This window comes from Coffea arabica, chromosome 5e (genome assembly GCF_036785885.1).
Source record: "Coffea arabica cultivar ET-39 chromosome 5e, Coffea Arabica ET-39 HiFi, whole genome shotgun sequence".
NCBI classification, from domain to species: domain Eukaryota; kingdom Viridiplantae; phylum Streptophyta; class Magnoliopsida; order Gentianales; family Rubiaceae; genus Coffea; species Coffea arabica.
In genome coordinates, this window is record NC_092318.1 from 20,607,320 (window position 1) to 20,679,153 (window position 71,834).

Genomic DNA, 71,834 nt, shown 5'->3' on the forward strand with positions numbered 1-71,834 from the left:
CAATAAAAAGAGTGATCTAATATCTTATATTTATGATCAGAAATCCTTGGAATATCAATGTGGCATATTCAACTAACATAAAGAAATTTGGGTACTGCAGAAAATCTGTCGAATATAGCTACTATTTAAGTCCCCATTCCCCACGACAACTGCGGTAATATAAATGCAAAATTATAGTGCAAGTACTAGATGTGAGTTTAACCACTCAAATACAAATGCTTTGTCAAAGTGTACGAGCGCACAGGACCTAGTCCTTAGAGGAGGGGAGGGTTCTTAAAATCTTTTCTGTTGCTAGATTTAATATTCGAATCTGTGGCTGATAGTTTGGAGATGGAGAAGGATAAACGGTTAAGAAAAATAAACTCTAAACAAAAATTACCGTGATATAATTAAGATTTTAAGAAATGTCAACTCGGAGCTTAGCTTCATGGTGTGCATTAACAATTTGTACTAAATTGCAGCTTACGTGACATGTGAATTTATAACTGGATGTAGACATGTTTGTTAGGCGTTGCAGTCCCACCTTCAATGTGCTACGAATATGTTTATTTACTAGGTAAACCATATAAATTTGGTGCAAAACACTAAAACTAGAAAAAAAAATTTATCTCATTCGGATTATTTCTAATTGGTATGCTAAAAGACACGATAAGCACATTAAAAAAAGGGGATAGGAACACCACTAAAAATTCTAAAGTTACTACTTGTAGATTTACTTATTATCATGTACTATTGAGGTACCAAACAGAAGAGCTCATCTTGGATTTACTTGCTACTGTTACGTCCTTTTTATGTCAATCATATTTGAGAACTTGTGAGTTCTAGTTGAGCAAATCACATTTATAATTGTTTTTATTTTTGATAATACATTTATAATTGTTTGTGTAAAAAACTTGAGTACAGTTCTGCTACAATGAATGCAAATTGATGCATTGAACTACTTTTGGTTGCATTGTGGTTGACAAATTAGGAAAAGTTGAACGCGAATATTTCATTTTCCATTTTGGAATAGTTCAAAACAATTGACTGTTTACCAAGAGTCCAACCGGGGAGAGGGGCGGTTGAGCCTGTCACTTCCCTCTGCTAGTTGTAAAGAAGCAAACATGCATAAATCAAATTGGAGAATATAACCAGTTCAGAGTTTGGCTGAACTCCAATGAAATTGAGACGAAGTTGTAAAACTATGGACTTAGGAGATTCCTCTAAGGGTGCCTTTGGGAGTTGAGGATTCGAACAGAAAAGAAAGAGAATGCCTGATTTTCCTTTGCTTGTGAGTTTTAAGTAAAAAAGAAAAGAAAAGAAATGGAAGGATGAATAGTGGACAAAATTTTTCCTCCTAAATTGGAGAGAAATGGAGAGAAAGTTGGAGGAATCTTCTAAAATTTTTTTATAATACCTCTTTTATCCTTAAAAATGCCTTGAACAAATATTTAATGACTTTCATATTCAAAATCATTCCACTAATTCTCAAAACTCCCAAACAACATAACAATCATTTCTCTTCTCTTCTCTTCTCTCGTAACTTAAGTTTTCCCTTCTTCTCTTTTCTATCTTAAACTCCCAAACTTAGCCTAAATGTCCGCACAAGGAGTCCATCTTTGACCAAAAATTTTAAAATTCCAAAAGCATCATATTTGAACAATCTATTCCGCAGAATACTTTTTTTTTAGTCAGAAAACTTTACTCTTATGATGTATTCAAAGTCGAATTTCAGATGGATCCATAATCATATAAAGTAAATTAGCTTATTCTACTGTGATTATACCCTATCTTGAACATGATTTCTAGCGCTTTCATTCAACGGTTTAACCCTTTTCAGGTTACAAAATTATAAATGCAAAAGAAATGTCCCTTTTCTAATTGATAAAGTTAAATATTGACCACATATGATTTGATAATAAAATTTCCACAGACTTCATTTTCTCGTGTTTTTTTTCCCAATTCCTCTGACAAAATTTCTTCAATGTTAAATTAACCACATAATTGTAGCTTTTGTGACTATTCTTGTCTTCTTCTCTTCTTTTGTCTCCTGATGAAATATTCAACATTGGGCATCTGACAATACTCTTCATAGTAGAACTCCAACTAATAACGAAATATTTTAGCATTTGGACAAATTGTCAGTCAACAAAGTCGGTCTTTAATGCTTCTGGCGAAAAGATCACTTCCAGGCTTACGTGTACTTCGTCCTCTCCCTTCAGTTCTCCAGCCTAGAGCGTAAATGATCATTGGTGACATTTGCTATTTGGAACATTGTGAAATATGAACTTAAAGAGTTGACAGTCCGGAAAGGTCTAGAACATGTCGCGTTTACATTGCAAAACTAGGATGTATATCTTGTCTTTTAGTCCTTTTTTTTCCCCGGACACCATAAATTTTAAGAATTGCCACCGGTTTAAACATGTACCTACTCACATACTGACAAAACTTTTCAAAATATCCTAAATTTTTAGATCAGGTCTTTTAGTCGCGTACTCATTTTTGAGGCCTCGTGACCTTGAATTTTTGGGATAAAATTCTCTTCAGTGTTCCTCCTTTTTTAAATCTCACTCATCTCCTGATGGAAAAAATCACATACACATTTGAATAAATGATTATTTAATGGATTAATTCTATCTTCCGTCCAATTGTACCTCAATTCTCATGTTGATCATTAGACTATTAATCAGGACACTTTAATTTTCAAACTATAAAAACCGTCCCAATTAAGGACAATTGTTAATAGAATACCCAAATTTAGTAGAATACTAGTCAAGTGAGTAGCAAAAACGATTAAACAATAACTCAACAAATGTTTCAAAATTGGAGGACCAGAATTAGAGTTTAAGACTCAAGTATCCCAAATTAGGTTTATGAATTAAAGTATTCATCTCAATTTGGTGCTTTTTCTTTGGACTGTTTGCGAAAAAGCGACATTTTACTGACTGCGATTGCATCAAGAGGTTTGAACTTAGGAAAACTGGTGTGAACGTCAAACGTAATAACCACAACACTTTTTTTTTTTTTTTTTATGTACAATAACTATAATAACCAGAACACTTGAACACCTCATTTTATGTTAATTTGGACAAAATTTTTTGTTCATACCGTACAATAACTATAAAGCCTTAAAAAAAAAAAACTCTATACCGTACTCCCTGAGTACTTAGCTCCACTTCATGACCTTGATCTTTCACCTCATATGGAGTGTTCATAGCTAATTTTAAGGCGTTTAGATGGCTATGTTTTGGAGTTATTATAAAAAAATGTACTGTAGTAACTTGATATGTATGAGATAAAAATATGATTAGAAAATATGTTTGCAAAAAGTGTAAAAATTATTTATTTTGTTTTGATCATAGTAATTATGTAGACTCCATTTGTTTTGCTTTTCCCACTTTCTCTTCTATATAACTAGAATTTTGTCCGTGCCTTAGCATGGTTTTTTTTATTTATTATAAATTTATACAAATATGAATAATTTAAATACGAAAATTAGCAACAATCCTACATGTTGATTCATATTAACTTTAAAAAATTAATGTATTCTAAATGTTCAATTATTTACTAATTTTTAAAAATTTCTTTACATTTTTACTATAATATGATAGTATACATCAAATAATGTATCCCATATCAAAAACTTGGTTGATATTCTTTTTTTTTTTTTATAAATATTATTTTAGATAATTTAAATTTTTATAATGACCATAAACCTAGAACTAAATATTCACATTTAACGAAGTAGAAAAGATCCACCAATCCGCATTTTTTCATCAATAAATATTTAGTTTTCAATAATATTAGTAATTCTGTCGGTGTAAAAATTAATTCTCTTTTTTACACTAATTAATTCAAAATTAAGGGAAGAGATGATAAATAATTTGACTACTAATCAACAATATGGGGATGAGAGGAAGTAATTTATAAAATATGTAAGATTTTAATAATTGTAATTTGAAAAATGCTTGACTATAGTTCTATGTAATAATTTGATAGAAAGCAGATATCATTAGTTATTTGTTAAAAGTTATTTTAGACATCATTAAGATAAGATTAGTTATTTTTTAAATTTATTTTAAAATTAGGGATAATTTTTTAATATATAATATTATATTCAATATGGGTAAAATCCAAATGACCCACAACCCATTAATTCTTTTCAATTAAGCATGCTACATTGGAGTGAGAAACACTCTAATTAAAATAACTACTTTCATATATATATATATATATATAGATCCCGGATATCCACTTTCTCTTCTTTTCTACCACCACCCCTTTTTTGATCCTTTAATTTAATTTCTTGAAGTTTTCTTACACCTATTCACTTCAACCTTTCGAAGTACTTTTTTTTTTTTTTGGGTTTGGAGTCTTCTTTCCTTTGATTTTTGTATGCTGCTTTTTTTCCCTTTTCGTTTAAAGTACACTTTCTACTTTTTTTTTGGTATTTTTTTGGGATGGTTTGATTTTCTTTTATTGGATTGCAAAACTTTTTGTTTTCTTTTATTGTGTGTTTGGAAGAAATTATAGCATATTAATTTTTACAAAATTACTATTTTAATTTTCTGTCTTTTCAAGAAAAATTTTACAGGGTGCTTAAATATATAGGAGTATACATATTTTTTGATTTCTTAGAAGAGAATACTTAAGATTAATGTGTCCAATATTGTTAGATTTAAGACTTATTCTTAAAGCAATTTGGGATTTGTAACAATTTATGCGCAGGAGTGGTCACTGGCTATGGAGACATGGTTTTCAGATTTTCTTTTTTAATTTTAAAATAAATGAAAGACATTGAACCGGTAAAAACCTGAACTATTGACTTATCCGTATCAGTCACCCATTCCAGTTTCAAAACATTTAGATACCCCATTATTTGAAATAATTATTTGATTTATATCATAAATATATTTTCCATTCACCTGTGTGTCTTTTCAATTATCTTTTATCTTATGTACATCATCCCACAAAAGTGTTATAGTATCAAAATAAATAATTTTTTCTAAATAATGAGGATCCAAATACTCCTTACGCTACTTGGATTGACATTTACAATACGGACTTGAGGCAGGAACGATTGTTAGGTCAATCATTCCTCTGTTTGGATAGAGTGCTATTTGAAATATTATTTAGAATAATTACTGTAATACTTTTTGTGATGTGATGTATATGAGATTAAAAAAGTGATTGAAAATATAAAAATGTGAATTAGGAAATGTGTTTATGATGCAAGTGAAATATTATTTGAAAAAATAGGATACCCAAATAATTTTCTAATAATTGCATGTCTGTTATGAAATTTTATAAGTAGCTCGCGTAGAATTACAAAGTGTTCAAAGAAAGTTACACTGTTTAGGAATGATTGACGTGACAACAGTTCTTGTTCCAAGTTCTTACAATTCTCACGTGATTTATGTCATAAATATATTTTTTAATTATTTTTTTATATTTTTAATTATCTTTTTACGTTGTCTACATCACCTCACCAAATACTACAATGTCAAAATAAGTAATTTTTGCTAACCATTGAGGGACCGAGTAGGCAGACACTCCTTTTTTTTTTGGGTCAATTAACACTTGTCTATTCCACACCTAATCCTATTCTACAAGGAAAGGCTCAACTGGACCTACTGAAAAATCAACCGATACTGAACCAGAGTTACCAGACACTCCCGTTGCTACTTGGGTTGACATTTGCAATTCTTGTGTGAACTCGTACGTTATACCAAACATTTCAGACTCACTATTTTACTTACCTGAGCCACTCTTCCCCTGCTCCACAATCTACACCCACGCGCCCCCCACCCACACCGGTCTCTCTCCTCTCCATTGATCTATAAATAGTTCAAAAGCTCAACTACCACACTTCAACCTCCATACACTGCTTCCTCTTCCAACATTTTCTCTTTTACTCCGCCCAAATTCACAGGTACCATTTCTCTGCACCATACTGCTTCTTCATTTTGATTTCTTTGTTTCTCTGTCTGCAGATCAGTTTTCGTTTCTTTGTCTGCTAATGGGGTTTGAATTCTTGAAATTTAGTAATAAAGAGTTGATTAGATCCAATTGTCGTCCAATATCACTTCCTTTTGTTTTATGTTTTTATACATGTTTGTTGTTTAGCAAATTTGCGGAATCAATTTCTCACGTTGGATCAGAGGTCCAAAGATGGTTTGATTAGATTCTGTATGACGTGGTTTTTTCTTTCCTTTCGCTGCGAAAGACTGCGAACTAATGAGTAATGTTTTTTTTTGAATTTAAATTGATCAGGTTGTATTTGGTTGCAATATAAGCTTGTAGCATGGCCCCGGCAGCATCAGAGAACTCAATAAAGCCTACTGGTATACTTATTTCTTTAGTGAATATATCTTGAGACTATAATTTCCTGTTGCAATCTTTCATCTTGACTGGAGGGTTTGTAGGAATTCTTGTTTATATAACTGTAAAAAAGGTTTATTTGTTTTAAGCCTGGGTGGAAAGGAGGAAAATTATTTTTCCGAGTGTTCTAAATTTTGTATTTGACATTGGAAATGGGAATTTTCTGAATTCTATGTATATTTCGATATAGTAGTCATTTTATAGGAAAAAACCAGCTGTATTGAGTTCCTTTGGATTTCATTAGTTCTACTTAATCTGGGGAGTGGGGTAAATCCTTTGCTCCATGGCTCCCCGGGTCATAGGAGTTAATCTTTTTGTTACTAAATATTGGGATATCAAGTGTGAATCAATATCCCATATCGGAAAGAGATGAGTAGAATGAGGAACATATAAGTGGGAATGATCCATAGACCCAATGCCTTAAGGTTTTGGGTTGGATGTGGTGTCAAGCCCATGGTTGTGGTTCCCATTCTAACTCATGGTTAAATTCTCCCCGAGTTTGCCTCTCTCAGAGCCCAACACTAAAGTCATTTCGTAAGTTCCAATATTTGCTTTTGCGCTAAACCTTGGCATTTTAAAATTTTGATAGATGTATGCATCGTTGGCGTAGCCCGTACCCCAATGGGTGGTTTTCTTGGCTCACTTTCATCAATACCAGCAACAAAGCTTGGATCTATAGCTATTGAGCGTAAGATTTTAGTTATTTCGTTTTTTACGGTGCAGTTATATATTTTTTGGCTTCAAAGTTGTGCTTGTAATCATAATAATTCTCTTTATTTGGGTCCAAACTTTAGGTGCTCTTAAAGGAGCTAATGTTGATCCTTCACTTGTACAAGAAGTTTACTTCGGTAATGTGCTCAGTGCAAATTTGGGTCAGGCTCCTGCCAGGCAAGCAGCATTGGGTGCAGGAATACCCAATACAGTGATTTGTACGACAATTAACAAAGTTTGTGCCTCTGGAATGAAAGGTGTGCAATCCACATAGTCAACCATGGTTAATTTCCCTTATAAAGCCCTCTTTCTTGACCATTAAAAGTCACAGTTGGCATGTATATGATTTTAACCTTTTTTCCTCATTGCAGCAACTATGCTTGCTGCACAGAGTATTCAGTTGGGTATTAATGATGTTGTCGTAGCTGGTGGCATGGAAAGCATGTCCAATGTCCCCAAGTACCTGGGAGAAGCAAGGTGAGCATTCATCACTACAGCAATACTCACCATTTTATCCTGTTTTGAGTGGAGCTTGGCTACCTATTTTTTTTTTTTTTTAATTATGATTAGTGACTAATGGTCTGGCTACCATTCTGAAAATCCATGACATGGTGGTGATCAAATTCCTTTGACTCATAATTAAGACCTTTCTTTTATGAAGAAATAATATTGTAATTATCCTGTGAAAAACAAAATTGATATCCTTTGGTATAATTCTGCCCCTACGATATTGCTGCCTTAAGGAAGGAACTATCAACCTCATATGCTGCTGTAGCTATTAGTGTTCCTCTTGCTGTATTTTTTTTTCTTTTCCTTTTTTTTTTAATTAAAATTGGGTAATTGGGTTTGAGTATGAGGGCAAAACATGGAGGTTGATAAATTTTGACCATCTTACATTTGCTTTTATCTGATAACAGGGATTTTTATGAGTATTTTATCATGCATTTGACATATAAGGAAACTTCGGGAGTATTGAAAATCATGTGTTTCTGTCAACTTTGATCTGTTAATATTAATGCTAACAAAGATGCTAAAGACATTAACCTTACACATAAATTTCTTCCCTGTTTTTCTTAGCCTCTTAGAAAGATAACTTAAGTTTGCGACCCTAAACTTCTTAAGCAGCATTTGTAATACCATACTACTTAGATTAGCCGTTAATAGTTTTCTGTGGGTTGGCATTTGAACTTCTTATCCTCTTCTATTTATATCATGCTAAAATGACCCATTATCTTGATAATTTTGCTGGACACTTTAGATCTGTTCCAGGAGTGATAGTAGTAGTTTTAATCTTGGCAGATGATAAGCCCACAAGCTGTTTCTACAAATTGATGATATCAGAACATGTATTGATTGTTGACCTATTTGCAGGAAGGGGTCTCGACTTGGACATGACACGCTTGTTGATGGAATGATGAAAGATGGACTGTGGGATGTATACAATGATTATGGCATGGGAGTTTGTGCTGAATTATGTGCTGAAAATCATAGCATAACTAGAGAGGAGCAGGTTTATTTCTATTGATGATATGGATACACAATGGTGTACATGTTCTGTTTACTTTATGAAAAGCATTATAAGCAGTTGATGTACAAAAACATGGATATGTTACCTCTTTCTATCTATCATTTTGTTCCCTTTCAGTATCTTGTCCTTCCCACCCTTTCTAGGTAGTGTTGTATCTTATAATACATTTGTTCAGGATGGTTACGCAGTTCAAAGCTTTGAGCGTGGCATTGCTGCCCAAACTAGTGGTGCCTTCTCATGGGAGATTGCGCCAGTAAGATCTTTGAACTTCTATTACTTGCTTTTTCTTTTTATGGCCCTTCTTGCTGAAGGGAATAAACCTGTAACCCGGTATGGCAGGTCGAAGTGTCTGGTGGAAGAGGAAGGCCTTCAACTGTTGTTGATAAAGATGAAGGTCTAGGAAAGGTGACTATATTGTCTTCCATTTCAAATGCATGCATAGGGTTTACAGATAAAGCTTCCCTGTTCATGCATGTTTCTTTCCTGAAGTTGCTTCTTAGTGACCAATTCATCCATGTGGTCTAAAACAAGAAAACCATGAAAATGACGAAACAGATATAATGAGTATTTAAACTATGGGTGCTGTCAGTTTGCAAAAATGAATGATTTTTTGTTTCATCCATATTAAGTTGCTGTCGGTAGCATAGTCTGGGGACAGAAAAGATAATAGCACATATTACAAGAGGAAGGATAATTATGGGGATCAAGAATGTAAATGATGTAGTCAGTTAACAGAAATTTAACAAATATTGTTTGGTGTATTAATATACATATGGTGATGCATAAAAATACTTCTGACCTACATAATTGCTTTTAGGATACTAATATGTCACCAATTACTCTCTCCTGCCAGTTTGATGCTGCAAAGTTGAGGAAGCTCCGTCCAAGTTTCAAGGAAACTGGTGGTAGCGTTACAGCTGGCAATGCTTCCAGCATAAGGTTTGTTATTGGTTTGCCCCCCTTTTGTCGTACTTCATGTTATTTACAGTAATCATGCTTGGTGCAATCTAAGATTGTCTGGTGATTTAGTATAACTCAATCTGTAGGATCTCACTGATGGTAAAAGTAGTAATCTCCCCTGCTACTGGCTAAAGATATATTGGATTGACTGGTAAATGTATTAGTTTTTACTGAGAGAAGTAGAGAATCAGGTCTCTTGGTTTCACATGTGTTAAGCTAGAAATGCTTGACGTACCAGAATTGTTTATTGGAAATATTGTTCAGGATATTTACGTTTCTTGTTGATGGTATAACAACTTGAAAATCATCTTCCAGTCTTTTAGCAACTTGTACTTTTCTCTTTCAGTGATGGTGCAGCTGCTTTAGTCTTAGTCAGTGGAAAGAAGGCTGTTGAGCTTGGGCTACAAGTGATTGCAAAAATCACAGGATATGCTGATGCAGCTCAGGTACAGCATAAACTTATGTGTTAGAATCTATCCAATTTCAGGAGATAAATGAGCCTTTACTTACAATATGTTTTGCTATTGAAAGTATTAAAATTATCCAGATCACTTTCAGCATGTTTCTCTCACTTTACGTGTCATATTATTTTTGGTATTTGAAGTGCAATAGCAGGTTTTATCATGAATTCCTACCCTCTCTCTCTATCTCTCTCTCTCTCTCAGTTCCGTCTCTGCATAACATCATGTCATTTAAGGTGCTTGAAAAAGTTTTTTTTTTATAATCTAATGGATTGCACTTTTACAGGCACCAGATTTATTTACAACTGCACCTGCACTTGCAATCCCAAAAGCTATTTCAAATGCTGGCTTAGATGCTTCTAAGATTGATTACTATGAGATTAATGAAGCCTTTGCGGTATGCTTGTTACCTTTTTTCAATTTCTAAGCATCTAATTTATCAATAAATGCCAATGATAAGCTTGTTATTTGGCATGCAGGTTGTGGCTCTTGCAAATCAAAAGCTTCTTGGGCTTAATCCTGTAAGTTTTTGGGCTTTCATGCCTGTGGCTTTCATTTTTCTGTTCTGATGTCACTGCAATGATGCTTGCATATTTGTTGGGTGTTTCCATTATGAAGCTTTTTCCTTATGTAATATACTTGTCAAGTGAATGGAATGTGAATTTCAACTGTCAGAACAAGATTGCACATGCTGTTTTCATACATGTGTATGTTTTTGTACTAACATGTTTTACAATTTTTTTTTTTTTTCTGGTTTCTCTTCTGTATACTGCATTTATCATCATAATCTTCAACTTCAAAATGGTCAAATCACTAAAGTACTTAAGAAGACGCTTTTTAAGTCACAAAATCCTAATTTAAGTTTTTTAGAATGTTATCATGAAGTTATAGGATGAGCTTCCTAACTCATTGAGAAAGCACCAAATATGGGAACTGCTATCATTCGTTTTCTTGGTTATGTGTCCCTTCTTTTCCATCTCTGATCTTTAGTTTTCCCTCCTTGGCCTTAGCTTGAGATGGTTAGTGATATTTTCATATTGAAAACATACAAGGATTCTGTTAAACTTAGATAGATCAGCGATATTTTCACAAAATGCTCGAGACATGTGGGATGCGTTGCTTCTGTTTCTGATAACCTTTAGGTGATATGTTGACCATCAAATCCTATTGGCAATAAGATTGTCCATATGTGGTTATTTATATTGCTCTTTTTTTTTTTCTTTTTAAATTGGGCAGGAAAAAGTCAATGTACATGGTGGAGCCGTATCATTGGGGCATCCTCTAGGATGCAGTGGAGCTCGTATCTTGGTCACACTCTTGGGGGTATGTCACCATAAACAGTGGCTTGTTAGTTTCTAATGGAACTTGATTAAATTTCGAAGCATGGGGCTCAAAAAAGTTCGATTCATAAAAGAAATAGTTGAGTTATTCAATCATCCTTGGTCCTTGAACTGGCAGAAAAGTGGTTGGTTTACATGATGTGTCAAGTGGGAGGCAGTTTTTACATTGAAACCTATGTGTTTTAGATTTGATGATACTATGTGACTTTAGCCATCTAACTAAACGAGAATATTTTTCTAGTTTGAGAATCTCATTTGAGTTCTGATGGTTACAGGTTCTGAAGCAGAAAAATGGTAAATATGGAGTTGGAGGTGTTTGCAATGGGGGAGGAGGTGCTTCAGCCCTCGTTTTAGAGCTTGTCTAATCTGCTGCATGATTGCCAAGTCAGGAGAATTGTGATCAGTGAGAATATGTGTAAATCTTTTATTCAAATCTATATCTATCTCTCTCTCTCTCTCTCTCTCTCTGTCTCTCTCTTTTCCCCTTTTGTGTGTGTTTTTGGATTGAGATATGCTATCATACATAGGTCCAAATGTTATGATATCCAAATTCGCAGATAAAATCAATTAACTCAAGGTCTTTTGACATCTTCGAGTAGAAGTTTTTGAAGGGCTAGTAAAGCATGTAACATCAAAATTTTCCCCCCTCTTTGCAGGGTCACTGGTACAAGGAAGGACGTTACTGGCAAGCAGAGTCTCATCACAATCACTTGATTTTCTTCTTGTTACAAATTTTTTATGTTCTCCACAAATAATAGAATTAATATGAATGTAGCGAGGAATGTATCTTGTGTCTTCATTGCCTTCTCCTTGATCGTTAAACCGTTTCCGTAGTGTTAACCGATCTAGATGAGATGTTTTCTTATCTGAGGTGAATTAAAGGCAAGAAGAAATAGCTAATCTTTGGCATGTATTAGATATCAGCCTTATTCACCATTTTCATCCCTGAACTTTTATATTAAAATCAATTTCATCCTTTATGATTTATTTTTTTGACCAATATGGTCGTTCAAGTTTAATTTGTTGTTCAATCAAAACCCTTTTGCAGCGGCACCACCCATTTCAACCTTACCGATTAGGGGTGGACACGAGTTGGGTATCCGCTCCGAATGGCAAATAGCTAATCCGACTCTAATATGTCAGATCACTATTTTTTTGACCCTAATCCGCTCCGCTTGTCATCGGGTACCTGATCCTCGGATACTCGAAAATAGGGGCGAGTACCCTATGACCTGCCCCTATAATTGACAATGTTGTTGGCCTCTAGCTAATTTTGGATTTAATATCTACAGAACACAAACGGATAGCAATAAACTGCACATACAAGTGCAGGTCATTTCATCTTGAACCACTTGAACATCCCAAGGAGAAGGAGAAGGTTAACCACTTGAACATAACATAACATGAGCAATTTGTCCAGCAATGATTATTATTCAGCTTTTTTTACTAAAGAAATGCTAAAGGCTTTTTACTACTCTGGCTGCCATGTGAGCTGTATAAGAGCCATGCCTAATTGCACATTGGAACAAATTCCTCTTTGTAATTTACCTCCCAACCTATCACAGTCAGGACCCACACCAAAGTGCTTCCTGCCTTTGTTTCCAATCAAAGTAGAAGCATTTTAGGTCACTGCAGCTATGCAATGTGAAAATACAGAAATTAAGGATGGACTAAATCCATGAGATGCTCACTCGTTTACCTTTGGCACAGGGATCTCGATGGTTTCAGTTGATCCTGCCTTGACGGTGACATCAGAAACATCATCGTCGATGGAAAAATCAGGATCATTCTCTCTTTTTTGCAGCTTTCTTTGAGTTCAACATAAAACAAAATTGAAGAGAAGGAGAAAGGAGTTGTCGAGCTGGGGTGAAACGACTCTGTGTCGGCTGAAGTAGTGAAGTTCCAATTGAATGATTGATGCCCGATGGATTCATTTAGGTTAGGGTTAATAATTTAAAAATATTATAAAATTGTTCCTATATTTTTAAATATTTATATAATATACCCCTGGGTCGGGTACCCGTGGGTTTTTATTTTTATGCTCCGTATCCGTATCCAAATATTATGGGTACTTGATCCTTATCTGATCCGTTGATAGAAATCGGATCGGATATCCTATTTTTCGGTGTGGGTCGGATCGGGTCTCTCAGATCTTCGGATTTTCGAATTTTTTTGCCCACCCCTATTACCGACACAAAAATCAGGGTAATATAGGAACTACAAGTGAACTCCTATACAAAAATGAAAGAAAATAAAAATATTCAACTAAGATGGGGAGGAAAACCAAAGCTTCATTAAATTGGGGTGAAAAATTGAAATTACGATCTTCTCCAAAATTAGACACCATTGCAACTGTGCCTCCTTTCCCTTCTGATCTCCGATTCCGATTAGTCCACTCTCTCACATCCAAGCACATAAGAACAACATACATGTACAGGTGCCGTTCAAAATCCAAAACAACAAGAAATAAAGGAACATAGATTTTAAAGGAAAATATATTTATTTTTCTTAAAACCCACTCGAATGAGAGTTTCTGTCAGCTGCAAAATTGACAATGGACGACGGTTCCCCTGCTTGTGCAAGCACGTCACTAACAAATAACCTCAGATTCATTTTCGTTATCAATTTTGCATTCTGGCCTTTTCACAAGCAGTTGGCAGACATTAATATACATACTCTTCTTCTGAGGAATTGTGTATAATTCAACCCAGGCAAAATGTTCTAATTCAAACAAAAGTTCGGTATTTCTCACATAATAGAAGTGGTCAATCTGCTCAAGTTAGCGTTGATGTGCCCTGATGCGACTGCTAAAAACAAGATCCGAACTGAGCTAGGACGGCTGAGCGAGCTGAGAGGGAACGAGCTGGCGAGGTGAGTGAACCGACCTGCAAATGGACAAACAGCGGGGCTAGTTCCCCGGAGTAACTCCGACGGTCAAGTCAGTAGAGCTTATGAGTAGGCTAACAGTATAGTGTACTGTAGACGGTGTACCTTGTGTTGTCGCATGGTGCTATATTTATAGGTTTGTGAGTAGTAGTTTCCATATAGGAGTCGGAGTCCCCTTAGGGTTCGAAGTCTTTCTAGGGTTTCGTATGACAATCCCTAAAGGTCCGGAGGCAGCGGCCCACTAGGCCCGCTTCATGGAGAGGCGGCGGCCACGGCCGAGTTGGCCTTCCTTTTTCCCGAGCTGACGTGTCCGAGCTGTTGGATCTCTATTGCTGAGCTCGCGCGTGCCACAGCCGAGCTGACACGTGTCACACGTGGATTGGCCCCACTACACTAGCCCCCATTTGAGTCTAGAGTCACCGAAGGGTCGCGTGAGTCTGGACCAAATTTCGAGGCAACGGGTCAGTTCGACGTGGGGCCCACAATCCCATGGTCGTGGCGCTTGTTCACGTAACCGCCACGTCTGCTGGCGTAACCGGTGCTCCAAGGGTTACGTTCCCTCATAATGGCGGTTGTCAGCTCAACCGTCTTCCGAGGCGACGGTTTTCAAGTAATAAATTTGAAATTTCAATTCGGGACTCTTTGTCTTCCCGTCCGGGTGGCCTATAAATAGGCCCACTCAGACGTCATTTTCAAGCTTCCTTCCTCATTTTCTCCACTTCCAAATCTCCATCAGCTCGCACCGCGCTTAGTGAATTCGTCCGAGAGTAGCGTCCCCTTCTAAGCACCCACCAGCTCTTCTTCCTTATCTGCCAGTAAGTCCTCTTTTTCTTTTATGTCTTCTTCTTCCACACACTCAGACATCATTAGCTCGGCACCTAGGCGTAGAGTAGCTCGACCTGCTCCAATAGAAATAATTTCTTCTTCTTCTAGCTCATCTTCCTCTAGTTCATCCGGGTCGGAGTACCTTCCTTCCCCAGTATACTCCCCAGCCCTAGATATGTACCAGCCCGGCCATCTTGCCTAACCTGACGCTGGAGCTGCTGCCCCAGAAATTCCTCTGGAAGCAGTTCCAGCTCGAGCCAGGGCAGGACCCTCCAGGGGGTCCGATATCGACTTCGGAGAAGTCGAGATCATCCCCCCCTCCTGGACCAAGGGGATGTAGACGAACTGGTGTGGAGGTATGACGTTCCTCCCCAGTTCGAGGCTAGGGCTGCCCGGCCAGGAGAGTATGCGTGCCGACCTCCTCCTGACTTCGTGGCCATCTATAGAGATCAGCTCGTGGCTGGTCTCCGCCTTCCGATTCCTCACTTCTTCTATCAAATTTTGACCTTCTGGGGAATTCGGATAACCCAACTCGTTCCTAACGCCATTCGGTCGATCCTTGACTTTTTTATTTTGTGCCGTATCCTCGAGATCCCCTACTCCTTGGACTTGTTCAGGTCATTTTTTCAAATGAAGGTTAGCGGTCCGGTCCACGGTTGGTTCTACTTCGCTCGCAGGAGCAGGGGGAGCTCTCAACCCATGAGCTGTTCTCGCATGCTTCCTCCTTTATCAAGGGCTGGAAGGCCCAGTTCTTCTATGTGAAGAACACAGGCTTTCCTCCCTTGACCTGAAGGGAGGAGGCCCAGGTGTCTGACCCTATTCCTTTGCCCCTGCCAGCGGCCGAGCTGGACCGCCTGGTTAGTTCAGGAGCTCGGCTGAAGGTGAAGGAATTCAACAATGCCCAACTCTAGTCGGCGGGGCTGATTCGGGCAGAGGTGAACGACCCTGCCCCCGATCTCCGACATTGCACCCCCGAGGAACTGGCAGCTTGTAAATTCTTAATCTCATCCCCCCCTTCTTTTTATGAGTTTCGCTATGTTGTTCGAACTGACCTCTCCTTTTTGTCCTGCAGTGAAGAGATTTTCCCAACTATTGAACATAGGGGGAACTGGCAGCTCGAGCACGCCTGCTCCGGAGCCCTCCATCGTTCCTGGCAGCGCGGCTCCTCTTCCTCCACCAGTGACCATTCCTCAGATTGCAGCTCAGTCATCGCCTGTGGAGTAGCCTAAGAAGGAAAGGAAAAAGATGACGGCCAAGAAGGCCGGACCGAGGTGACTTCCCCTCACACCTAGGAAGGGCCATCAGCTGCTCTCGCCACTCATTACGGGGTGAACACTGCAGAACAGCAGACCTCGTCAGAGTCGCCACCAGCTATGTGGCGTAGGAGGAATGTGATACCCCTGAAGCCTCCTTCCGAGTTGAGCGCACACCCGCACCCCCTGCACTTCTGCCCAAAGTAGGGGTTGTCGGTGAATGACCGAACTCAGTTCCCAGAAGCAGCTTAGGAGCTCCTTAGGGGCACGGTGCTCCCGTGTGACCATCACTTCATTCAGCTTGCGTCTAACTCCGAGCTGCTGGAGCACTACTACCTCAGCGCAGCTTAGGTAACTCCTCAACTAGTTGTGCCTTACTGGAATTTCCTTGACATGTTGGTTCTTACATTGTACTCAATCTGTAGCTTAACGTTGCTGGTGCCGAGCTGTCGCAAAGGTACGAGAACATGGGGGAGAATCTCTCCCAGGCTGATGCGGCCAAGGACAGGCTGTCCAGTCAGCTTGAGGCAATCGAAGCAGAGCTGGAACCCTTGAAGAAGCAGCTTGCCGAGGCCCAGTCTGCCTGCGAGTTGGAGAAGAAAAAGGCAGCTGAGCTGACCTCACAGCTAGAAACTGAGTAGAAGAAATCCGCGGAACTACCTAGTCAGATTGAAGCTGCTCGGGAGGAGGGTCACCAGCTCGGCATCAGGGACTTCAAAAAGTCTGAGTGTTTCCTGAAAGACCTGGCCATCCTCAACGGGCCAGTCCTGCAGGGTGGGATATACTCAGACTATGCACGACGTGTAGTCTCTGAATCTGCCTGGGTTTGACCTGGGTAGATGGCCTGAGTACAACCCACAAGCAGTCCATCAAATTGATAGGTTCGTGGAGGGCTACGTGCATGGGCGCGATCTGGCCGCGTTGGTCGCAGACCCCACCCTGCCTGCGACCTCCCCTGAGCCTGAGCAGGAGCAGCAGAGGGAAAATTAGGTAGCGCTTAGTATATGTATAGATAGGGTGTAGAGTAGGGTAGGATCCGAGCTGGCCAACTCATTTTTGTATGGCCCCCCTTTTGTACATCTTTTTGAATCAAATAGACAATCCTTGTGCTCAACACTTAGTAAAAAATTTGTTTCTTCATAGAAGCTAGGATACATTCTTACGAGCCCAAGTATTGAGCTAACAAATCACCGAACTGACATTTACAGCTGTTGCCTAAATATCGCGTGATGATCTTTCTAGCTTAACTCTTGGTCAGCTCGAGCAGCGTGCGAGCTCTAACGAAAAAGCATCAAATTTGAATTGTGTCAGGTGCGTGGGATTCCATCCCCATTGAGATGGGTTAACTTACAGTACCCCGCGCGATCAGCCTCTCTCACCACGTAGAGACCTTCCCAGTTTGGGTCCAACTTGCCTGTGCCCATAGCTCGGCTTACTGAGTTTCTCCGCAGCACCAGGTCTCCTGGTTTGAAGGCAAGATGCCTTACTTTGGTGTTGTAGTGCCGCGCGACCTGCCCTTTGTAGTTAGCCATCCATATGACCGTTTCTTCTCTCCGCTGTTCGAGTAGGTCTAGATTGAGCCGCATCTTCTCCTCATTATTTTGGGCCACGAAATGTTGCATCCGGCTCGAGGGTACTCCAATTTTTGCTGGAATTACTGTTTCGGCCCCATACGTCAGGACAAACGGAGTTTCCTGAGTGGCAGTCAGGTAGGCCCACAGTATGGTGGGCAGCTCATTCATCTATCCAGTTCGGGCAGACTCTATCCGTGTCTTCAAGCCGTGCAGGATGGTTCTATTGGTATTTTCGACCTGTCCGTTAGCTTGTGGGTGCCCCACGGAAGTGAAGTGCTGCTGAATACCGAGTTCGGAGCACCACTCCTGGAGGGAACTGTCAGCGAACTGTCGGCCATTGTCCGAGACTAGGACCTGTGGTATGCCAAATCGGCAGACTATTTTCTTCCAAAGGAACTTCTGGATCGACCTGCTATTGATCATGCTGAGTGGCTCGGCCTTTACCCATTTAGTAAAGTAGTCAATCGCCACCACCAAATGCTCATAACCTCCTGGAGCTCGGGGGAATGGGCCTAACAGGTCAATTCCCCATTGAAAGAACGGTCACGGGCTATGGAGAGGAATCATCTCCTGAGTTGGGGCGTGGTGAACTGGGGCGTGCAACTGGCATGACTTATACCTTGCCACTAGTTCGGTCGAATCCCGGAAGATGGTAGGCTAATAGTATCCAGACAAAATTTCCTTCTTGGCCAGAACTCTCGGATCAACGTGATTACCACATATGTTCTCATGCAGCTCGTTCAAGACATAGCTCCCTTCCTCTAGTGTTACGCAATTTATCCAAGGCTGCAAGTAGGATTTCCTATATAGTACCCTCTCCGAGAACAAGTACTTTTGTGATTTGAGAAGGACTTTGCGGGCCTCTGTCCTGCTTGTGGGGAGCTCCTCATTGGCTAGGAACTGGACAATGGGGTCCATCCAGGAGCTTACAACCTGAATGACTGATGCGTCTATCTATTCATACGCTCGACTTTTAACGACCTCTACCAGTATCTCTCGGTTTAGAGTGCCAAACGAGATAGAGGCCAGTTTGGACAGAGCATCAGCTCTCTTAATTTGGTTCCGCGGGATCTATTAGAGTGTGAACTGCTTGAACTGGTCCCTCAGCTCATGTGCCTTGGCGACATACTTCCTTAGTGGCTCTTTTTTGACCTCGTAGCTTCCCCACACCTGGTTTACTATTAGCTGCGAATCGCTGTAGACTTTTATTGATTCAACCCTTAATTTCTGAGCCATCTCCATCCCCGCAATCAGGGTCTCATACTCAGATTCATTATTAGAGGCTCTGAAATCGAACCTCAAGGCGTAGGTCAGCTCTTCCCCCGTAGGGCTGATTAGGAGGAGGCCAGCACCACATCCTTCTTTACTTGATGCGCCGTCCACGTACAGCATCCAGACCAGACCAATTCGTCCTGCAGCCTCTATAGTCTTTTTGCCCTGGGCAGCCCCTCTGGCCTGCTCGGCGTTGATTGCTCCTTCAGCCTGAGCGGTCTTGGCAGCCTCAACGGCCTGTTCGACCTCTGCTACTTTATCGGCTTGGGTGACCTCGGCAGTGTTTTCGGCCTGCAAGGCCTCTATTGCTTCTTGGGTCTGCTTGGCCTGGGTAGTTTCTCTGTCTCATCGGGCTTCGGCTGCTCGTCTGGTGCGTGCGACCTCGGCGGCTTCTCTGGCCCTTATGGCTTCAGCTGTTTCTCTGGTCTGGTCGGCTTTTGTCTCGTGTGACCCAAAGGAAACGCCTTCTGCTATGAAGTCTGCCAGTGCTTGTGCCTTGATGGTCGTCCTCGCCTGGTATCCCAGATCGTAATCCGGCAGCTCTACAACCCACTTCACCATCTGTCCTGAGGCATCGGGATTAGAGAGAATCTGCTTCAAGGGCTGGTCCGTCACTACTACAATGGGGTGAGTTTGGAAGTACGACCTGAGCTTTCGAGCTGCATGAACTAGAGTCAGGACATACCGCTCTACTGCAGAATACCTCGCCTCCACTCCTTGCAGGGTGCGACTAACATAGTATACAGGCTTCTGGATCTTGTCTTCCTCCCGCACCAGTACCGTGCTAACGGCCTCCTCTCCTACAGTTAGGTAGATAAACAGGGTTTCACCCTGCTCAGGAGAGGTTAGGGCCAGCAATCGGGCAAGGTGAACTTTCAGCTCATCAAACGCTTTCTGGCACTCCGAATTTCATTTGAATTGCGGACCTCTTTTCAGGGTTTCGAAGAAAGGGGAGCCCTGAACTGTCGATTTGGACAAGAACCTGTTTAAAGCCGCCATCCTCCCAGCCAGACGCTGTACCTCCTTAATATTTCGGGGAGGAACCATGTCCATGATGACCTTGATTTTGTCCGGGTTAGCTCTTACCCCTTCTTTGGAAATCATGTAACCTAGGAATTTTTCCGACCTGACCCCAAAGGTGCATTTCTTGGGGTTTAGTCGCATCCGTGAGTTTTGAAGGACATCGAAGATCTCCCTAAGGTCAGCGATGAACTGCTCCTGAGTCCGACTCTTTACCAACATGTCATCCACGTAAACCTCCATATTTCGACCGATCTGGCCCTTGAAAAGTTTATTGACCAGCCTCTAGTAGGCCACGCCTACATTTTTCAGCCCAAACGGCATGGTGACATAACAATAGGTGCTGTACTCGGTGATAAATGAGATCTTCTCCTGATCCTCATCGTCCAGGGCTATTTGATGATAACCCTTGAAGGCGTCCAAAAAACAAAAAATCTCGTATCCCGAGGTTGAGTCCACAAGCTGGTCAATCCGCGGAAGGGGGTAGCAGTCCTTAGGGCAAGTCTTATTTAGGTCGGTGAAATCCATGCACATCCTCCAAGCTCTTTCTTCCTTCTTGGCCAGCACTAGGTTGGCCAGACAAGTCGGGTAATAGACCTCTTTCACGATCTTGACTTCTAACAGCTTGCCTACCTCGCTTTTGACGACCTCATTTCGCTCTGGCGCAAAGTTCCTCTTTTTTTGCTTCATAGGTCGGGCGTTAGGGTCCACGTGTAGTTTGTGAACAGCTAGCTCGGAGGGGATCCCTGGCATGTCATCAGTACTCCAGGCGAAGATCTCCGCGTATTCTTCTAAAAGGGACTCTAGCGAGCTTCGAGTCAGTTCGCTTAGGCAGGTGCCGACCTTGACCGTGCGCTCAGGTCGTTCTGGCGCGGACCGGCAGCTCAATCAACCCCTCATCCGTCTCCAATCTCTCCCTTTTCTCCTCTGGCTCCCAGGGCTCTAAACAAGTTGTTTGAGCAACCAACTTCTCCTTGCCCTTGAGAGTCGCTATGTAGCAGGCCCTAGCTACCTCCGGATCTCCGAGCATTTCAGCTACCCCCGCAGGAATGGGAAATTTCATGCTGAGGTGCAATGTGGAGCGGACAGCCAGGAGGGCGTTCAGGGTGGGTCGTCTCAGAATCATATTGTACGATGAAGGCTTTTTTACCACCGTGAAATTCACGGGAACAGTTCGGCACTTTAGTGACGCCCCTACTGTGACCATGAGGGTTATCATTCTCTTTGGCCTTACTGGGGGGCCCGCGAAGCCGATCAATGGAGTTCGGACCGGGACGAGCTGTTTGTCCTCCAGTTGCAGCTCTTTAAAGGTCTTGTAGTACAACACGTCGATGGCACTTCCATTGTCGATGTATACCTTTTTCACCTTGTAGTTGCAAGTGATTGCCTCTATCATGATGGCCTCGTGGTTATTAAAGGCCAGGGGTACTGCATCTTCTGGCCCATAGATGATCTCATCATACATTTTCAGTTGTTTGCTCGAGCTCTCTCCATTGGGAGGAGGGCGGTTGTGCCGCCGAGTAGTGTGACTATCTCCTCCAACTGGTTCTCTTGCAATGGTATTAATCACCCCAACTAAGTTCTAAGCTTCCTGCTCGGGAGTTCGACCACAGGGCCCCTAAGGTCAGTCTCGGGAGTAGCCCAGGCGCTCTGGCATGTGCCTCTCCTGCCTCTGGTCGGTTCGTTCATCACGTATGAACTGTTCGAGATGGTCTCGTCTGATCAACTTTTCAATGTCTTTCTTGAGGAGGCGGCAATCCTCCATATCATGTCGCACATCACAATGATATGCACAGTACAAACCCTGATCCCGCCTGCTTTTGTCCCCGTCCAAGGGTCGGGGAGGTCGGGAGAGCCCTTCTTATTCCATCACAACGAGGATCCGAGCTCGGGGCGCTGTGAGGGAAGTTCAGGGCTTATCTTCCCCATTGGGCCGACTCCTAGACAAGCGGTCGTAGGTATTCTTTCGTCCCTGGCCATGCCACATGTCTCCCTGATCGGCATTCCTTCTGCGTTTGTCATCCCTCAGCTTTCCTGCGCGCTCTTTAGGCGATTGGCCTCCTCAACGTTGGCCTTCTCGTGAGCTCGATCCAGCATCTCCCGAACTGACTTGGGAGGTCTTTCCACGAGTTCGGTGTATAGTTTCTGCTTATGCAGCCCGTTGATGAAGGCGGCCATGACCACCATGTTATCCCAGTCACGGACTTGGAGGGATTCATTGTTGAAACGTACCACGTACTCGCGCAGTGACTCCTCGGGCTTTTGCTGGATAGTCATCAAGTGAGCAGTGCTTTTGGAGAAGGCTCGCGACGAAACGAATTGTGCTGAGAACAGTCGCGCGAATTGGGTGAAAGACCGGATCGACTTGGGGGGAAGTCCCTGGAACCACTGATGTGCCTTTCCCTCCAGGAACATTGGAAAGGTCTTGTATCCGACCGCATCCGCGACTGTTTGCAGGAGCATTTGCGTCATGAATGCGAACAGGTGATTTTTCGGATCCGTGGTTGCATCGTAAGATTTCATACTCAGTATTTTGAACTTCGCGGGCAGCGGGTAGTCCTCAATATCGGGCACGAAGGGGGAAGCAATGTATCTGCCCGCCTCAGGGTCCAACAGTAGGTCCAGCTCGTCCTGTACCTGGTATTGCTCTTTCTGTGGGGAGAGCTCTCCCCTTGAGAACCTTCGGAAAGGCTCGGGTGCTCAGTTCGGAAGTTCTTGTGGGAAGGCTCCACGACCTCCATTTGTTCACGCGTGAACTCCCTGCGTGCCCGCTTCGGCCGGGGATTAGGTGATGCGGTTGAGCACGAGGCCCAAAGTTTACAAGTAGACCCTGTGAAGGTGCCCCTAGGCCCAGTGACACGAGCACGAGCTAAGAGATTCAAGGAGTCCCTCCAAGCCTTGGTACGTGCCATCAAAACCCAAGAGAAACCGGGCATTGAAGGAATTGAGTTGGAATATCCTTGCACGACTACTAAAATGCTGCTTACAATTGAAGATGCAAGTGTTCAAGCTCCAAACGGCGGGCTGAGCCACAGTTAAGTACCCTCGCTGAGCCGTACGGGGGTCTCGCTATGATCTATAGTTAGTTGGGCTAGCTTTCGGTCAAGTGAAGGCCCAAGGGGCTGGCCGAACTTTCCTTGTTATTTTTCCAGTTTATTAGGTCTTAGTCACGGCTATAAATAGCCTGAAGTCGCATGTTACATTCAGTTTTTGAGAGTATTGAATAAAATTTCCAGAATTTCGTCCATTCCTTGTGGCAAATTCCCTTAGCTTGTGAAAGCTAAGTTGAACATCCTAGAGTTGATCCTAGGCTGTTCTTGACTTATCAATCAAACACACACACTTGATTGTGGCGTCCTCTACCGTTAAATCTGTTCTTGAGTGGTCCAAGTTCGGGTTCAACTCCATCAAATCTTCATCGTGTTCCTCTAGATCCGAAGTAGCTTCCGTCTCTCGCATCAGATAACAGATTTAACGGTAGAGGACGCCACAATCAAGTGTGTGTGTTTGATTGATAAGTCAAGAACAACCTAGGATCAACTCTAGGATGTTCAACTTAGCTTTCACAAGCTAAGGGAATTTGCCACAAGGAATGGACGAAATTCTGGAAATTTTATTCAATACTCTCAAAAACTGAATGTAACATGCGACTTCAGGCTATTTATAGCCGTGACTAAGACCTAATAAACTGGAAAAATAACAAGGAAAGTTCGGCCAGCCCCTTGGGCCTTCACTTGACCGAAAGCTAGCCCAACTAACTATAGATCATAGCGAGACCTCCGTACGGCTCAGCGAGGGTACTTAACTGCGGCTCAGCCCGCCGTTTGGAGCTTGAACACTTGCATCTTCAATTGTAAGCAGCATTTTAGTAGTCGTGCAAGGATATTCCAACTCAATTCCTTCAATGCCCGGTTTCTCTTGGGTTTGGATGCCACGTACCAAGGCTTGGAGGGACTCCTTGAATCTCTTAGCTCGTGCTCGTGTCACTGGGCCTAGGGGCACCTTCACAAGGTCTACTTGTACACTTTGGACCTCGTGCTCAACCGCATCATTCCCCTCCTCTTGAAAAGGTTTTGCCCTCAAATCGTACTCGTCCCCTGCAATAAATGGACTTAGATCAGCAACATTGAATGTAGCACTAACAGTATACTCACCAGGCAGATCTAAGCGGTATGCATTGTCGTTGATGCGCTCAATAACTTGAAAAGGCCCATCTCCTCTTGGTGACAGCTTGCTTTGCCGTTGTTTTGGAAACCTCTACTTGCGCAAATGTAACCAGACCCAATCACCTGGTTCAAAGACAAGCTTGCGCCTGTGCTTATTAGCTTGTTGGACATATTGGGCCGTCCTCCTCTCGATGTTGGTACGAACCTTGTCATGTAATGATCTCACGAACTCTGTTTTCTTCTTGCCATCTAAGTTCATATGCTCAGAAGAAGGTAATGGCAACAAATCTAAGGGAGTTAAGGGGTTCAAACCATACACAACTTCAAAAGGCGAGAATTGTGTAGCACTATGCACAACCCTATTGTATGCAAACTCAACATGAGGTAGACACTCCTCCCATGACTTGATATTTTTCTTTATGATTGCACGTAGGAGTGTGGATAAAGTCCTATTGACTACCTCAGTTTGTCCGTCCGTTTGAGGATGACTAGAGGTAGAGAACAACAGTTTGGTTCACAACCGACCCCATAAAGATTTCCAGAAATAGCTCAAAAACTTGACATCTCTATCGGATACTATTGTCCTAGGTATGCCATGCAAACAAACAACCTCTTTAAAGAATAAATCAGCAATGTGTAAAGCATCATCCGTCTTATGACATGCAATAAAGTGAGCCATTTTGGAGAACCTATCTACCACAACAAATATAGAGTCATGGCCACGCTTTGAACGAGGTAAACCAAGCACGAAATCCATGGAGATGTCAACCCAAGGTTGGTGAGGTATGGGTAAAGGAGTATACAAACCGTTTGGGTTGACCCGAGACTTAGCTTTGTGGCACACACCACATCTTTCAACAATTCTCTCCACGTCCTTGCGCATGCGAGGCCAATGGAAGTGTTCCTGCAATACAACTAATGTCTTGGTGACACCAAAGTGTCCCATTAGTCCACCACTATGTGACTCCTGAATAAGTAAGTCACGTATGGACCCTCGAGGAATGCACAGCTTGGTAAGATAAAATAAGAACCCATCATGTACAAAGAACTTTTCAAAGTCAGATTTTCCCCAATTCGCATAAGCGTTGGCAAAATCCAAGTCATCCTTATACAACTCCTTCATGAGCTCTAGGAGTTTAGCATCTAAGGCAGTGAGCAAAATGTGTCTCCGAGATAAAGCGTCAGCTACTACATTAGACTTACCTGTTTTGTATTTGATGACGTATGGAAAAGACTCAATGAAGGCTACCCATAGGGCATGCCGTTTGCTCAGCTTTTGTTGTCCTTTTAGGTGCTTGAGAGACTCATGGTCAGTTTTGATGACGAATTCCCGGGCACGTAGGTAGTGTTGCCATGTCTCCAAAGCACGTACGAGGGCAAACATCTCCTTGTCATAAGTTGAATAGTTGAGGACCGCGCCATTTAATTTCTCACTAAAGTAGGCAATCGGTCTTCCTCCTTGCATGAGTACGGCTCCTACTCCTACACCTGATGCATCACATTCCACTTCAAAAGTGAGATCAAAGTTAGGTATTGCAAGGAGTGGTGCATGTGTGAGTTTGTGTTTCAGCAATTGGAAAGCCTTATCTTGGGCTTCCCCCCAAAAGAACTTCTCGTTCTTCTTTATGACCACAGTAAGAGGTGCAGCAATGGTGCTAAAATCCTTCACAAAGCGACGGTAGAAGCTTGCTAATCCATGAAAGCTGCACACATCACTTACAGAGGTAGGTGTTGGCCACTCTTGGATGGATTTAATCTTCTCTTCATCTACATGAATGCCCTGCGCACTTACAACATATCCTAGAAACACAACACGATCAGTGCAAAATGTGCACTTCTTAAGGTTGGCATATAGCCTTTCCCTTCGAAGTACTGCAAAGATGGCTTTGAGGTGCTCAAGGTGTTCCTCTAAGCTTCTACTATAAATCAGAATATCATCAAAGTAAACCACTACAAATTTCCCAAGAAAAGGTCTCAAAACATGGTTCATCAAACGCATGAAGGTACTAGGTGCATTAGTTAAGCCAAATGGCATTACTAACCACTCGTATAGACCATGTTTAGTTTTGAAAGCGGTTTTCCACTCATCTCCCTCTTTCATTCTTATTTGGTGGTAACCACTTTTCAAATCAATTTTAGTGAATATAATGGCACCATGCAATTCATCTAACATATCATCTAACCTAGGGATAGGGTGACGATATTTTACCGTGATTGCATTGACTGCTCGACAGTCGGTGCACATTCTCCACGCTCCATCTTTCTTTGGCACGAGAATCACTAGTACAGCGCATGGACTTAGACTTTCTCTAGCCCAACCTTTCCTTAGCAATTCCTCCACTTGCCTTTGCAATTCCTTTGTTTCCTCAGGACCCATTCTATAGGCTGGTTTGTTAGGCAATGGTGCTCCAGGAATGAGATCGATTTGGTGCTCGATTCCCCTTAGCGGTGGTAGTCCATCAGGTACATCCTCAAGAAATATGTCCTCAAATTCCTGCAAGAGAGGTAACATAGTAGAAGGCAAGGAGTCAGTAGGTATGGATGAATTGACCAACTCTTCTTTGCACACAAGCATAAGTAAGAGTTGGTTGGAAGACAAAACTCGTCTTACATCTTTGGCTTTTGCTAGCAAGCTTAGCTTCCCCTTATTTTCTTCTCTCATAGCCGACCCACTTGTTGCCTTTTTCTTCCCTAGGGTTTCGGCCCTACTCTCTCCTTTTTCTTCCTCACTTTTCTCTCGCTTTTTCCTCTCAAGTTCTAGTTCATACTCCTTTTGGAGCCTCATTTGATCTTCATACACTTGTTTTGGGGTGAGAGGTACAAGTGTCACCTTTCTATTGCAATGAGTAAAGACATATTTATTAGCTCTTCCCTTGAATTCGACATCGCGATCATATTGCCAAGGCCGTCCAAGGATGAGGTGACTTGCTTGCATCGGCACGACATCACAAGTAACCTCGTCTTCATACTTGCCAATTCGGAATGGCACTTTTACTTGTCTAAACACACGGACTTCCCCTTCATTGTTCAACCATTGAAGGCGATAAGGTCTTGGATGTTTGATAACTTGGAGCCCTAGCATTTCTACCATGAGTAGACTAGCGACATTGGCACAACTCCCACTATCAATAACAACACTACACACCTTATCCTTGATATGACACCTTGTGTAGAAAAGGTTGTCCCGTTGTACCTCCATTTCCTCCTCTTTGGCGCGGGTAGTGAGGACCTTTCGAACCACTAGGCATCCAATCTCCTCATGCGTAGGTATCTCCTCACTCGATTCATTCTCTTCCTCTTCTAGAGGCGGTATCCCCTCGTACTCCTCTTCCTCATCTGATACAATTTCCCCATTTGGCAACATCAGCATGGTCCTTTGGCTGGGGCATTGAGAAGCGATATGGCCAAATCCTTGACACTTAAAGCACTTGGTGTCTCGACCACGCGGTTTGGAAGCTGCATTATTAGCCTTAAAGTCAGGCTTGGGCGTTGCCTTGGAAGGGAGGCCATTCGGCCTTGGAGGGTAAGAAGGAGCTGTAGCTTTCTCCTCCCTTTTTGGTTGAGAAGTGCGCCAATTTCCAGCTTGATAAGTAGTGCTTTGTTGCGCAGTACCCCTCCTCTTGAGGCGCCGTTCAATTGTAACCGCCTTCTCGAGCATTTCATTCATGTCGAGGTAGTGTTGGAGTTCCACTACTTCGGCAATCTCGGGCCTCAATCCATGTAGAAAACGAGCCATAGTGGCCTCTCCATCTTCACGCAAATCCACCTTCATGATGGACATTTCCATCTCCTTGTAATAATCCTCAACTGACATGGACCCTTGGTTGAGAGCTTGTAGCCGACGGTGTAGATCTCGACTATAGTAGCTCGGAACAAACCTTTTTCTCATCAGACTCCTCATTTCCTCCCAAGTTTCCACAGGTCTCTCACGATTTCTCCTTCGGCTCAGTCTAAGTTGGTCCCACCAAATGGAGGCGTAGTCAGTGAATTCTACGGCTGCTAGTTTCACCTTTTGCTCCTCCGTATAGGTGTGGCATTCATAGACTAACTCAATTTTCCGTTCCCACTCCAAGTACGCCTCGGGGTCCGACTTGCCTTGGAATGAGGGAATCTTGAGTTTGACACCTTTAATGGTGTCATCTCCTCGACGTTGGAACCTTTGATCATTTTGGTACCTTCCCTCAAACGCTTCCTCTTCATCGTTTGAGTATGCCGATTCTTTGCCCTTACTCGGGGTAGGTGGAGGTCTCGAGTTCTCCAACTGATCAATTCGATCATGCAATGGTTCAATTTCATTCTTAAGTAATCGTTTGAACTCCCTCATCATGGCTTCCAACTGTAGTTTGATGTCCATGGTTTGTTCACCAACTTCACTAGACATATTTAGTCCACCAGCAAAACAAATAAACAAAAACGAGTTCCTCTCTCTTTTTTTTTAATACGATGTATAGGTCACTCACACTCGTGTTTCACTCAAGTGTATCACTCTCTAATAATCTTACCAAGCAATTCCTTGGCTTGCTAGTTGCTCGGGTTGAACAAACTAGGCGTCACCGCAGTATACGTTCTTGACTAGTCAACAAGTGACACACAAGCTAGTAGCAATAAATGGAGGTGTATGACTGAAGACCTAGACACGACTCAAGACTCAGAATATAGCTGGACAATAACTAACGACTCAAAAGAAAGTAAGACAATTAACTTGAATGCTGAAATTTTGAAAATCCTAGAAAACTCTACCCGAAACCCAATTTTCTGGAATTTGTTGAGCTGCTGGTCCGTGGTCTTTTTGGTAAGGGTTTTGGAGTATTTTGGGTGGCCTTAGGCTGCTCAAATAATGGGCAGTCTACTACCTAAAACTCAGCCCAATCGGGTGTCACAATTGCTCCAACGGTTTTAGGAAAATTCAAGAATTCAAGATTCGGAAATTGGAAAGTTTGATCTGATTTGGACACTTGGGGTTGCCAAGGATTGGAAACCTTGGAGTTTGGTCAGATTTGGGAGTCCCAAGTGGTTCAAATCCGAAATTTTGGGGCTGGTCAGATTTGGAAGTCAGATTTTGCACCAAATTTGGTAAACTTGTAGGCTGTCAAGAATTGGAGGTTGTTCAGATTTGGAAGTCCAAGTTTGAATCAAATTTGGTGGCTTGAAGGCTGACCAAGACTAGGGCTGTTCAGATTTGGAAGTCCAAGTTTGAATCAGATTTGGTAAAACTTGAAGGCTGGTCAAGAATTGGAAACTAGAGCCGTCTTTCTTGAATTTGTTTTTTTGACTTCTGATGGGGTGTTTTCACACAATAGCCAACTAGTTTAGACCACAATTTCACAGCAATTAACGTAAACAACTTGGACAGATTTGGTTTCAAGATCAAAGTTCAATGAAAACAAGAACACGGTTGAAGGTTTATTTCAGGTTTCAAGACTGCGAAGATTAACCTCTTTGATCCAAGAAGCTCAAGACTTCCACAATAAGGTTTTGATGTTCGAGTTTTGCAAAGCAACAACACAAAGGTTCAAGAAACAAGTGCAAACAGATTCGACATCCCAGCAAATTAATTCTAGCAACGACTCAAGGGAATGACAATAAGGTATGCATCACAATAGATTTTTTTTGGATTTAAACAGAACATAAACACAAGACAAAACTGGACAGAAAATTTCGGACAACAACTAAACAACAAAGACAGATTTCTGACAAGGAAACAACCAAGACAGATTTCGGACTTGACAAACCCGAGCACTTGAGCTACGAATTTAGAAGACTAAAATAGATCTAAAAACAATAAAAAGGGATATTCGTGATACCTCTAACCTGCTCTGATGCCAGCTGATGCGAGAGACGGAAGCTACTTCGGATCTAGAGGAACACGATGAAGATTTGATGGAGTTGAACCCGAATTTGGACCACTCAAGAACAGATTTAACGGTAGAGGACGCCACAATCAAGTGTGTGTGTTTGATTGATAAGTCAAGAACAGCCTAGGATCAACTCTAGGATGTTCAACTTAGCTTTCACAAGCTAAGGGAATTTGCCACAAGGAAGGGACGAAATTCTGGAAATTTTATTCAATACTTTCAAAAACTGAATGTAACATGCGACTTCAGGCTATTTATAGCCGTGACTAAGACCTAATAAATTGGAAAAATAACAAGGAAAGTTCGGCCAGCCCCTTGGGCCTTCACTTGACCGAAAGCTAGCCCAACTAACTATAGATCATAGCGAGACCCCCGTACGGCTCAGCGAGGGTACTTAACTGCGGCTCAGCCCGCCGTTTGGAGCTTGAACACTTGTATCTTCAATTGTAAGCAGCATTTTAGTAGTCGTGCAAGGATATTCCAACTCAATTCCTTCAATGCCCGGTTTCTCTTGGGTTTGGATGGCACGTACCAAGGCTTGGAGGGACTCCTTGAATCTCTTAGCTCGTGCTCGTGTCACTGGGCCTAGGGGCACCTTCACAGGGTCTACTTGTACACTTTGGGCCTCGTGCTCAACCGCATCATTAGGGCTCCCTGTTCGGGATTCTGACAGCCCAACTCCTTCCACTCCTTAGACCTTAGGCTCCTGGTCATGATGGCCTCCCGTCTGCCCTTTGAGGTAGTTCATGATTGCCTCGATGGTAGGTAGGTTTTCTGCCACCGTCTGAACCAGCTGTTCAGGCGGGATTCGTGAGAGCCCCGTCCCCTCGTCTCCAGGAGTCGGACCCCGAGGGGGGTTTTGGGGGCCACTTCGTTCATTCACCTTGGATCCGTCAGCGCTCCTCTGAGATCTAGTCCTTGGCATGATTCGCAAGAAAAGAATTACGTGTTTCCCACAGACGGCGCCAATTGATGCGACTGCCAAAAACAAGATCCGAGCTGAGCTAGGACGGCTGAACGAGCTAAGAGGGAGCGAGCTGGCGAGGTGAGCGAACCGACCTGCAAATGGACAAACGGCGGGGCTAGTTCCCCGGAGTAACTCCGACGGTCAAGTTAGTAGAGCTTATGAGTAGGGTAACAGTATAGTGTACTATAGACGGTATACCTTGTGTTGTCGCGTGGTGCCAAATTTATAGGCTTGTGGGTAGTAGTTTCCATCTAGGAGTCAGAGTCCCCTTAGGGTTCGGAGTCTTTCTAGGGTTTCGTATGACAACCCCTAAAGGTCCGGAGGCAGCGGCCCACTAGGCCCACTTCATGGAGAGGCGGCGGCCATGGCCGAGCTGGCCTTCCTTTTTCCTGAGCTGACGTGTCCGAGCTGTTGGATCTCTATTGCCGAGCTCGCGCGTGCCACAGCCGAGCTGACACGTGTCACACGTGGATTGGCTCCACTACATGCCCCTTATCCTATTATCCACGTTTTCTTCTTTCAAATTTGCCTTCTGTTATTTGTCGTCAATTTTTTTTTTTGAAAGGAGAAATTTGGAGAGAATTTCAGTGAAGTTGAAGAATGGTGATGGAGTTGGGGTTCAAAAATTGGAGAATAAAGATGACATATTTTTACTAGAGCAGCAATTTAACCTTCCCGGAAAGGGTTTTGTGGATATGATTATGTGCATAAAAGAACAAGAAGGTTAACGATGAAACCCAGAAGAAGTAGTGCGTGATTTGGTGGTTTTGCATTTGTAAATTTTGATTTTTCAACCCACTTTAATGAAATATTGGGTTTTCTCCCCAACTTAATTGAATGTTCTTATTTTTCTTCATTTGTACTCAGGAATTGACTCATATTTCTTACATTGTAGAATCTAACCTTTCTTTGGCCAAAGTACCCCTACCTAGTTGCGTAAAAGAGATAAAATGTGGTGGCACCACCATAGAAGGCTTACACTGGAACAAAAAATATAATTCGTGGACTAAATTGATTAAAAAATGCCATTAAGGATGAAATTGATTTTAGTGTAAAAGTTCAGACACAAAATTAGCAAATTTCCCACATTATAACTTTTCATGGGGCAATTTACTTCTGAATTTACCCTATTAAGATCATTGATTTTATCTGTCTGTGTACGTGTGTGTTTTGCGAAGAAGGAGAAGATCAATTGTAGTACACACACTTACAAATGACTAAATATCCTTGTACAAAATAGTCTCGAGTCTTGACCCGTGTACTAGTATATACTTTCACATCGGCTAAAGATTACCAAAGTTCTTGAATAAGGGTCCATTCTAACAATGGTCATTCCCTCTTTATTGTTTCTTTCAGAGAGACCAAGCGTATAAAAAATAGCAAGACAGAATGCATTTAACGGTAGAAAGTAGGAAAATGCAAAGGCTGCTGAGGATGCTCACCTCGGCCATCCCTGATTGGCCGAGGTGGTTCCAGTTCATCCCTCACAAGAGCGCAGTCTCGTCCTGAGTGTGATCCCTGATCTCGGTCGGGCCCCTGGTCTACTGCCCAGATGACCTCTACACCTCATACCTCCGCCTCGGCTGCGTGCTGATGACGTCAGCCCGCCTGACATCATCCAGGGCCAGTGCTTTATCTGAAAAGCACTGTCGCACTTAATGACTACTGCGTAAGACTCCTCGTCACCCTGTCCGGGCGGCTACAGTGTCAGAGTCAGGCCACCTGACAGGGAGCAGAGCCGTAATGGCAGGACATGGGTCCCACCGGCATAAGACCTCCGTCCTGCCCTCCACTCTCGCTCTATAAATACCCCTCATGTACGCCTAACAAGTGAGCATACTGTTCATTTGACAACACTATTGCCTTTCTCTCGTTCTCATACTAACTTGATCGTCGGAGTGATCCCAGGGGAGAAGCCCCGCCATTCACTTCGGACACGAGGATACCCCTCACTTCATCTCAGAGGAGCCTGATTCTGGTCGGTTCAGCCACCCACCAAAAATCACCTCTTCAATTGGCGCCGTCTGTGGGAACGAGACTACTATTACTAAAATGAGATCCACGCGCTCTAGAAGAGGAAGAGTTCCCTCAACAGGGGCTGGGCAGACCTCGGGAGCCCAGCAAGACCGCATCTCTGAAGAACAAGGGTCCCAAAGGACCCAGCCCAACAACGATGACGCCATCGCCAAGATGGCCGAGTTCGTATCAGACAACCCCAACATTTTTGAGGAGCTAGGAAGATACCTCAAAAGACAGGGGAAAGAAAAAGCCGAATCTTCCAAGAGGAGACCGACGAAGTCTCCTGAAGTGCCCTCAGGTGAGGACTCCGATGAGGGGCGTCTCTCTCGGAGTACCTCTAGGCGCGCCTCCTCCAAGGCGACCTCTAAAATTGCCTCCATCTTCAGGGTGTTTTCCCGGGGACTGCTAGGGAAAAAAACCGAGGACCCGCCTCGGCGCCTCGGCGCCTCGGAGGCTTAGCCTCTGACTACATGCGGGCCCCGCCCTTCACAGATGACATCAACGGGGAGATGGTGCCCCCAAACTTTAAGCTTCCAAACTTGCACACCTATGACGGCCGAGGTGACCCCGAGGATCACCTCCGCGCCTTCATCTCCGCATTCCGACTCTACTGCGTCCCCGACGCCGTGATCTGTCAGGCTTTCCCCATCTTCCTACACGGGACTGCCCGGAAGTGGTTCTGGAGTTTGGAACCAAGGAGCATTTCCTCCTTGGATGAGCTAATAGACCGGTTCATCCACCGCTTTGTGTCGTCTCGACCAATCACAAAGACTTCTGCTTACCTCTTGAACCTGCAACAGGGTCAGGGCGAGTCACTTCGCTCGTATGTTCAAAGGTTCAACGAGGAGAATGTGCAGATACCTGATCAGAATGAGCAGGTAACTATCGCTGCCTTCACCAACGGGTTAGTGGCAGGGATCTTCAACACCGAAATCCATCGGCAGTACCCCCATACACTTCTGGAGCTCTGGGAAAGAGTGGACCAGGGAATCCGAAGTGAAGATGTAAATCGCATGAAGCGAGAAGCCCAAGCATCTCGTACGTGGCAAGATCCCCGGAGGAGGAAAGACACTGGCCGAGGTGAACCAGGCCCAAGTAGCACTTCAAACCAACTCCGAGATCGCCGGAGTGTCTTCGACCGGATCGTGAAAGGCAGATCGTCCACCTCGGACGCCGAGCTGACACCCCTCAATTCCCGCCGATCCCATGTTCTAGCTGTGATGAGGCAGAATCACCTCGGCCGAACTCCCCCTGAGATCCCAGGAAGAAGGGATAAGAGGAATTCCAACCTCTACTGTGCCTACCACCGAGATGTGGGGCACGAGACCGAAGACTGCAACGACTTGAAGCGAGAAATTGAAAACCTGATCCGCCAGGGATACTTGAAGCAGTTTGTCCGCAAGGATGGAACCTTCAACCGAAGCGCCTCCCACCGGGAGAGCCGAGGTCCTCGCCGAGAAGACAGGCGGGACACTAAGCTTCAGTGCCGAGGTCCCGAGGACCGAAATGGGGATCGGAGACCTCCACGCGACGGATCGCCAGGCTATGGCCCGAACATCGCCGGGGTGATCAACACCATCTCGGGTGGCCCCACTGGAGGAGACAGTCAGAACTCCCGAAAAAGGACTTACCGCCAAGCTGATATGGAGGTGGCCGAATCGAGTTCCAGGTTATCCGAGGTGATTACCTATGGTCCCCATGACCCTGTCCCTGCCGCCTCCAGCAATCACGAGGCCCTCGTGATTGAAGTCCTTACCAATAATTACATAGTCAAAAAGGTCTATGTCGACCCCGGAAGCTCGGTAGACGTCTTGTACTACCGAACTTTCGAGAGTTTGAAGCTGACCCAGGAGCAACTCACTCCGGTCAGAACTCCCCTTATCGGTTTCGGGGGACACGTCGTCCACCCGGATGGCATGGTGACCCTGATGGTAACTATCGGGCGTCATCCTCGCTGCCGAACTGTGCCTGTCAGTTTTACGGTGGTCAAAGCAGACTCCCCCTACAACATGCTGATAGGCCGGCCCACGCTCAACGCCTTGAGAGCCGTATACTCTACCTACCACCTGAGATTTAAATTTCCAACATCTGCGGGGGTGGCCGAGGTGAGCAGCGACGTGGGCGCCGCCCGGGAATGCTACCTCGCCACCATTCAAGCAGCAGTCACACCCTGGCCCTCACCGAGGTCAGAAGGAAAGAGGCCAGCGGTCCTCTCCATAGACTGCATCGACCTTCAGAAGGCAGGAGACCCCAACAGGCTTGAGCCCGGGGATGAGGTGGAACTAGTGGTCTTGGATGAAGCGAAACCTGACCAAGTGGTCCAAGTAGGGGCCGGACTCCCCTCACCCCTGAAAGAAGAAATGATCTCCCTGATCAAGGACCACCGAGACGTCTTCGCGTGGTCCGCAGATGAAGTGGTCGGAGTGCCACCCGAGCTCATGACTCACCAACTGAACGTTAACCCACAGGCCCGACCTGTGCGGCAGAAACGAAGGCACTTCGTCCCCGAACGTAGCAAGGCCATATTGGATGAGGTCGACAAGCTCTTGCCGGCCAAGATGATCCATGAGCTCCAATATCCCACCTGGCTGTCCAACCCAGTCATGGTCAAAAAGGACACCGGTGGATGGAGAATGTGCGTACACTTCACCGACCTCAACAAGGCCTGCCCCAAAGATTGTTATCCTCTGCCGAGGATAGACGCCCTCGTCGACTCGGCGATAGGATATGTAGTCCTCTGCTTCCTAGATGCCTTCAAAGGGTATCATCAAATAGGAATGAGTGAGGAGGACCAAGAGAAAACGGCGTTCTACACCGACCGAGTTACTTATTGTTACACTACCATGCCCTTCGGGCTAAAGAACGCCGGGGCGACCTACCAAAGGCTGATCAACCGACTCTTCAAGAATCAGATCGGCCGCAATGTGGAGGCCTATGTGGATGACATCCTCGTCAAAAATCTCGCAACTTCATCCTTTCTGTCAGACGTGAGGGAAGTCTTTGGTGTCCTGCGAGACTCGAGGATGAAGCTGAATCCCAAGAAGTGCGTCTTCGGCGTCGCCTCGAGAAAATTCTTGGGGTATCTGGTTTCCCACCGGGGAATCGAGGCCAACCCCGACAAGGACAAGGCCATTCAGGACATGTCCCCACCTCGGAACATCCGAGAAGTCCAACGGCTGAATGGACGCCTGGCCGCGCTGAATCGCTTCCTGTCCCAATCAGCTGAGAAAGCTCTGCCCTTCTTTAAGGTGCTCAAGAAGGCTGATCAGTTTGCCTGGACGGAAGAGTGCCAGGCTGCTTTCGACAAGCTGAAGCAATACCTCCATCACCTACCCACTCTCGCTTCACCTCGGCCCGAGGAGAAGCTCTACCCCTACCTCTCCGCAGCCGACGAGGCTGTCAACGCTGTTCTTATCCGGGACGAGGGCACCCAAGTGCCAGTCTACTACGTCAGCCGAGCTCTCCGCGGGCCGGAGACTCGATACACTCAGGTGGAAAAACTTGTGCTAGGACTAGTCCACGCCGCCCGGCGGCTGAAACCCTATTTCTTAGCTCATCCCATCTCCGTCAGGACCGACCATCCTCTCCGACAGATACTGGTGCGGCCCGAGGCCTCCGGGCGCCTCACCAAGTGGGCCGTTGAGTTGGGGGAGTGCGACCTGTCGTATGAGCCGCGCACCGCCATGAAAGCTCAAGCCTTAGCCGACTTCTTGGCCGATCTCACATTCACGGAAGGTCGAGAGTCCACTTCCGCCATAGCCGAAGTGTCCACCCCACACCTGTGGATGTTGTATGTGGACGGATCCTCTAATGGGGATGGAAGTGGAGCAGGACTGCTCCTAGAGGGCCCCCAGGGAGAAGTGTGCTCGTATGCCCTCCGTTTTGACTTCCCGGCCACCAACAATGAAGCCGAATATGAGGCTTTGATCGCGGGACTCCAGCTAGCCCGCAGGCTTGGTGCACAACGGATCCACGTCCGCAGCGACTCCCAACTCGTAGTCTGCCAGGTCCTTGGTGAGTATGAGGTCAAGGATGAAACCATGCAACGGTATCTATCTAAAGTCCACCAACTCATCGCATACTTCCGAATCTTTCGAAATCCAAAGAGTCCCCCGCTCCCAGAATAGGCGGGCCGACTCCTTATCCCGGTTGGCTTCCACCTCATTTTCTGACCTCAACAAGACCGTTTTGGTGGAAGTGTTGAGCGAGTCGGGATACATGAAAGAGGTGGCCTGCCCTGTGAACACGGGAGAAACATGGATGAGCCCGTTCATCCTTTTCTTAGGGCAGGGAGTCCTCCCCGAGGACCGAGCCGAGGCGAAAAGGATACAACGCAAATTCGCTCGGTACGCGCTCCGCGATGGAGAACTGTATAAACGCTTATACCTTGGCCCATGGCTGAGATGCGTTACACCCGAGGTAGGACGCCAGGTCCTCCATGAGATACACGAAGGCCTGTGTGGAGCTCACGTCGGCCACAGAATGTTAGCCAGGAAGACCTTACTTCTTGGGTACTTCTGGCCCTCCGTTCGACAAGATGCCCAAAATCTTGTTCTCAGCTGCCCATCGTGCCAAGTCCACGCCCCTGAGCTTCACCAACCCTCGAACTTCATGGTTCCAATCACCTCACCCTGGCCATTTGAGCAATGGGGGACAGACATCATCGGTCCTTTCCCTAAAGCGGTCGGGGGTTATACCTTTCTGGTGACCGCTGTGGACTACTTCACTAAGTGGGTCGAGGCCGAGCCTCTACGGACCATCACAGGGCTGGCCATTCAAAAATTCTTTTGGAAATACATTATCTGCCGCTTCGGCATACCTCAGATCATCATCTCGGACAATGGGAGACAGTTTGCCGAGAACCCATTTAAGACTTGGTGCGAGAACCTCGACATCAAGCAACACTTCACTTCGGTAGGCCACCCTCAGGCCAATGGTCAGGCAGAAAATCTAACCGAACTCTCTTGCATGGCCTCAAAACCCGACTACACCGAGCTGGATCATCTTGGGTGGAGGAACTCCCCAGTGTTCTGTGGTCATATCGGACCACGCCGAGGTCATCCACGCAAGAGACTCCCTTCTCCTTGACCTATGGAGCCGAGGCTGCCCTCCCTGCTGAGCTCCTCACACCCAGCCCTCGGCTAACAGCCTATGTAGCTGAGGTGAACGGAGAACAGAGGCAGTTAGATCTCGACCTCATCGACGAGAAAAGAGACCTTGCCTGAGCTCGGATAGCTTCCTACAAGAACACCCTAACCCACTACTTCACGACGTGACCACTCTGCTCACCACGTCCTATCAGTGGACAGGCCTACGTGTCGCGCCCGCGCATCGTACGGAACTGTCTTGGGCCTCCGACCCTGTACGACCTCGGTACCAGTAAGCCCCGGTACCTCCAGGACTCGGAACTTCCGAGGCTTGGGGGGCTTATTGAGGATGCTCACCTCGACCATCCCTGATTGGCCGAGGTGGTTCCAGTTCATCCCTCACAAGAGCGCAGTCTCGTCCTGAGTGTGATCCCTGATCTCGGCCGGGCCCCTGGTCTACTGCCCAGATGACCTCTACACCTCATACCTCCGCCTCGGCTGCGTGCTGATGACGTCAGCCCGCCTGACATCATCCAGGGCCAGTGCTTTATCTGAAAAGCACTGTCGCACTTAATGACTACTGCGTAAGACTCCTCGTCACCCTATCCGGGCGGCTACAGTGTCAGAGTCAGGCCACCTGACAGGAAGCAGAGCCGTAATGGCAGGGCATGGGTCCCACCGGCATAAGACCTCCGTCCTGCCCTCCACTCTCGCTCTATAAATACCCCTCATGTACGCCTAACTAGTGAGCATACTGTTCATTTGACAACACTATTACTTTTCTCTCGTTCTCATACTAACTTGATCGTCGGAGTGATCCCAGGGGAGAAGCCCCACTATTCACTTCGGACACGAGGATACCCCTCACTTCATCTCAGAGGAGCCTGATTCTGGTCGGTTCAGCCACCCACCAAAAATCACCTCCGAATTCATTTAAACTTCAAAAATTTCATTAGCAAACTCAGCCCAATCGGGTGTCACAATTGCTCCAACGGTTTTAGGAAAATTCAAGAACTCAAGATTCGAAAATTGGAAAGTTTGATCTGATTTGGACACTTGGGGTTGCCAAGGATTGGAAACCTTGGAGTTTGGTCAGATTTGGGAGTCCCAAGTGGTTCAAATTCGAAATTTTGGGGCTGGTCAGATTTGGAAGTCAGATTTTGCACCAAATTTGGTAAACTTGTAGGCTGTCAAGAATTGGAGGTTGTTCAGATTTGGAAGTCTAAGTTTGAATCAAATTTGGTGGCTTGAAGGCTGACCAAGACTAGGGCTGTTCAGATTTGGAAGTCCAAGTTTGAATCAGATTTGGTAAAACTTGAAGGCTGGTCAAGAATTGGAAACTAGAGCCGTCTTTCTTGAATTTTTTTTTTTTGACTTCTGATGGGGTGTTTTCACACAATAGCCAGCTAGTTTAGACCACAATTTCACAGCAATTAACGTAAACAACTTGGACAGATTTGGTTTCAAGATCAAAGTTCCATGAAAACAAGAACACGGTTGAAGGTTTATTTCAGGTTTCAAGACTGCGAAGATTAACCTCTTTGATCCAAGAAGCTCAAGACTTCCACAATAAGGTTTTGATGTTCGAGTTTTGCAAAGCAACAACACAAAGGTTCAAGAAACAAGTGCAAACAGATTCGACATCCCAGCAAATTAATTCCAGCAACGACTCAAGGGAATGACAATAAGGTATGCATCACAATAGATTTTTTTTGGATTTAAACAGAACATAAACACAAGACAAAACTGGACAGAAAATTTCGGACAACAACTAAACAACAAAGACAGATTTCTGACAAGGAAACAACCAAGACAGATTTCGGACTTGACAAACCCGAGCACTTGAGCTACGAATTTAGAAGACTAAAATAGATCTAAAAACAATAAAAAGGGATATTCGTGATACCTCTAACCAGCTCTGATGCCAGCTGATGCGAGAGACGGAAGCTACTTCGGATCTAGAGGAACACGATGAAGATTTGATGGAGTTGAACCCGAATTTGGACCACTCAAGAACAGATTTAACGGTAGAGGACGCCACAATCAAGTGTGTGTGTTTGATTGATAAGTCAAGAACAGCCTAGGATCAACTCTAGGATGTTCAACTTAGCTTTCACAAGCTAAGGGAATTTGCCACAAGGAATGGACGAAATTCTGGAAATTTTATTCAATACTTTCAAAAACTGAATGTAACATGCGACTTCAGGCTATTTATAGCCGTGACTAAGACCTAATAAACTGGAAAAATAACAAGGAAAGTTCGGCCAGCCCCTTGGGCCTTCACTTGACCGAAAGCTAGCCCAACTAACTATAGATCATAGCGAGACCCCCGTACGGCTCAGCGAGGGTACTTAACTGTGGCTCAGCCCGCCGTTTGGAGCTTGAACACTTGTATCTTCAATTGTAAGCAGCATTTTAGTAGTCGTGCAAGGATATTCCAATTCCTTCAATGCCCGGTTTCTCTTGGGTTTGGATGGCACGTACTAAGGCTTGGAGGGACTCCTTGAATCTCTTAGCTCGTGCTCGTGTCACTGGGCCTAGGGGCACCTTCACAGGGTCTACTTGTACACTTTGGGCCTCGTGCTCAACCGCATCATTAGGGCTCCCTGTTCGGGATTCTGACAGCCCAACTCCTTCCACTCCTTAGACCTTAGGCTCCTGGTCATGATGGCCTCCCGTATGCCCTTTGAGATAGTTCATGATTGCCTCGATGGTAGGTAGGTTTTCTGCCACCGTCTGAACCAGCTGTTCAGGCGGGATTCGTGAGAGCCCCGTCCCCTCGTCTCCAGGAGTCGGACCCCGAGGGGGGTTTTGGGGGCCACTTCGTTCATTCACCTTGGATCCGTCAGCGCTCCTCTGAGATCTAGTCCTTGGCATGATTCGCAAGAAAAGAATTACGTGTTTCCCACAGACGGCGCCAATTGATGCGACTGCCAAAAACAAGATCCGAGCTGAGCTAGGACGGCTGAACGAGCTAAGAGGGAGTGAGCTGGCGAGGTGAGCGAACCGACCTGCAAATGGACAAACGGCGGGGCTAGTTCCCCGGAGTAACTCCGACGGTCAAGTTAGTAGAGCTTATGAGTAGGGTAACAGTATAGTGTACTATAGACGGTATACCTTGTGTTGTCGCGTGGTGCCATATTTATAGGCTTGTGGGTAGTAGTTTCCATCTAGGAGTCAGAGTCCCCTTAGGGTTCGGAGTCTTTCTAGGGTTTCGTATGACAACCCCTAAAGGTCCGGAGGCAGCGGCCCACTAGGCCCACTTCATGGAGAGGCGGCGGCCATGGCCGAGCTGGCCTTCCTTTTTCCTGAGCTGACGTGTCCGAGCTGTTGGATCTCTATTGCCGAGCTCGCGCGTGCCACAGCCGAGCTGACACGTGTCACACGTGGATTGGCTCCACTACATGCCCCTTATCCTATTATCCACGTTTTCTTCTTTCAAATTTGCCTTCTGTTATTTGTCGTCAATTTTTTTTTGAAAGGAGAAATTTGGAGAGAATTTCAGTGAAGTTGAAGAATGGTGATGGAGTTGGGGTTCAAAAATTGGAGAATAAAGATGACATATTTTTACTAGAGCAGCAATTTAACCTTCCCGGAAAGGGTTTTGTGGATATGATTATGTGCATAAAAGAACAAGAAGGTTAACGATGAAACCCAGAAGAAGTAGTGCGTGATTTGGTGGTTTTGCATTTGTAAATTTTGATTTTTCAACCCACTTTCATGAAATATTGGGTTTTCTCCCCAACTTAATTGAATGTTCTTATTTTTCTTCATTTGTACTCAGGAATTGACTCATATTTCTTACATTGTAGAATCTAACCTTTCTTTGGCCAAAGTACCCCTAGCTAGTTGCGTAAAGGAGATAAAATGTGGTGGCACCACCATAGAAGGCTTACACTGGAACAAAAAATATAATTCGTGGACTAAATTGATTAAAAAATGCCATTAAGGATGAAATTGGTTTTAGTATAAAAGTTCAGACACAAAATTAGCAAATTTCCCACATTATAACTTTTCATGGGGCAATTTACTTCTGAATTTACCCTATTAAGATCATTGATTTTATCTGTCTGTGTACGTGTGTGTTTTGCGAAGAAGGAGAAGATCAATTGTAGTACACACACTTACAAATGACTAAATATCCTCGTACAAAATAGTCTCGAGTCTTGACCCGTGCACTAGTATATACTTTCACATCGGCTAAAGATTACCAAAGTTCTTGAATAAGGGTCCATTCTAACAATGGTCATTCCCTCTTTATTGTTTCTTTCAGAGAGACCAAGCGTATAAAAAATAGCAAGACAGAATGCATTTAACGGTAGAAAGTAGGAAAATGCAAAGGCTGCTGAGGATGCTCACCTCGGCCATCCCTGATTGGCCGAGGTGGTTCCAGTTCATCCCTCACAAGAGCGCAGTCTCGTCCTGAGTGTGATCCCTGATCTCGGCCGGGCCCCTGGTCTACTGCCCAGATGACCTCTACACCTCATACCTCCGCCTCGGCTGCGTGCTGATGACGTCAGCCCGCCTGACATCATCCAGGGCCAGTGCTTTATCTGAAAAGCACTGTCGCACTTAATGACTACTGCGTAAGACTCCTCGTCACCCTGTCCGGGCGGCTACAGTGTCAGAGTCAGGCCACCTGACAGGGAGCAGAGCCGTAATGGCAGGGCATGGGTCCCACCGGCATAAGACCTCCGTCCTGCCCTCCACTCTCGCTCTATAAATACCCCTCATGTACGCCTAACAAGTGGGCATACTGTTCATTTGACAACACTATTGCTTTTCTCTCGTTCTCATACTAACTTGATCGTCGTAGTGATCCCAGGGGAGAAGCCCCGCCATTCACTTCGGACACGAGGATACCCCTCACTTCATCTCAGAGGAGCCTGATTCTGGTCGGTTCAGCCACCCATCAAAAATCACCTCTTCAATTGGCGCCGTCTGTGGGAACGAGACTACTATTACTAAAATGAGATCCACGTGCTCTAGAAGCGGAAGAGTTCCCTCAACAGGGGCTGGGCAGACCTCGGGAGCCCAGCAAGACCGCATCTCTGAAGAACAAGGGTCCCAAAGGACCCAGCCCAACAACGATGACGCCATCGCCAAGATGGCCGAGTTCGTATCAGACAACCCCAACATTTTTGAGGAGCTAGGAAGATACCTCAAAAGACAGGGGAAAGAAAAAGCCGAATCTTCCAAGAGGAGACCGACGAAGTCTCCTGAAGTGCCCTCAGGTGAGGACTCCGATGAGGGGCATCTCTCTCGGAGTACCTCTAGGCGCGCCTCCTCCAAGGCGACCTCTAAAATTGCCTCCATCTCCAGGGTGTTTTCCCTGGGACTGCTAGGGAAAAAAGCCGAGGACCCGCCTCGGCGCCCCGGAGGCTTAGCCTCTGACTACATGCGGGCCCCGCCCTTCACAGATGACATCAACGGGGAGATGGTGCCCCCAAACTTTAAGCTTCCAAACTTGCACACCTATGACGGCCGAGGTGACCCCGAGAATCACCTCCGCGCCTTCATCTCCGCATTCCGACTCTACTGCGTCCCTGACGCCGTGATCTGTCGGGCTTTCCCCATCTTCCTACACGGGACTGCCCGGAAGTGGTTCTGGAGTTTGGAACCAAGGAGCATTTCCTCCTTGGATGAGCTAATAGACCGGTTCATCCACCGCTTTGTGTCGTCTCGACCAATCACAAAGACTTCTGCTTACCTCTTGAACCTGCAACAGGGTCAGGGCGAGTCACTTCGCTCGTATGTTCAAAGGTTCAACGAGGAGAATGTGCAGATACCTGATCAAAATGAGCAGGTAACTATCGCTGCCTTCACCAACGGGTTAGTGGCAGGGATCTTCAACACCGAAATCCATCGGCAGTACCCCCATACACTTCGGGAGCTCTGGGAAAGAGTGGACCAGGGAATCCGAAGTGAAGATGTAAATCGCATGAAGCGAGAAGCCCAAGCATCTCGTACGGGGCAAGATCCCCGGAGGAGGAAAGACACTGGCCGAGGTGAACCAGGCCCAAGTAGCACTTCAAACCAACTCCGAGACCGCCGGAGTGTCTTCGACCGGATCGTGAAAGGCAGATCGTCCACCTCGGACGCCTAGCTGACACCCCTCAATTCCAGCCGATCCCATGTTCTGGCTGTGATGAGGCAGAATCACCTCGGTCGAACTCCCCCTGAGATCCCAGGAAGAAGGGATAAGAGGAATTTCAACCTCTACTGTGCCTACCACCGAGATGTGGGGCACGAGACCGAAGACTGCAACGACTTGAAGCGAGAAATTGAAAACCTGATCCGCCAGGGATACTTGAAGCAGTTTGTCCGCAAGGATGGAACCTTCAACCGAAGCGCCTCCCACCGGGAGAGCCGAGGTCCTCGCCGAGAAGACAGGCGGGACACTAAGCTTCAGTGCCGAGGTCCCGAGGACCGAAATGGGGATCGGAGGCCTCCACGCGACGGATCGCCAGGCTATGGCCCGAACATCGCCGGGGTGATCAACACCATCTCGGGTGGCCCCACTGGAGGAGACAGTCAGAACTCCCGAAAAAGGACTTACCGCCAAGCCGATATGGAGGTGGCCGAATCGAGTTCCAGGTTATCCGAGGTGATTACCTATGGTCCCCATGACCCTGTCCCTGCCGCCTCCAGCAATCACGAGGCCCTCGTGATTGAAGTCCTTACCAATAATTACATAGTCAAAAAGGTCTATATCGACCCCGGAAGCTCGGTAGACGTCTTGTACTACCGAACTTTCGAGAGTTTGAAGCTGACCCAGGAGCAACTCACTCCGGTCAGAACTCCCCTTGTCGGTTTCGGGGGACACGTCGTCCACCCGGATGGCATGGTGACCCTGATGGTAACTATCGGGCGTCATCCTCGCTGCCGAACTGTGCCTGTCAGTTTTGCGGTGGTCAAAGCAGACTCCCCCTACAACATGCTGATAGGCCGGCCCACGCTCAACGCCTTGAGAGCCGTATACTCCACCTACCACCTGAGCTTTAAATTCCCAACATCTGCGGGGGTGGCCGAGGTGAGCAGTGACATGGGCGCCGCCCGGGAATGCTACCTCGCCACCATTCAAGCAGCAGTCACACCCCGGCCCTCACCGAGGTCAGAAGAAAAGAGGCCAGCGGTCCTCTCCATAGACTGTATCGACCCTCAGAAGGCAGGAGACCCCAACAGGGTTGAGCCCGGGGATGAGGTGGAACTAGTGGTCTTGGATGAAGCGAAACCTGACCAAGTGGTCCAAGTAGGGGCCGGACTCCCCTCACCTCTGAAAGAAGAAATGATCTCCATGATCAAGGACCACCGAGACGTCTTCGCGTGGTCCGCAGATGAAGTGGTCGGAGTGCCACCCGAGCTCATGACTCACCAACTCAACGTTAACCCACAGGCCCGACCTGTGCGGCAGAAACGAAGGCACTTCGGCCCCGAACGTAGCAAGGCCATATTGGATGAGGTCGACAAGCTCTTGCCGGCCAAGATGATCCATGAGATCCAATATCCCACCTGGCTATCCAATCTAGTCATGGTCAAAAAGGACACCGGTGGATGGAGAATGTGCGTAGACTTCACCGACATCAACAAGGCTTGCCCCAAAGATTGCTATCCTCTGCCGAGGATAGACGCCCTCGTCGACTCGGCGATGGGATATGTAGTCCTCTGCTTCCTGGATGCCTTCAAAGGGTATCATCAAATAGGAATGAGTGAGGAGGACCAAGAGAAAACGGCGTTCTACACCGACCGAGGTACTTATTGTTACACTACCATGCCCTTCGGGCTAAAGAACGCCGGGGCGACCTACCAAAGGCTGATCAACCGACTCTTCAAGAATCAGATCGGCCGCAATGTGGAGGCCTATGTGGATGACATTCTCGTCAAAAGTCTCGCCACTTCATCCTTTCTGTCAGACGTGAGGGAAGTCTTTGGTGTCCTGCGAGACTCGAGGATGAAGCTGAATCCCAAGAAGTGCGTCTTCGGCGTCACCTCGGGAAAATTCTTGGGGTATCTGGTTTCCCACCGGGGAATCGAGGCCAACCCCGACAAGGTCAAGGCCATTCAGGACATGTCCCCACCTCGGAACATCCGAGAAGTCCAACGGCTGAATGGACGCCTGGCCGCGCTGAATCGCTTCCTGTCCCAATCAGCTGAGAAAGCTCTGCCCTTCTTTAAGGTGCTCAAGAAGGCTGATCAGTTTGCCTGGACGGAAGAGTGCCAGGCTGCTTTCGACAAGCTGAAGCAATACCTCCATCACCTACCCACTCTCGCTTCACCTCGGCCCGAGGAGAAGCTCTACCTCTACCTCTCCGCAGCCGACGAGGCTGTCAGCGCTATTCTTATCCGGGACGAGGGCACCCAAGTGCCAGTCTACTACGTCAGCCGAGCTCTCCGCGGGCCGGAGACTCGATACACTCAGGTGAAAAAACTTGTGCTAGGACTAGTCCACGCCGCCCGGCGGCTGAAACCCTATTTCTTAGCTCATCCCATCTCCGTCAGGACCGACCAGCCTCTCCGACAGATACTGGTGTGGCCCGAGACCTCCGGGCGCCTCACCAAGTGGGCCGTTGAGTTGGGGGAGTGCGACCTGTCGTATGAGCCGCGCACCGCCATAAAAGCTCAAGCCTTAGCCGACTTCTTGGCCGATCTCACATTCACGGAAGGTCGAGAGTCCACTTCCGCCATAGCCGAAGTGTCCACCCCACACCTGTGGATGTTGTATGTGGACGGATCCTCTAATGGGGATGGAAGTGGAGTAGGACTGCTCCTAGAGGGCCCCCAGGGAGAAGTGTGCTCGTATGCCCTCCGCTTTGACTTCCCGGCCACCAACAATGAAGCCGAATATGAGGCCTTGATCGCGGGACTCCAGCTAGCCCGCAGGCTTGGTGCACAACGGATCCACGTCCGCAGCGACTCCCAACTCGTAGTCTGCCAGGTCCTTGGTGAGTATGAGGTCAAGGATGAAACCATGCAACGGTATCTATCTAAAGTCCACCAACTCATCGCATACTTCCGAATCTTTCGAAATCCAAAGAGTCCCCCGCTCCCAGAATAGGCGGGCCGACGCCTTATCCCGGTTGGCTTCCACCTCATTTTCTGACCTCAACAAGACCGTTTTGGTGGAAGTGTTGAGCGAGTCGGGATACATGGAAAAGGTGGCCTGCCCTGTGAACACGGGAGAAACGTGGATGAGCCCGTTCATCCTTTTCTTAGGGCAGGGAGTCCTCCTCGAGAACCGAGCCGAGGCGAGAAGGATACAACTCAAATCCGCTCGGTACGCGCTCCGCGATGGAGAACTGTATAAACGCTTATACCTTGGCCCATGGCTGAGGTGCGTTACACCCGAGGTAGGATGCCAGGTCCTCCATGAGATACACGAAGGCCTGTGTGGAGCTCGCGTCGGCCACAGAATGTTAGCCAGGAAGACCTTACTTCTTGGGTACTTCTGGCCCTCCGTTCGACAAGATGCCCAAAATCTTGTTCTCAGCTGCCCATCGTGCCAAGTCCACGCCCCTGAGCTTCACCAACCCTCGAACTTCATGGTTCCAATCACCTCACCCTGGTCATTTGAGCAATGGGGGACAGACATCATCGGTCCTTTCCCTAAAGCGGTCGGGGGCTATACCTTTCTGGTGACCGCTGTGGACTACTTCACTAAGTGGGTCGAGGCCGAGCCTCTACGGACCATCACAGGGCTGGCCATTCAAAAATTCTTTTGGAAATACATTATCTGCCGCTTCGGCATACCTCATATCATCATCTCGGACAATGGGAGACAGTTTGCCGAGAACCCATTTAAGACTTGGTGCGAGAACCTCGGCATCAAGCAACACTTCACTTCGGTAGGCCACCCTCAGGCCAATGGTCAGGCAGAAAATCTAACCGAACTCTCTTGCATGGCCTCAAAACCCGACTACACCGAGCTGGATCATCTTGGGTGGAGGAACTCCCCAGTGTTCTGTGGTCATATCGGACCACGCCGAAGTCATCCACGCAAGAGACTCCCTTCTCCTTGACCTATGGAGCCGAGGCTGTCCTCCCTGCTGAGCTCCTCACACCCAGCCCTCGGCTAACAGCCTATGTAGCCGAGGTGAACGGAGAAGAGAGGCAGTTAGATCTCGACCTCATCGACGAGAAAAGAGACCTTGCTTGAGCTCGGATAGCTTCCTACAAGAACACCCTAACCCACTACTTCACGACGTGACCACTCTGCTCACCACGTCCTATCAGTCGACAGGCCTACGTGTCGCGCCCGCGCATCGTACGAAACTGTCTTGGGCCTCCGACCCTGTACGACCTCGGTACCAGTAAGCCTCGGTACCTCCAGGACTCGGAGCTTCCGAGGCTTGGGGGGCTTATTGAGGATGCTCACCTCGGCCATCCCTGATTGGCCGAGGTGGTTCCAGTTCATCCCTCACAAGAGCGCAGTCTCGTCCTGAGTGTGATCCCTGATCTCGGCCGGGCCCCTGGTCTACTGCCCAGATGACCTCTACACCTCATACCTCCGCCTCGGCTGCGTGCTGATGACGTCAGCCCGCCTGACATCATCCAGGGCCAGTGCTTTATCTGAAAAGCACTGTCGCACTTAATGACTACTGCGTAAGACTCCTCGTCACCCTGTCCGGGCGGCTACAGTGTCAGAGTCAGGCCACCTGACAGGAAGCAGAGCCGTAATGGCAGGGCATGGGTCCCACCGGCATAAGACCTCCGTCCTGCCCTCCACTCTCGCTCTATAAATACCCCTCATGTACGCCTAACTAGTGAGCATACTGTTCATTTGACAACACTATTGCTTTTCTCTCGTTCTCATACTAACTTGATCGTCGGAGTGATCCCAGGGGAGAAGCCTCGCCATTCACTTCGGACACGAGGATACCCCTCACTTCATCTCAGAGGAGCCTGATTCTGGTCGGTTCAGTCACCCACCAAAAATCACCTCCGAATTCATTTAAACTTCAAAAATTCCATTAGCAAACTCTTTGAGAACGAAAAACAACAGTGACTTATAAATTAATTGATGGCAAGATGGCCCAAGTCTCAAGGATTTTAGAGGTAACCAGTAAATTAAGTGGTGTCAACATGTCTCAAGTCTGAGACTACATACTTTCAGAAGTGGATTTCAGAAAGTGGTGGAAATGTCTCAAGTCTAGGGCTACCTTTCCAAAATTGATTTTGGGCAGGGCGGTTTTAAGAAATTTGAAATCGAGCTTACTCCCAAGAGTGGTATTGGGTGAGACAAGTTTAAGAATTTGAAATCAGGTTTTAAATGAGATTAATTCAAAAATACAAAAAAAAAAGAGAGAATATTTGGGCATGTCTTTTGTTCTCCTTGGAATTTTTATTTTAATTTGTAACCTTTCTATTTTATTTAGTAAAATAGGTTCATGAATTCATATTTTATTCTATTTTTTATTTACTTATGAATTCATAAAAGCATTATAGGAGTTGGTGCTGAAAAACAAGGATATATTTACCTTTATCTTTCTATTGTTTTGTTTACATTTGTTTTTCAGGACTGTTTTATTTACATTCATTACCCTATCTCTCCAACCCTTTCTACTGTATTTGTACCTTCCATTATATTCAAGGCAAATATGCATTTCAAAGCTTTAAGCGTGGCATTGTTGCCCAAGCCTTCTCATGGGAGGTTGTGCCAGTAAGAAATCTGAACTCATTACAGTTCTGATGGTTGTGAGTTTTGAAGCAGAAGACCGGTAAATATGGAGTTAAAATATGCAATCAAGTATGACGGTGTTGAAGGTTATGATAACTTGTGTAAATTGGCAAACATATCAATTGGATTAAGTTTTTTCCTGGTCTTCATTAGAAGTTTTTTGAAAAATTGAGAAAATTTGCATATATAATAAAATTGTTCGGATTCAAAAATAACAATTTTTGTTCTTTGCAAGGTTACCCGTAAGGGAAAGGATCTTACTAGCAAGTAGAGTCCCCATCACAATCACCCTGATTTTCTTCTTATTTTCAATATTTGTGTTCATAACCGATACTGGAAGTGATTTAAATATACCGAGGAATGTATCTCTTTCTTGCCTTTCCTTGAGTTCTTACACAGTTTCACATCATACACTAGTTTGCTGTGCTTTTCTTAATGTTATCCTAGCTAAATTTGAATTCTAGAAAGGCAGTTGATCTAGAGCGTTTAGTAGATCTCCCGTTTCTTCCAATTCATTATTACTGTTGGGGCATTTAAGTATTTAACGACTTTTGGGGCATTTAAGTATTATTACTATTATTATTATTACCACTACTACTACAATTTTCTTGTTCACACATCACAACTTTCCATGGGGCAGTTTAAAGTGTTTAGTTAACTCTATAAAGCACCAAGGCCTATAAATTACGGAAGAACATCATTTATGAGTTATAGATTACTAAATATCTTCGTACACAAAAGTCCGCCCTAGTGCACCAGTTTACAATTATACATCGTTTAAGGATGGCCAAAATTTCTTGAATGAGGGTTCATTCTCACAAAGGTCATTCCCTCACTGGTATTGGGTGTAACTAAGTTTGCCTCATCCTCGTTCAGGAAAACCTTCTCCATGCTAATAAGTGATATACCATGTGGTATGCGATTATTTGAAAAAGAATTAAGTATAGTACTCCTCTTTTTCTTTTTCTTTTTTTTAATTCCTTTTTAATGATGTGCATTACTTGTTTAGTGTAATGTAATTGATAGTATAGAGATATAAGGATGCCATGAATAACATCTTAAGCACTTAATATGTTTTAGTAGCTCAACCCCCAACTCGAAATAATTATGTTTTACTACTATACCATCCTTTTAGCAATTTATACAGATAATTACTCAAATACAACCATGATTTTTGCACTTCTTACCGTTACACTCGTATTTAGAACAACAATACAAACTATCTACACGATGCAAGAGCCCCAAATCTGTTTATCCCTTTGGCATTCTTGAATCCTTGAGCTCAAAAAACTAAACTAACAACAATCAACTATGCTAGCGCATTTAGTTCAACTATGCTAGCTCATTTAGTTGGCAAAGGATGAAGACGGAAAGGAAATAATATATGCTCACTTGGATTGTATGCCTAAATCATTTGGATGCCGCTATCTCTACAAATTCAACATTCAATATTATGGTTTTATTTGATTGTTGAAATACATAAAGTAGCAAAATAATTCTAGAAAAGAGAAGTCCTAAAGATTGCCAAAGTTCTTAATCAGAATTTGACTTCTATCCTACGATACTCATGTATTAGAAAACATAAAATTCACTTACAGAAATGAGCTAACTACATTAGCAATTCTAATTCATTCCACTTCTTCCTTTTAAAATGCTATATTTTTCATCTTTGAGTACCCTCTGTGTGTCACGCAGGCTTTTGCTTACAAATGATAGCCATTTCTCATTGGTCATATTTAGCCCAGCAATATTGACCCTTTCCAAGATTTCCCCATGTTTCAAAAGGTTGTTAGCAGGATCAGAATCCTGAACTTTCTCATATAATTTGAGTATTAAATTTAGCCCCGTCCTTCACTAGGTCCCTGTTGCTACGATCACAAGTACTGTACACAGAGACGGAAATAAATGGATGAAGTACATTAAACATATCAAGTGGTTGGGTGATCAAAACTAATATGGTCTTTTTCTCCTAGAGATAGTGAAACCTCTACAAAGTGGAGTCAGTAAGGGCCATCATACGAAGTAGACAAGGACATATAAGTTCAAATCCCCCCAGGCATCAGCTGCAACCTGAAACTCGGCAATGCAGAGTGTAGACTTTACGGGAGTAGGGTAGCATAGAATAATATCTTTTACAGTAGTGCTTAAATAAGGCCACCATTACTAATTAGATCCTCAAGGCTTGTAGTGTGCAATCAAATTTACCTTGTGAGAAAGTAGAATTTGATTATTGGCCCTGCACTTATCTAGGAATTTTGATGGTTCATCATATCGATTATTAGGGCCAGCAACGGGCATTATATGAGTCAAATTCTAAGATCAGAGATAACTATAAGAAAGCAGTACCTTCAGGAAACAACATAAATCATCACTAGATAATCCACATAGATAAATTTAGATGTTGGAAAGCTACTAAAGTAAAGTTAGTTATCCAACTCGAACTATAGTCTTGTCTTGAATTGCCTAACCATTAACTGCATCTATCAGCTATAAACAATCAGATTTAACTCATCGGCTTAAAGTAGTCTAATTTTTTTTAAAGATATAAGAAAAGTGCATTACACATTTTTTGAAAAAAACAATAGGATGCTTCCATTTTTTAAATATTAAACAAGCCATGAACTCTGTCAAATTCATAAAGAGTAACTGTACAACAAGAACTTCTTATTCGGCCAAATGCAATAAATGTAGTTGTACATACCCAATAAAGATAATAAAAACAAAAGGATGTGGTTGACGACAGTGACGGAGCCAGGATTTTTTCCTTGGGGGAGGCCAAAATTTTTTCGAACAAAATTACCTTAATATGTTATGTTCAAAAGAATTTTCATTTATTTAAATATATGACATCTTAAAATATCAAATATTAATTTTAATTATAAAGGTATGTCTATTTCATAAATATGTAACATAGTCATAACTAAAATTAAGATAAGAAATAACCTTTGATTAAATATCTTATAACATCACAAACCACCTAAGTTGCACATTATGAGAAGATGCTCCAATATGTCACTTGTACAAAAACAAAAATATAACTATGCAATATAAATATAACTATTTTCAATTAAAAAAGATAAAAGTTTATGTTAGCATACCTTGAAATTTCATCCTCTTTTATTAAAAGTAAATTGAGATTTACGTTCTTTTATAGAACTAAATTCATGTATAATTGAATTAATGCTAAATTTTCGAACAACTTCCTTTTTTTATGTACATTGTTAGGCAATCATTCAAGAAATTATCTTTTATCTTGTTTTGGAGCTTTGTTTTGATTATCTTCATAATTGAAAATGTCCATTCTATAGACTATAGAACGGAGCCAGGATTTTTTCCTTGGGAGGGGGACCAAAATTTTTCTGAACAAAATTATCTTAATATGTTATATTCAAAATAGTTTTCATCTATTTAAATATATGACATCTTAAAATATCAAATATTAATTTTAATTATAAAGGTAAGTTTATTTCATAAATATGCAGCATAGTCATAACAAAAATTAGGATAAGAAATAACCTTTGACTAAATATCTTATAACATCACAAACTACCCAAATTGTACATTATAAGAAAATGCTCCAATATGTCATTTGTGCAAAAACAAAAAATGTAATTATGCAATATAAATATAACTACTTTCAATTAATAAAAGATAAAAGTTATGTTAGCATACCTTGAATTTCAACCTCTTTTCTTGAAAGTAAACTGAGTTTTACGTTCTTCCATAGAACAAAATTCATCTATAATTGAATCAGTACTAAATTTTTGAACAATTTCTTTTTTTTATGTACATTGTTAGACAATCATTAAAGAAATTATCTCTTATCTTGTTTTGGATCTTTGTTTTCATTATATTCATAATTGAAAATACCCGTTCTATAGTTGCAGTTGACATATGAAGAGTGAGAACAAATATAATCAATCTGTCAACAACAGGATAGATCACTCAATTTCTTGTCTTCACCAAAGCTTCAAGTAATTATTTGTATATTTGTATATTTGTATATGGGTCAACAAGAGTATAGATCACTAATTTTAAATTTTTTATCAATTAGGCTAAGTAATATATTTGTATATGGACCAATAAAGTAATTATTTTTGTTTTAGCCCATTGATAATTATGAATTGAGTCTTTTATTATAATATATCAAATTGGGTCAATGTCCTATGGATTATCAAATTATATGTTTAATTTTTTGAATGTTAAATAATTAACACAATAAAAAATAAATAACGTTTTATGAAGAAAAAATTAAATCAAAAGTGGCTAATTCATACACACACATAGATATATATATATATATATATATATGTATCAACTCTCATAATATAAAATAAAATTGTAAAAAATTAGGGGGGACCAATTTTGTCTTATACATATATTTACATATTATGAATTAAAATTTTCAAAACTTTCAGCCCCCCTTGGCTCCGTCATTGGTTGACGAGTTAGAGATCTATCTCACAGTAAGGCTGTTGCTAAAGAAAACAATCTGTTTAGGCAATGCAGAAACCAAAAAAGGAAAAGAGAGAGAAATTCACATCAAGTGTATCAGGTGATAAGCTAATGAACTTTATGTCATTCAACTCATTAATCATATTGGATAGGTATTTAGCATGGGACACTTCTCTACCACTAAAAATACATGATTGGTAAACGAAGATCAATGCTCTAATAAGCGATTTGAGGTTGTTAACAAAGATGTCTTTGAAATGAGCAAAATACTGCAAATATTTGAGATTTGGAGGCATCAGTAAATATTGTTATTGCCCTACCAATATCAATAAATGATAACAAGACTTCATCATGGCACAATTCACATTTATCTATAAACAAATCTTCAAACACAAGATATCTCTTGGAAAATTTCCATTCTAGATTATCTCCAACTAGTGGTGCACTTCTAAGATGTAAGACCTTGACATTTGGCATAGATATCAATTTTTGGGCATTGACTGCAACTTAAACAATTTCAAAATCACGAGAGCCTTGGATGTGAAATTTTCACTTGGTAAACCATTAGGATAGGCACAAAACTCATCTTTACGAAATCTTAAATCAAGAACTTGAACCTTGAGCAGTAAAACAGCAGATATCCAAGAATTAATTACTAATTTGTTAGCTATTATTAGACATTTGAGTTAAAATTTCCTCATGGGGAAGGATTTTTGTGGTGCTAGTTACCATGTATACAAAATCCTTAATCTTGCTTCATGATCACAGTTTGAAAACAAGTATCTCTAGTCTAATAACAGGATCCAACAAAGTCATCAAGATCAATATCGAGAACCAATGCAAACGGTATCTCTGTGTTTTTCTTTTTATAAATTAGAGTTTGTTGCTACGAACTTTGTGGGTGAAAATTGTTCAGCTTATGGGTCCAGCCCATTTGGTGGGTCAAACCACAACTTAAGCCTATTAGTTTCTAAGGCAATTTGATTTGAAGAAAACCTAGACTAGTCACTTGATTAGTTAAAGAGACTGGTAAGTACAGGGGACCATTTGAAAACTACTGTAAGTCCCATAGGATCAGAATAGACAAGATAGTACCAAATACTCCTCAAGAAAATGGAATAGCAGAGAGAATGAACATATCCGTCACTTTGCAGGTTAGATGTATGCTTTCCAATGCTAAACTGCCAAAATCCTTTTGGCGCAAGGCAATGAGGACTATAGTTAATTTGATTAATCTTTCTCCATCAATCCTTTGGATGGTGATATCTCAGAGAAGTATGAACAGGGAAAGATGCGAAATTTAAACACTTGAGAGTTTTTGGTTGTCAGACATTTTTTCATATTCCTAAAGATGAGAGGTCAAAACTTGATGTAAAATCAAAATAGTGTATTTTCTTGGGTTATGGCATGAAGATTTTGTCTATAGACTGTATGATTCTATTGAAAAGAAGTTGATTAGAAGTAGAGATGTTGTCTTTCTTGAAGATCAAACCATTAAGGATATTGATAAAGATGATAAACCAAGATCTTTAGATGACATTCTTGTTGGTTCAGATCCGGATCTAATTCCAGTACTAGTTGATTTTGATCATGGTGGTGTTGAGACAGATCAGAGAGAGGATATTGTTAGATATGATACTGCTACTAATGAAATTGAGCAAGAGGGCACTGCCAACTCCACCACCACCACAAGATGAGCTTAGGAGGTCTATTAGAGAGAGGAGTCCTTCTAGCAGATATAATCCTAATGAGTATGTTCTACTGATAGATGGAAAGGAACTAGAGTCTTACAGTTAGTCTCTAGAGCATGAGAGCAAACAAGACTGGTTACAAGCTATGCAAGAAGAGATGATGTTCATACATTAGAATCATACCTATGACTTAGTGAAACTGCCCAAGGGCAAGAGAGCACTGAAAAATAAATGGGTCTATAGGTTGAAGACTCAAGAGCACAACTCACAGCCTTGATATAAGGCAAGATTGGTTGTGAAAAGATTCAGTTAGATCTGTGAGGACTCGCAAAAAAAAAAAAAAAAAAACTATTATTTTATGCCTAATTTATGGCTTAATAAATTATTTAATTGGATTTTATTTCCAAGGAATATTTTCTAGTCTTATTAGACCTAAATACATGGAAATATAACTTCGTTATATTTTTAGAGTGACTCGTTTTGAAAATTAATTTCCTGGAGTACGTTTAGTAAAAATAGTGAATAGTACTTGGAGGTTTTATCCGCGTAGTAGCACAATAAGCTTGGAATATTGGAGACTTGTACTATGGTCCTAAAATAGGTAATCTTATGAATAAATATTCAAGTGATAGTTAGTAGTGTAATCGTTATAAGAATTTTCCGAAAGTTTCGCGTTATAGCGTTAAATTTGACGGTACGCGTTTTCACGCGCGCGACTTCGATTGAGGGACTTTAGACCCTTATTCCGGGACAATTAAGAGTGAATAATATTTACAAGAATATATATGCCTTGGAGGTTTAGTGCACTAGTGAACCAAACGCACGAGAAAAATCGAGTCCAAACGCATCCTAATTGCACTATTTCAAGTTGACTTTGAGATGCATTTTGCACCACACAATGAATCTTTCTTAGGAAGCCACAATTGAACCAACACTCCTTCTCTCCTCACTTTACTTGGCCGTGCAACAAGAAAGGAGAAGAGCTCTCCATTGTTCTTCATTTTTCATCTTCAATTCATGCACCAAAATTCATCCAAATCACACCAAACTTGGAGACCACTTAGCAAACCCCTTGGAGATTATATCTAGCTAAGGAAGAGGGGAGCTTTCACGGTTTCTTGGAGCTTTAAGAGGGCCGAAAATTCTGATCTTGCAAACCAAAGGAGTAGGTAATGATCAACCCATGGATTCTTATCTTTTGGAGATTATATGGCAAGATTTAACTCATGCATGCACTTAGTTATTTGATTATGGTGTAAAAATGTGATTGTGGGCTCTTGGAATTCCCACACTTGGGTTGTTGTTGTTGATTTGATGATTGATGGTGATTATATTGTTGGTTTAGTGATTATAATGATGCATTAGTGGTGGGTAATTAGTAGGAACTTCATTGGGTGTAAGAAGCAAAAACTTCCGATTCTACCCCTGTTTTATTCGGCCATTTTAAGGCCAGTTTTTAATGAACTAATGGCTTGAATTGGATGCCTATATGATGTATTAGAGGTGTGGAAAATTTCATTGAAAAATAATGAGGTTTGGTTGGGCAAATGAAATTTTTGTTCGAAACTAGCAATCTGGAAAAAAAACTGATTCGCGTATGATCTGACCAGTGGTAGTATTTTGGCCATAACTCTGTCCTCGGGTGTCGAAATCAAGTGCCGTCGGTGACGTTTGAAACTAGACATTCCTAGCTTTAATTTGAGATAAAATGCACGTTCTGATTCTTTGTGAGTGATCCGAACCAAACGTTTTAAGTTAGCTGTCCTGTCTCTCGGATTTGCTGGAATGGCTTGTTGAGACAGCAACTTGAGGCTCAATTTTGAGCTGGTTGCTTGCCGAATTTCAGAACATTTCCTTCTGTGAACTTTTAGTCCCGTGAATGTATTTTCTAACGCCATAAACCATGCCTCATTCCGAGTTAAATTGATTGAGTTGTGACTAAAACAAGAGGACTGCCCTGTTTTGGAAAAACGTAGTATTTGGACTGATTTGGGGCAAAACTTGGGAATGATTTTATTAATTGAAGTTCTTGATGCTAAACACTTACCAACGGTATCATGGATGTATCTTAGACCTTTATTTCACAAATGAACCATGGTTGGATAGCTTTCTTGATTAAACGATTTGAATTGGGAAATGAAGTCAAAAGACAGGTTGCTTTAGAAATTTTCCTGAACATTGGATGATTAATTAACTATCTTTCCGAAGGTATTTTTCCCTTAAATTTGATAGAGAGATGCCTTTCATATAGGAGTAACATATTGCAAAATTTTATACCAATCCAAGTTCGTTTTGACTCTTAGCTAAGGTTCCAATTTTGAAAACTCAAATCTGGAAATTGTTCACCAGACTTGAATTTTCCTAACTTTGAGCTACCGTATCTCGGTGCTCGAAACTCCAATTTTCAATCCGTTTGTTCTGCCCTAAACCTTACTTACACCTCTAATTGAGTTATAAATTTCAAGGGCTAGTTTGCAACGAGTGAATTTTTCCGAATTTCCAAAGTTAGCGAAAAACCAACCCCGGCTTAATTCTGAATGTTCTGGAACAGAAATTTCATGCCCATTTTTGAATACCTTCCACTTAGATTCATGGAAAAGTGTCTTCTAAGAACTTGTAGTACTTTCTAAGAGGTTTCCAACGGTACCAAGTTTTATAATTTTGGACCTACTGAGTGCAAGATCTGATTTTTCTAAATTTGACGCGCAAAGCTGAAATTTGCTGATTTCTTAGAAAATGAAAATTTGAAAACTTGTTACTCCTTCTTGATGATAATTGATCGCTTAAACTTGATTTCATGAAGGAAATCAGTTTTTCTTGTGCTAATAAAACCTCACTTTTGAACCTTTATTTTGAGTGGCTAAGGTTTTTGGTTTGAGGTATTGACTAGTCCAAATGAGCGTAACTCCTTTCTTGATTAATACGTGATTGTGAGTGAAAAATACTTGTTAATTGCTTCAGGTGCTCAAGCGAGTCTTGAAAAGAATCCCGGAGGGGACAACTAAGGATTTTCTCGCTCAATTACTTTTGAATTGGTGAGTGTCAAGTGCATGACTTGTCGTGTTTACTTGATTTACCTGCTTATATACGTGAATATCACTTGATGAGACGAGTGTGTACTTTATCGCACTCGCTCTCCTTTACTTGCACTTTACTTGTATTAACTTGGTTTTCAAAGTCGATTGAGTGAATCTCGTCGATTAAAATATACCCGTTTTCGTGTGCGTGTCGTGTTGCCATGCATGTCGTGTATGTCGTGCGTGTCTTGTTGTCGGGTGGAGTGAACCTCCTCGACTTATGGGGACGCCCAATTCTCTTAACCAATCTTGCAACTCGAGCCGGCATGGGCTTGGTCGAGAAGCTTGATAAACCAAGAGAGTAACAAAACACAACTTGATCTTTTGAGATCTTGTTCGGCATACTCGTGGAGTATCGCCCTTTTCGTGCGTGTTCAAAAATCAAAACTTGATCTCCTGAGATCTCGTGTGGCATACTCGACGAGTATCGCCTTTTTCGTGCGTGTTTGGTTTCGGATCCGAGAGGGTGGAATGTTGGTCGGAGGAAGTAATAAGTGAAGTTTCTACGGATAAAATACCCACCAGGATAACGGAGTGTCATCGCGAGGGGGTATCGGATCGAGCCGTGGCGAAGCAAGAGGAAAATAGCTCCTGAGAGCTCCTATATCCTTGAATTGTTTCTGTTTATTTTTTTTTCTCGCTCGAATTGTAAATTACTTGAATATTGGGATTGTTATTTGGACAACGTGCTTGCATGTGTGTTTTCTTGGCCTCACGAGCGTTTCGCTCACCTCGTAGATTTGTTTTCCTTAACAGGAATGGATGGAGTGAAACTCGTTGGAACCCTTTGGATGTACTTTTGTATTAGGGTTCAATTGTAATTGGCTAGACATTTTGGCTATTGTATATATTTGGGAATTGATGTATCTTTTAGATCCTGACGTAAGAATTGGATAACGGATGTATTTTGAACACGTGGTACAAGACTTGGATATTCGATTATGGAAGCGAATTTTCCTTATTAGACTGGTATAAATTGTTATATATTGTTAAGTTTGAATTGATTTGTCTCGAGTCCTGGCGAGAGTTAGGCAGGCGTTCCGCGGATACCCTTGGGTTCGCCCTTGGGAGAAGTGGGGGCGTCACAGTTGGTATCAGAGCTTAGGCTTTAGATCTTTGTAGTGTATCCTAGGCTTAAAAGTTTAGGATACCGGACTGTGGGACTGGTTTGAAAGTTAAGTGACTACTTGTAGGAAAAAAAAAATAAAATAAAAACAGAGTAACTTCACGTGGCCTCTGCACGGAGTGAGTTTGGGCCAAGACGTGATATGGTCCCAATTATGTGAATATGTATAAAAGACTAAGTACTCTTCTTGTGCGTAAGTTGTGAACTATGAAAGTGGTAAGTGTAAAACCTTTATCATGCTATTTGAGGTAGATAGATATGTACGTCAAATAGGGATCTTAAACTTTGTTAATTTGCACTTGGGAGCGTACGGCCTGAGTTGTAAATTCTCTTAGTTCTGGATTCTTGTACTTGAGTACTAAATACTTTTTCTGAGAGAATACTTGTGACTTCGAAAGGGATATAGTCTCGTATATTATAGTGTGAATAAAAATCATAAGTGGTTTTGAGATAAATTCTGATGGCAAAGGTCAGAGCCCGGAGGATTCTTGTATTGGACTTGAGATCTCCATTATGGGAAATGAACGAGAAAAAAAAACTAGACCCTTTTGACTGATATAGTTAGAATTGTCAGGGGTGATGCTAAGTGTTGAGGCCATTGTATTTTGCATGACTGTATGGCCTACTTTTGGGGCACTTGTTTGACTTTAGTCTTCTGTGAGTAAAAGTACTTTTGTGGCACCTGTGTACTATATTTTTGTGATTTTCCCCTGACTTGCTAATTGTATGGATTTTGACATGTTAATGAATGTAAATTATTATTATTTTCAATGTTTTCGCAATTGGTCCTTGTTTCAAGTATTTTCTCGCGTAATTGATTTATTTCTTGCACTAGGCATACTTAGGTTATGGAAGGGCTAAGAAGGGGTCGAGGCCGTGGGCGAGGGACTGGACAAACCCAACCTCAAGGGGATGAACAAGGATCGGCCACTAGACCGACCCAAGGACAAGAAAATATGGAGGTTAACCAAATGGCTACTGCCATTAATAGGATGACTGACATCCTAGAACGATTAGCTGAGAGACAGGAACCAGTGCCAGTTAACCAACCTGGGGGCCAGGATAGAGGGGAAGATAGAGCCTTAGAGAGATTCTTAAAGTTCAACCCACCTAAGTTCATTGGTGAGCCTGATCCTGAGGTAGCGGAGAATTGGCTAGAAAGAATGACTAATATTTTCGCAGCCCTAGATTATGCGGAGGAGAGACGAGTAACTTTTGCTGTCTTTCAGTTTGAGGGTGCAGCACGTGCTTGGTGGGATATGATAAGGGGAAAATGGGAAAGAGCACAAACCCCTTGGACTTGGGAAAATCTTTTAGGAGAATTTAATGAGAAGTTTCTCCCGCCCTTGGTTCAAGAGAAACGGGAGGACGAATTCATAAAAGTGAAGCAGGGGGCGTCTAGTGTGGCTGAGTATGAAGGAAAATTTACTAAACTTTCTAGATACGCCCCAGAATTGGTAGCCACTGAGAGGAGAAGGATAAGGCGATTTGTACAAGGACTTAACGTGGAGATTCAAGAGGGGTTAGCAGCGGCCCAAATCTCTACTTTCACTGAAGCCCTAGAGAAGGCGCAGAGAGTCGAAAGTGCAAGGCTGCAAGTTAAGGATTTTCATGCCAAGAAAAGGGGCACTTCTAGTCATCCTCTTGGACAAGCAGATAAGGGTGCCCCACCTTCTAAAAAGGAAAAAGGAACGGGAGGAGTAGAGACATCTGGTACACAAAAAAAGACTCAATCAAGAGGAGGCCACAATGGAAGGGATCAACCGAGGGAGACTCCTCCAAGTGGTCAGCCTGTGGCTCCTCAAGTTATTTGTGGTTATTGTCGCAAGCCTAACCATACAGAGAATGAGTGCTGGAAGAAAACGGGAAAGTGTTTGTATTGTGGCAGCACTGAGCATCAGATCGCGAACTGTCCAAGTATACCGAATGAAGGAGGTAGTACTCAAAGGCTTGAAAAGTCAACCGCAAAGCAGTCTAGTGCTGGAGGAAGTCGATCTAAAGCACCAGCTAGGGTTTATGCATTAGGCTATCAACAGGTTTCCAATCCCGTTAAGGTCATTGAAGGTATGATTTTTGCTTTCTATTGTTTAATTAAGGTTCTAAGTGACTATAGTACGACGCACACTTTTACAAAATCCTAGATTCATGAGATAGAATCAAAGTTTGACTACTAATTGGGTGAGTAGAAATTGTGAAATGGGTTGCAGAAGGTAAGTTATTGTTTGACCTGATAAGTGTGACTATTAAGGGGTATGACTGTTATCCTAAGTGTGAATTTCGAGGACGAAATTCTCTTAAGGGGGAGAGGATGTGAGGACTCGCAAAAAAAAAAAAAAAAAAAAACTATTATTTTATGCCTAATTTATGGCTTAATAAATTATTTAATTGGATTTTATTTCCAAGGAATATTTTCTAGTCTTATTAGACCTAAATACATGGTAATATAACTTCGTTATATTTTTAAAATGATTCGTTTCGAAAATTAATTCCCTAGAGCGCGTTTCGTAAAAATAGTGAATAGTACTTGGAGATTTTATCCGCGTAGTAGCACAATAAGCTTGGAATATTGGAGACTTGTACTATGGTCCTAAAATAGGTAATCTTATGAATAAATATTCAAGTGATAGTTAGTAGTGTAATCGTTATAAGAATTTTCCGAAAGTTTCGCGTTATAGCGTTAAATTTGACGGTACGCGTTTTCACGCGCGCGACTTCGATTGAGGGACTTTAGACCCTTATTCCGGGACAATTAAGAGTGAATAATATTTACAAGAATATATATGCCTTGGAGGTTTAGTGCACTAGTGAACCAAACGCACGAGAAAAATCGAGTCCAAACGCATCCTAATTGCACTATTTCAAGTTGACTTTGAGATGCATTTTGCACCACACAATGAATCTTTCTTAGGAAGCCACAATTGAACCAACACTCCTTCTCTCCTCACTTCACTTGGCCGTGCAACAAGAAAGGAGAAGAGCTCTCCATTGTTCTTCATTTTTCATCTTCAATTCATGCACCAAAATTCATCCAAATCACACCAAACTTGGAGACCACTTAGCAAACCCCTTGGAGATTATATCTAGCTAAGGAAGAGGGGAGCTTTCACGGTTTCTTGGAACTTTAAGAGGGCCGAAAATTCTGATCTTGCAAACCAAAGGAGTAGGTAATGATCAACCCATGGATTCTTATCTTTTAGAGATTATATGGCAAGATTTAACTCATGCATGCACTTAGTTACTTGATTATGGTGTAAAAATGTGATTGTGGGCTCTTGGAATTCCCACACTTGGGTTGTTGTTGTTGATTTGATGATTGATGGTGATTATATTGTTGGTTTAGTGATTATAATGATGCATTAGTGGTGGGTAATTAGTAGGAACTTCATTGGGTGTAAGAAGCAAAAACTTCCGATTCTACCCCTGTTTTATTCGGCCATTTTAAGGCCAGTTTTTAATGAACTAATGGCTTGAATTGGATGCCTATATGATGTATTAGAGGTGTGGAAAATTTCATTGAAAAATAATGAGGTTTGGTTGGGCAAATGAAATTTTTGTTCGAAACTAGCAATCTGGAAAAACTGATTCGCGTATGATCTGACCAGTGGTAGTATTTTGGCCATAACTCTGTCCTCGGGTGTCGAAATCAAGTGCCGTCAGTGGCGTTTGAAACTAGACATTCCTAGCTTTAATTTGAGATAAAATGCACGTTCTGATTCTTTGTGAGTGATCCGAACCAAACGTTTTAAGTTAGCTGTCCTGTCTCTCGGATTTGCTGGAATGGCTTGTTGAGGCAGCAACTTGAGGCTCAATTTTGAGCTGGTTGCTTGCCGAATTTCAGAACATTTCCTTCTGTGAACTTTTAGTCCCGTGAATGTATTTTCTAACGCCATAAACCATGCCTCATTCCGAGTTAAATTGATTGAGTTGTGACTAAAACAAGAGGACTGCCCTGTTTTGGAAAAACGTAGTATTTGGACTGATTTGGGGCAAAACTTGGGAATGATTTTATTAATTGAAGTTCTTGATGCTAAACACTTACCAACGGTATCATGGATGTATCTTAGACCTTTATTTCACAAATGAACCATGGTTGGATAGCTTTCTTGATTAAACGATTTGAATTGGGAAATGAAGTCAAAAGACAGGTTGCTTTAGAAATTTTCCTGAACATTGGATGATTAATTAACTATCTTTCCGAAGGTATTTTTCCCTTAAATTTGATAGAGAGATGCCTTTCATATAGGAGTAACATATTGCAAAATTTTATACCAATCCAAGTTCGTTTTGACTCTTAGCTAAGGTTCCAATTTTGAAAACTCAAATCTGGAAATTGTTCACCAGACTTGAATTTTCCTAACTTTGAGCTACCGTATCTCGGTGCTCGAAACTCCAATTTTCAATCCGTTTGTTCTGCCCTAAACCTTACTTACACCTCTAATTGAGTTATAAATTTCAAGGGCTAGTTTGCAACGAGTGAATTTTTCCGAATTTCCAAAGTTAGCGAAAAACCAACCCCGGCTTAATTCTGAATGTTCTGGAACAGCAATTTCATGCCCATTTTTGAATACCTTCCACTTAGATTCATGGAAAAGTGTCTTCTAAGAACTTGTAGTACTTTCTAAGAGGTTTCCAACGGTACCAAGTTTTATAATTTTGGACCTACTGAGTGCAAGATCTGATTTTTCTAAATTTGACGCGCAAAGCTGAAATTTGCTGATTTCTTAGAAAATGAAAATTTGAAAACTTGTTACTCCTTCTTGATGATAATTGATCGCTTAAACTTGATTTCATGAAGGAAATCAGTTTTTCTTGTGCTAATAAAACCTCACTTTTGAACCTTTATTTTGAGTGGCTAAGGTTTTTGGTTTGAGGTATTGACTAGTCCAAATGAGCGTAACTCCTTTCTTGATTAATACGTGATTGTGAGTGAAAAATACTTGTTAATTGCTTCAGGTGCTCAAGCGAGTCTTGAAAAGAATCCCGGAGGGGACAACTAAGGATTTTCTCGCTCAATTACTTTTGAATTGGTGAGTGTCAAGTGCATGACTTGTCGTGTTTACTTGATTTACCTGCTTATATACGTGAATATCACTTGATGAGACGAGTGTGTACTTTATCGCACTCGCTCTCCTTTACTTGCACTTTACTTGTATTAACTTGGTTTTCAAAGTCGATTGAGTGAATCTCGTCGATTAAAATATACCCGTTTTCGTGTGCGTGTCGTGTTGCCATGCATGTCGTGTATGTCGTGCGTGTCTTGTTGTCGGGTGGAGTGAACCTCCTCGACTTATGGGGACGCCCAATTCTCTTAACCAATCTTGCAACTCGAGCCGGCATGGGCTTGGTCGAGAAGCTTGATAAACCAAGAGAGTAACAAAACACAACTTGATCTTTTGAGATCTTGTTCGGCATACTCGTGGAGTATCGCCCTTTTCGTGCGTGTTCAAAAATCAAAACTTGATCTCCTGAGATCTCGTGTGGCATACTCGACGAGTATCGCCTTTTTTTTTTTCGTGCGTGTTTGGTTTCGGATCCGAGAGGGTGGAATGTTGGTCGGAGGAAGTAATAAGTGAAGTTTCTACGGATAAAATACCCACCAGGATAACGGAGTGTCATCACGAGGGGGTATCGGATCGAGCCGTGGCGAAGCAAGAGGAAAATAGCTCCTGAGAGCTCCTATATCCTTGAATTGTTTCTGTTTATTTTTTTTTCTCGCTCGAACTGTAAATTACTTGAATATTGGGATTGTTATTTGGACAACGTGCTTGCATGTGTGTTTTCTTGGCCTCACGAGCGTTTCGCTCACCCCGTAGATTTGTTTTCCTTAACAGGAATGGATGGAGTGAAACTCGTTGGAACCCTTTGGATGTACTTTTGTATTAGGGTTCAATTGTAATTGGCTAGACATTTTGGCTATTGTATATATTTGGGAATTGATGTATCTTTTGGATCCTGACGTAAGAATTGGATAACGGATGTATTTTGAACACGTGGTACAAGACTTGGATATTCGATTTTGGAAGCGAATTTTCCTTATTAGACTGGTATAAATTGTTATATATTGTTAAGTTTGAATTGATTTGTCTCGAGTCCTGGCGAGAGCTAGGCAGGCGTTCCGCGGATACCCTTGGGTTCGCCCTTGGGAGAAGTGGGGGCGTCACAGTTGGTATCAGAGCTTAGGCTTTAGATCTTTGTAGTGTATCCTAGGCTTAAAAGTTTAGGATACCGGACTGTGGGACTGGTTTGAAAGTTAAGTGACTACTTGTAGGAAAAAAAAAAAAAATAAAAACAGAGTAACTTCGCGTGGCCTCTGCACGGAGTGAGTTTGGGCCAAGACGTGATATGGTCCCAATTATGTGAATATGTATAAAAGACTAAGTACTCTTCTTGTGCGTAAGTTGTGAACTATGAAAGTGGTAAGTGTAAAACCTTTATCATGCTATTTGAGGTAGATAGATATGTACGTCAGGTAGGGATCTTAAACTTTGTTAATTTGCACTTGGGAGCGTACGGCCTGAGTTGTAAATTCTCTTAGTTCTGGATTCTTGTACTTGAGTACTAAATACTTTTTCTGAGAGAATACTTGTGACTTCGAAAGAGATATAGTCTCGTATATTATAGTGTGAATAAAAATCATAAGTGGATTTGAGATAAATTCTGATGGCAAAGGTCAGAGCCCGGAGGATTCTTGTATTGGACTTGAGATCTCCATTATGGGAAATGAACGAGAAAAAAAAACTAGACCCTTTTGACTGATATAGTTAGAATTGTCAGGGGTGATGCTAAGTGTTGAGGCCATTGTATTTTGCATGACTGTATGGCCTACTTTTGGGGCACTTGTTTGACTTTAGTCTTCTGTGAGTAAAAGTACTTTTGTGGCACCTGTGTACTATATTTTTGTGATTTTCCCCTGACTTGCTAATTGTATGGATTTTGACATGTTAATGAATGTAAATTATTATTATTTTCAATGTTTTCGCAATTGGTCCTTGTTTCAAGTATTTTCTCGCGTAATTGATTTATTTCTTGCACTAGGCATACTTAGGTTATGGAAGGGCTAAGAAGGGGTCGAGGCCGTGGGCGAGGGACTGGACAAACCCAACCTCAAGGGGATGAACAAGGATCGGCCACTAGACCGACCCAAGGACAAGAAAATATGGAGGTTAACCAAATGGCTACTGCCATTAATAGGATGACTGACATCCTAGAACGATTAGCTGAGAGACAGGAACCAGTGCCAGTTAACCAACCTGGGGGCCAGGATAGAGGGGAAGATAGAGCCTTAGAGAGATTCTTAAAGTTCAACCCACCTAAGTTCATTGGTGAGCCTGATCCTGAGGTAGCGGAGAATTGGCTAGAAAGAATGACTAATATTTTCGCAGCCCTAGATTATGCGGAGGAGAGACGAGTAACTTTTGCTGTCTTTCAGTTTGAGGGTGCAGCACGTGCTTGGTGGGATATGATAAGGGGAAAATGGGAAAGAGCACAAACCCCTTGGACTTGGGAAAATCTTTTAGGAGAATTTAATGAGAAGTTTCTCCCGCCCTTGGTTCAAGAGAAACGGGAGGACGAATTCATAAAAGTGAAGCAGGGGGCGTCTAGTGTGGCTGAGTATGAAGGAAAATTTACTAAACTTTCTAGATACGCCCCAGAATTGGTAGCCACTGAGAGGAGAAGGATAAGGCGATTTGTACAAGGACTTAACGTGGAGATTCAAGAGGGGTTAGCAGCGGCCCAAATCTCTACTTTCACTGAAGCCCTAGAGAAGGCGCAGAGAGTCGAAAGTGCAAGGCTGCAAGTTAAGGATTTTCATGCCAAGAAAAGGGGCACTTCTAGTCATCCTCTTGGACAAGCAGATAAGGGTGCCCCACCTTCTAAAAAGGAAAAAGGAACGGGAGGAGTAGAGACATCTGGTACACAAAAAAAGACTCAATCAAGAGGAGGCCACAATGGAAGGGATCAACCGAGGGAGACTCCTCCAAGTGGTCAGCCTGTGGCTCCTCAAGTTATTTGTGGTTATTGTCGCAAGCCTAACCATACAGAGAATGAGTGCTGGAAGAAAACGGGAAAGTGTTTGTATTGTGGCAGCACTGAGCATCAGATCGCGAACTGTCCAAGTATACCGAATGAAGGAGGTAGTACTCAAAGGCTTGAAAAGTCAACCGCAAAGCAGTCTAGTGCTGGAGGAAGTCGATCTAAAGCACCAGCTAGGGTTTATGCATTAGGCTATCAACAGGTTTCCAATCCCGTTAAGGTCATTGAAGGTATGATTTTTGCTTTCTATTGTTTAATTAAGGTTCTAAGTGACTATAGTACGACGCACACTTTTACAAAATCCTAGATTCATGAGATAGAATCAAAGTTTGACTACTAATTGGGTGAGTAGAAATTGTGAAATGGGTTGCAGAAGGTAAGTTATTGTTTGACCTGATAAGTGTGACTATTAAGGGGTATGACTGTTATCCTAAGTGTGAATTTCGAGGACGAAATTCTCTTAAGGGGGAGAGGATGTGAGGACTCGCAAAAAAAAAAAAAAAAAAAACTATTATTTTATGCCTAATTTATGGCTTAATAAATTATTTAATTGGATTTTATTTCCAAGGAATATTTTCTAGTCTTATTAGACCTAAATACATGGTAATATAACTTCGTTATATTTTTAAAATGATTCGTTTCGAAAATTAATTCCCTAGAGCGCGTTTCGTAAAAATAGTGAATAGTACTTGGAGATTTTATCCGCGTAGTAGCACAATAAGCTTGGAATATTGGAGACTTGTACTATGGTCCTAAAATAGGTAATCTTATGAATAAATATTCAAGTGATAGTTAGTAGTGTAATCGTTATAAGAATTTTCCGAAAGTTTCGCGTTATAGCGTTAAATTTGACGGTACGCGTTTTCACGCGCGCGACTTCGATTGAGGGACTTTAGACCCTTATTCCGGGACAATTAAGAGTGAATAATATTTACAAGAATATATATGCCTTGGAGGTTTAGTGCACTAGTGAACCAAACGCACGAGAAAAATCGAGTCCAAACGCATCCTAATTGCACTATTTCAAGTTGACTTTGAGATGCATTTTGCACCACACAATGAATCTTTCTTAGGAAGCCACAATTGAACCAACACTCCTTCTCTCCTCACTTCACTTGGCCGTGCAACAAGAAAGGAGAAGAGCTCTCCATTGTTCTTCATTTTTCATCTTCAATTCATGCACCAAAATTCATCCAAATCACACCAAACTTGGAGACCACTTAGCAAACCCCTTGGAGATTATATCTAGCTAAGGAAGAGGGGAGCTTTCACGGTTTCTTGGAGCTTTAAGAGGGCCGAAAATTCTGATCTTGCAAACCAAAGGAGTAGGTAATGATCAACCCATGGATTCTTATCTTTTGGAGATTATATGGCAAGATTTAACTCATGCATGCACTTAGTTATTTGATTATGGTGTAAAAATGTGATTGTGGGCTCTTGGAATTCCCACACTTGGGTTGTTGTTGTTGATTTGATGATTGATGGTGATTATATTGTTGGTTTAGTGATTATAATGATGCATTAGTGGTGGGTAATTAGTAGGAACTTCATTGGGTGTAAGAAGCAAAAACTTCCGATTCTACCCCTGTTTTATTCGGCCATTTTAAGGCCAGTTTTTAATGAACTAATGGCTTGAATTGGATGCCTATATGATGTATTAGAGGTGTGGAAAATTTCATTGAAAAATAATGAGGTTTGGTTGGGCAAATGAAATTTTTGTTCGAAACTAGCAATCTGGAAAAAAAACTGATTCGCGTATGATCTGACCAGTGGTAGTATTTTGGCCATAACTCTGTCCTCGGGTGTCGAAATCAAGTGCCGTCAGTGACGTTTGAAACTAGACATTCCTAGCTTTAATTTGAGATAAAATGCACGTTCTGATTCTTTGTGAGTGATCCGAACCAAACGTTTTAAGTTAGCTGTCCTGTCTCTCGGATTTGCTGGAATGGCTTGTTGAGACAGCAACTTGAGGCTCAATTTTGAGCTGGTTGCTTGCCGAATTTCAGAACATTTCCTTCTGTGAACTTTTAGTCCCGTGAATGTATTTTCTAACGCCATAAACCATGCCTCATTCCGAGTTAAATTGATTGAGTTGTGACTAAAACAAGAGGACTGCCCTGTTTTGGAAAAACGTAGTATTTGGACTGATTTGGGGCAAAACTTGGGAATGATTTTATTAATTGAAGTTCTTGATGCTAAACACTTACCAACGGTATCATGGATGTATCTTAGACCTTTATTTCACAAATGAACCATGGTTGGATAGCTTTCTTGATTAAACGATTTGAATTGGGAAATGAAGTCAAAAGACAGGTTGCTTTAGAAATTTTCCTGAACATTGGATGATTAATTAACTATCTTTCCGAAGGTATTTTTCCCTTAAATTTGATAGAGAGATGCCTTTCATATAGGAGTAACATATTGCAAAATTTTATACCAATCCAAGTTCGTTTTGACTCTTAGCTAAGGTTCCAATTTTGAAAACTCAAATCTGGAAATTGTTCACCAGACTTGAATTTTCCTAACTTTGAGCTACCGTATCTCGGTGCTCGAAACTCCAATTTTCAATCCGTTTGTTCTGCCCTAAACCTTACTTACACCTCTAATTGAGTTATAAATTTCAAGGGCTAGTTTGCAACGAGTGAATTTTTCCGAATTTCCAAAGTTAGCGAAAAACCAACCCCGGCTTAATTCTGAATGTTCTGGAACAGAAATTTCATGCCCATTTTTGAATACCTTCCACTTAGATTCATGGAAAAGTGTCTTCTAAGAACTTGTAGTACTTTCTAAGAGGTTTCCAACGGTACCAAGTTTTATAATTTTGGACCTACTGAGTGCAAGATCTGATTTTTCTAAATTTGACGCGCAAAGCTGAAATTTGCTGATTTCTTAGAAAATGAAAATTTGAAAACTTGTTACTCCTTCTTGATGATAATTGATCGCTTAAACTTGATTTCATGAAGGAAATCAGTTTTTCTTGTGCTAATAAAACCTCACTTTTGAACCTTTATTTTGAGTGGCTAAGGTTTTTGGTTTGAGGTATTGACTAGTCCAAATGAGCGTAACTCCTTTCTTGATTAATACGTGATTGTGAGTGAAAAATACTTGTTAATTGCTTCAGGTGCTCAAGCGAGTCTTGAAAAGAATCCCGGAGGGGACAACTAAGGATTTTCTCGCTCAATTACTTTTGAATTGGTGAGTGTCAAGTGCATGACTTGTCGTGTTTACTTGATTTACCTGCTTATATACGTGAATATCACTTGATGAGACGAGTGTGTACTTTATCGCACTCGCTCTCCTTTACTTGCACTTTACTTGTATTAACTTGGTTTTCAAAGTCGATTGAGTGAATCTCGTCGATTAAAATATACCCGTTTTCGTGTGCGTGTCGTGTTGCCATGCATGTCGTGTATGTCGTGCGTGTCTTGTTGTCGGGTGGAGTGAACCTCCTCGACTTATGGGGACGCCCAATTCTCTTAACCAATCTTGCAAC

The 71,834-nt window shown here is 42.9% G+C and overlaps 4 protein-coding genes across 8 annotated transcripts; 3 read left to right on the top strand and 1 right to left on the bottom strand.

The window, feature by feature from the left end:
• The first annotated feature begins 5,740 nt into the window (after positions 1–5,740).
• On the top strand, positions 5,741–12,360 carry LOC140006487 (acetyl-CoA acetyltransferase 2-like). 5 transcript variants are annotated; one of them, XR_011814125.1, is made up of 16 exons: positions 5,741–5,911; positions 6,106–6,153; positions 6,253–6,323; positions 6,950–7,048; positions 7,155–7,328; positions 7,443–7,548; positions 8,443–8,581; positions 8,775–8,852; positions 8,939–9,004; positions 9,453–9,538; positions 9,906–10,005; positions 10,307–10,417; positions 10,500–10,541; positions 11,257–11,343; positions 11,636–11,775; positions 12,017–12,360. XR_011814125.1 is itself a non-coding variant. In XM_072048444.1 (15 exons), the coding sequence occupies exons 2-14, from the start codon at positions 6,284–6,286 to the stop codon at positions 11,723–11,725; spliced, it is 1,218 nt and encodes a 405-aa protein (XP_071904545.1). In that variant the 5' UTR covers positions 5,773–5,911; positions 6,253–6,283; the 3' UTR covers positions 11,726–11,763; positions 12,017–12,159. The 5 variants fall into 5 exon arrangements, 1 of the variants encoding a protein (XP_071904545.1); XR_011814126.1 differs by having other exon boundaries at positions 6,106–6,142; XR_011814124.1 differs by lacking the exon at positions 6,106–6,153 and having other exon boundaries at positions 5,773–5,911.
• An 8,686-nt stretch (positions 12,361–21,046) lies between these two features.
• Positions 21,047–21,655, bottom strand: LOC140006916 (uncharacterized). The gene has a single exon (XM_072049591.1). The coding sequence runs from the start codon at positions 21,653–21,655 to the stop codon at positions 21,047–21,049; it is 609 nt and encodes a 202-aa protein (XP_071905692.1).
• Positions 21,656–33,667: 12,012 nt separating this feature from the next.
• On the top strand, positions 33,668–37,324 carry LOC140006917 (uncharacterized). Its single transcript, XM_072049592.1, has one exon. The coding sequence runs from the start codon at positions 33,668–33,670 to the stop codon at positions 37,322–37,324; it is 3,657 nt and encodes a 1,218-aa protein (XP_071905693.1).
• A 7,108-nt stretch (positions 37,325–44,432) lies between these two features.
• Positions 44,433–47,339, top strand: LOC140006918 (uncharacterized). Its single transcript, XM_072049593.1, has one exon. It carries the CDS (start codon positions 44,433–44,435, stop codon positions 47,337–47,339), a length of 2,907 nt encoding a protein of 968 aa, XP_071905694.1.
• Positions 47,340–71,834: the final 24,495 nt, after the last annotated feature.

Bases quoted from the DNA above. Each gene is read 5' to 3' on its own strand.
- LOC140006487 (XM_072048444.1), top strand. From the start codon at position 6,284: ATGGCCCCGGCAGCATCAGAGAACTCAATAAAGCCTACTG. The intron at 7,329-7,442 runs GTGTGCAATCCA...TCCTCATTGCAG, and splicing joins TTGTGCCTCTGGAATGAAAG to CAACTATGCTTGCTGCACAG. The intron at 8,853-8,938 runs GTAAGATCTTTG...CCGGTATGGCAG, and splicing joins TCTCATGGGAGATTGCGCCA to GTCGAAGTGTCTGGTGGAAG.
- LOC140006916 (XM_072049591.1), bottom strand. From the start codon at position 21,655: ATGTATGATGAGATCATCTATGGGCCAGAAGATGCAGTACCCCTGGCC.
- LOC140006917 (XM_072049592.1), top strand. From the start codon at position 33,668: ATGCGGGCCCCGCCCTTCACAGATGACATCAACGGGGAGATGGTGCCC.
- LOC140006918 (XM_072049593.1), top strand. From the start codon at position 44,433: ATGAGGCAGAATCACCTCGGTCGAACTCCCCCTGAGATCCCAGGAAGA.